The following is a 64048-nucleotide window of genomic DNA, read 5'->3' as shown; positions in this document are numbered from 1 at the left end:
TAAAAAATTTGCCAATATTTTGTGCTTTATTAGTGTCTAACCAATATTATAGCCAGATAAATGGAAAAATATTAGTAAAAAAATTTTGGCCAAATTTATGATTAATACGCGACTGAAAGCATTATTCTGAAAATTTATCAATGTTTAGTCAATGTAAATGGTCATTTGTGATTCCCAGGCTACAATTAATTCAATCCATTCGATATAGAAAGAAGAATAAAATCGCCCCCCCCAACCTCCCATTTTTTATGATCACTTAATATATCTTATTCTATGTTAAAAATAATTATTTTACTTAAATTTTTGCATATAACAAAATTTTGCAGAGAATTTCATTATAGATTTTTTATTATTATAATACTTTAGTATAAATAACACCCCTTTATTTAGCTATGTATTTATTTTAACGATAATATACAATAAAATAAATTTCAAAATGCATAAATTTTATATAGATTATATTAAAAATTTATTCTAAATAACTATATTTAAAAAAATAAAATTACAATAAAATATGAGTAATTTTGTACGATAATCAATAAAATCTAATTTAAAAATTATAATTAATAAAAATGAGTATATTAATAAAACATAAATAATTATTATTAGAGATCTACAAAAGTAGGAAAATCGGGTTCGGGCTAGGTCGGCCTAATATTTTTTAAAAATATTCGGGCCGGGTTGGGTCTGGCCTTGAATTTTTTTTAAATATATCTTAATCAAAGACCTTCATGGGCTGAAATATTATATTTTCTAGCGGGCCTGGGCAGGGATTAAGAATTTTTTTTTAATGGGCTTGGGCTAGGCTTGGGCCTAAAATTATTAAATTTAAATTATATAAAACAGTTGCTAATTTAAAGAAATATTGCCTTTTTTTCTTCTAATAATAATAAATTTCAGTATTGTAAACGAAATGATTGACTAAAATATTTAAATATTGTTTATTTTCATTGAATAGAAAAAAATTAAATTTTTGGATTATGGGCTTGGGAAATTTTTTTGAAACTAATCATGGGCTTGGGAATTTTTTTTAACATTAGATATGGGCCGGGCCGGACTTAGGCCTAAAAAAAAAATTTACTACCTGCCTGGGCCGGGTTTGGTCAAAAAATTAAGGCCCATGAAGGTCTCTGATATAAATATATCAATTTTATGTTATATTTTTTATGTAAAATAAAATATTTTATTTTATTTATAAAAACTAGATGCGATATAACATATATCCTTTATTTTGAGTAATTATAAAAATGAATTTCTATATTTAAATAAATTCGGGCACTTTATTAACTAATATAAATGGTAATTAAAATAAAACAGCAAAATTAAATAATATAAGAAAAATTAAAAATTATGTTCGCAAATTCATAATATTTAACAAGTATATCCTCGATTATATATACTTTTCATTTACATCGTCTTTACTCAAATAATATAATAATTCGTTTCGTTTTTCTGTTTAACAGTCGATTTGAATATTACTTCTTTTTCACGATTTTATTTCAAAGTAAATTTACATATTACAACACATCTGGAATCAAATTTTTATCTAGAATAATCTCCTTATAAATATTTTATATTGCGAATCCATTTAAATGGCTTTCACCAGTGCTATTTCTTAAATAGGTTTTTAACCTTTTCAATGATAATCGGTAAGGTAGCTAAAATAAAAAGCAATGTTTTAATATTAGGCAGGGAATCTAAAGTGCAATTACACATGGAAAAAGCCTGCAGAGCATATTTTGGTCTCAAAGAGTACTCTATTCTGTCAAAATTTTTATATCAAAATTCGATATCACAAAGTAACTTGTCATACGATTCTGATAATTCACCAGAATAAAACTCTGAGATTTTTTTAATATCCACTCGCGTTTCAAGTTTATTCAGACTCAACCGGCAAAAGAAAATAAAAGCTGTTTAAAATAAAATTGTGACGAGTAAATCTTTCATTTAATTTAAATAAAAATGTATTAATAAGGGGAGTAAAAATATTTATTTTAAAAAAATCCTCAATCGTAGAGGCAACGATATTTAAGCGATTGGAGTGTCTAGAAACTACTCTAGGTTTAACATTTTTAATCCCAAACATATTAGCGATCACCTTTACTTTCTCATTATATTTACCAAATTAAAAGATTTTTCTTTTATTTAAAAATTAATTAAAATTTTTAAAACTATAATTAGTTTAACAATATAAATTTAATTATTAAATTTATAAATATCTAATTTAACTATGCCAGAAAAAATTTACAATATATTTTTTATTATTATTTGATATTTTACATATAATTTTTAATATATATTTTTAAACCATGATATCATTTAAAATTGAAAATTCTTATTTGTTTTTTTAAATATTTTTCATTTTCTTATCGTATATAATTTTTTTTAAATATGAAACCATTTTTTAAATAAAATTATTCGTAATAAGAAAAAAATTTCGGAGGTTATGGGGGGGGGGGGATTTAACCCCAAATCCCTCTTGTCTACGCCACTGAAAATTGTAGTGTTCGGTAAATATAGAGTGAAAGTTGAAGTAATAAATATTTATAAATTTTTACCTATTTGGGTAGTTTAAAGAGAGAATTCCTTATTTTTGGAATGCCTTTTATTAAAGACTTTGATATAAAGCCTCCGGAGAAGTTCGAATAAATATTATATATAAATGTTCCCACTTTAATTACTATTGCAAAGAAATTAGGCGAAATAAAACTCTAACAAGCAGTTATCGGGATAAAACCGAAGGCATTGCAGATAGCTTTACCAGCAAGAAGGGTCCCATCTCTGATGCGTCGAACCGTTGAAACTAAGTTGAACCGACTTTATACGAAAGCGTTATCAAAACGGTAGATCCAACAACTACATTCACTTGGGCTACGCTGTGTTGCATGGATAAGCGGAGATTTTTGTTTAACAATCCAAATATTTAGTGATAGATAATGATTTTGTACCAACTTTCGTCGACCTGACAAATAACACAGCGAATGGTAAAATATTTTCACGGAGTTAGTCCAGAATGTAGGGACTTTTTGGTAATTTCAACTCATGTTGGTAATTATCACTCCGATAATATTTCAAAGCTGCAAAACCTATTAAAGGGAATTCCTATGGTGAGTGTATTTTTAGGCGATGTAATAATTGCTGGCGAGAATAATTTTGATCATGTAGTTAATTTAAAAGAAGTATTAAGAAGATTTGATAAGGCTGAACTAACAACGACGACCGATAAAATTAAATTTAGAGAAAATTCATTTATTTATTTGGGTCATGTTATTGATGAATACGGAAATTCATCTACAGAAGATAAGATTATTGCAATAAAAAATTGTAAAATACCGACAAATGTGAAGGAGCTACGTTTTTTTTCTTGAGATGGTGAATTACCATGAGTCGTATATAAAAAAAATTTTGCGTCGCCTTTACATCGACTAACAAGTAAAAATATTAGTAGATTATGGTCAGCTCAAGAAATTGAAATATTTAATAAAGTTAAATATATATATTCAAAAAAGGATACAATTCCTTATTCAGCCGATATTCCTGTCGTGATTTCCTGGTACGCTTCCGAGGATGGTCTAGGAACTGTTATTGTACCCGATTTCTTATTGGCCAGGAGAAATCGATTGCGTACGCATTAAGAAAACTTTCGGCTGCTGAAAAGAATTAGGCTATAGGCGTAGCCAGGTGGGTGGGGGCATGGGGAAATCCCACCTTTTTTTTTAGAAATTTATCACTTTTTGTGAATATCATTTTAAGCTAATAAAAAAATATCCCCATTAGTCCTCCCCTTTACTTATATCTTAAACAATGAAAGAAAGAATGTAAAAGTTGATATTTTTTTATAAAACTATTCATCATAATTTATGCATTTTCGGAAAAAGCATTTATATATATAAAAAGTGAACCAAAAATGTTTTTTCAGAAATGGAATATAAGCCAAAGATAAGTCTTAAGACAAAAGTTAAATGTATTATAATTATTAATAATAGATTCATAAAATTACTAAATAATATAATATATCAAATATAATTTTTTTATAAAGTGAGTAATTTTAATTTATTTATCTTAATAAAAGTAAAATATAATTATAAAATTATTCATAAAATTAAATAAAAAAATTAAAGCACAATACAAACAGTCAGTGGAATATTATTATGTCGTAGATTTACCGTATATCTAATTTTATCAATTATCATATGACAATTTACCAATACAGCGAATTATATATTTTACAGTAAACTATAAAATATTGATAAGGACATCAGAAAATATCTTTTAAAGATATTGTGGGAAATTTAATTTTTAATATCAATTTTTATTTATAATAAATAGATGGCGTTAAATAATTGAAGGCAAATTGTTGCTAAGAGCATTGACTAGTAAAATTTATTAAAATATTAACTGTAATATATTCCCTAACTAACAAATATATGTGTAAAAGTGGAATTTTACATAGTATTTTGTAACCAATTCTATATAATAGAGGAATTCAATTATGTCTAGTTACTTTTTATAAATAAATTTATTATATTTATTTGGAATAAATTATTATCATGATTTTATATTAATGTATATACAAGTAATTTATTATATTTTATATAAACTAATAAAAATTTATTTCATATTTGTTCCAGGCTTATTTTTTTATTAAAATTAACCTATATTGTAAAAATATTTTATGAAGACTAACTAAGGTAACCCTGCTGAAGTCCGGGCAAAAGCGTGCCGAAGGCCTACCCAAAATGAGATCTGGGAGCGAAGCCCTCAGTAATTTTTTAATCCCCCCCCCTTAGGAAAATCCTGGCTACGTCTATGAATTAGGCCATTATTGATCGGGAGGTGATCCTATTCACTAGATTCAATTAATATATATATGGAAACATCTTATTATGGTTACGTATCACAACTCAAAATATAAGATAGGTGATAATAGACTTAAATAAAATTACACAACCATTTAATATGGTGGGCGACAAAGCTATTAAATTATAACTAGATAATTCATAGACCTGGAAATTAAAACAAATATGCCAACGCTTTATCCTGGTTTGGAGTAGAGAAACAAAAACCAACGAGATTGCAAAAAAATTCGAAGATGTCCAAATATTAAAAATTAATCTGATAGAAGACTTACCTTTCACTCGAGGTAAAGTCATAAGTGAAGCGAACAATGTCAATGTGGGGTATTTGATGAAGACACGGAAACAATAATGGGAAAGAGATTACTAAATTAATTATGATTAGAATTCCTCTAGAATTAAGATAAAATTACTATATATTTTCAGATCTTAAAGTAAAAATTTGAGGTGGGTCAGTCTAGGCCTAATTTTTTTTGTTGACCAAGCCAGGCTTAAAATAAAAAATTTGGCAGAACCATGATCAGCCTAGAAAAAAAGAATTTGCAGTGCTCTAATTCAAAACATGCGCTAGTTATAGTAACTTACTCTGTATTTATTCTAAAATATTTTGTTACTATTCATGTCTGACTATCTAATACTTCTTAATAATTAATACTAATAAAACTCATATTTAAGCAATTTGACATAAATATATATAGAATATTATATATAAATGTTAAAAAAATGTAGTTTTAATTTTATAAATCTAGGACTTCAGTCATGATTCTATAAATTGTAATATTTATTTTCTGGTATGATCAAAAGTTTGATTGATTAATATTATATTTTTCAGGTGGTTTTGAAACTTTTTGAATAAAGGTTTGACTTTTTCCATATCTTGTAAAACACTTTCAAATATATATAAATTAAATATTATAATATACAATAGTTTTTATAATATGTGATAGTTTTAGATTTTCATTCATACTAGGCTAAATATAACCCACATTTTGTTTTCACATAAGATTTAAAAAGATTATTTGTAGGATATCAGTATCAGTTCTAAGCCAATATTAAACTTTTAAAAAAATTATCAGATAAGTTGATATTTTTTAAAAATTAAACCACTACTGATTGCATATATTTTTTCAAACATCTTTTAAAATTAATTTTTGAGCTAATTTCCTTTTTTAAAATAAATCATCATAACTCACATAAAATATGAAGGGAGATGTCCCTTATAAAATAAAAAAGGTTCAATGTTTTATTAACATTTTTTTATTGAAAGAAGAAGTAAATTATATTTAATAAACTAATGTAAAAAGAAAATTACCAATTTTTGTACATTTTTAATTTTCCAATTGTTATCTCATGGTTTTTATTAAAAAGGAACTTATAGAAAATAACTATTTTGGGAATTTAAATTTCATTAATTCACATGGATGATATCAATAATGAAACTATATGTATAATTATTATCTAGGGTTACAACTTAATAAGATAAGACATTATTATCTACATACACATCTTTCTGCAAATTTAAAGATAAGATATATTTTTAGAATTATAAAGCTTTGACATTTTTTTATTTCTAAGATATGGGATAAGTGAATATTCTGATTAAAATGTGTTTTTAAAATTTATACTGATTTTTATTATTTCATTATCTTATATTATATAAAATAATGACAAAAAAAAATCAATGTAAATAAAGATATCAGATCAGTGTTGTTTGAAATAATTATCGGATAGGATTGTTGAAAAAATTTTGAATCAATGCAGCCCTAATTTTTTGATATATAATGAACAATTGGATATTATATTTTTAAAAAAAATCATGCAAAAACATATCAACAATTAAATATGCTGGCAATGGCAGATAGAAATCATTTTATGAATTATACCTGATAGATGTATCAATATCATATATTTTTCCTAATAATTTGTCCTGATTGTTTTCAATTTGAATCTAATAATAAAATAGATAAATCAGGATAAAGGGTTGTGCTAACTTTTGAGTGTGTTAATTGAGGTAGTGATCTTCTAATATGCTCAGATATTCTAAATAAAGCTAAAGAAGGTTCATTAGCAACTATTTGTATATTTTCTGAAAATCTTTCGACACCTAAAAATTTATAATTTATTTAGTAATTATAATACTAATTTTGGATATTGGATTGTCGTGGGATATTTGAGATTTTGGCATATTATCACAGATGTTTTAGTGAAAGGATGAAGAAGTATTTAATATTTTTTTCCTAAAATAAAATACATATATATATACTTTTTTCGTTAAAATAAATGTTATTTGAATAAATTTTATCAAAAATCACTTATTTTATCTATAACAATTTAATTTATGATAATATATTAATAAATCATCTTAAACGATTATATAATATTATAGTCAATCATTTAATTTTCGTAAAAATCTATTTATACCTATAAAAATTATTTCTAATATTCTTCATAAATATGAATTTGTTATATAATGGGCATATTCCAACAAACTCTTTACAGAAGCTAATATTAACTTTAGGATCCTCTATAATTTCTATTTTAGACCCAACTCGAGATGGTTTATTTCATAAAATAGGTTTTAATTTTAATCATTTTGTAGATATGGTTGCCACTTTGGGTGAGACTATAGGAATAAATGCAGCAAGATACATGCAACGTAAAATGCATAAAAATGATGAAGGAAAACAAATACTCACGTATTTTTAATAATTAATCAACTTTTAATTTATTTAGTGAAAAGCCAATTATTAATAGCAGCACTATAAATTTTAATTATCTAGCCTCTTTACCTCAAAACACATTAGGAAAATCATATTTGGACTGGTATAATAATAATGTAATTATTCTATCTTTAACTTCTATTATTATCATTCTATACTAAAAAGTTGGTTGTGGCTACACTAGACCAGATATTCTTAAAATTATAAAATCTGTAGTTAAGAACAATGGTTCATTTTTTTTGGATTAGAATAGCAATGTATTGCATAAAAATTTGGCAGGGGCTACAGTTGTTTATTATTATCAAAATATATGATATAAATATAATTGAATTTTTATAATTACCAATATGAATAAATTATTTATTTTTATATATTTTAAAAATAATGTCACAGATTTATTACCACTGATATCTATATAAATTTAAACATTAAAAATAATTACATAAATCTTTCATTTCTTTGTTTTTAGGCTATATATTTTTGAAAATATTTTGTAACGATGATTCCTTTTTTCCATATTTTAATATATGGATCTGGAATATACTCTGATACTGAAGGTTTATTAATATTTATGAACATAGATTTTACAAATTATTTACTCTTAAACTTACTAGATTATATACCATGATCATATTCATAAGATGAAAGCCCATTTCACACTTGACAGTACTGCAGGAAAAAGTATTTACATGAAGAATTCTTTTATTATTCATTATCTTCATCTATATATCATTGAACCCCTGAAATTCCTTCATATTTATTTAATTTGAATAGGAAGATTCTATTTAATTGCTAATTACCAATTCATGCATCTAGGTTCGGCCAATTTTATCTTGAATTAAGAATATATATTCAACTTATTTACCCTCATTTTCAAAGCTATCATGGAATGCATGAGTTTTTTTAGTAAAAATGTTAGGCTTTCCAAAAAAAAACTAATTTGTCGAATTAATTTTTTTAATATATTATGTTTATTTAAAAAAACAATCCAGATCCCTATTTTTTTAATCATAAATAGAAACAAACAAGTTTGATTTTAATAACGATTAAATGAACTCATAAAATATGACTCCGAATTGTTATTTTTAAACAAGTTAGTATCCTTTGATTGGAAATATATAAAAAAATTGCTGGTAAAATTACCATAAAATCGCTTTGAAAAAACCTTTTGTTTGGGAATGGCCTTATAAGGTTGGTATTTTCAGGTTGTTAAAAGATACTTTCCACATCATCTAAAAAGTTATCTAGATATACAATTTTTTTATACTCTTATATAAGGTTTGCATAAACCTAAATTAGGACTCTATTGTGAAAATTCATGAAATGAGCTAAAAAATTTATTGACTCGATATTTTATCAAAATATAACAAAAAATAATGATTTTTAGATTTTAATATAATATATGATTAAATGATTATAAATAATTATTCGATTTCAGTAATAAAATATTTTCAAAATTTTTGTCATTGAGGCATCCTTGTTTATCTATAAATATATTTTTAGCTACAACAAAAAAGTCTTTCTACTGGGACGCTTGAGGATTGGTGCATTATATCTTATGAATAACAATTTTATACAGGATATTTTTTAAAATAGTAAAATCTTACATTCAATTTTAAAAAAATTATTTAAAATTTGTTGAGTATCAAAATTTAAATCATTATTAACAATCATATCTGCTGCTGTGGGGTACTGAAAAATCGGATATTAAATTATTTGTTTTTTTTCACAGGTTATTTATTTGCAATCAGTTTTTGATAATTCATCAACTAATCTTTGTATTAATTGTTTTTTTTTATTAAAATTTTTATCCATTTGTAACCATATCCAATCAAGTTTAAAAAAGGATGGAGCATAGTTGCTATAATATTTTCATCTACAAATATTGTCCCAATGAACTTAGAATTATTAAATATTGATTAATTTCCTTAAATTCAATCCCTTTATGTAAGCATCTAGGAGTGGTAAACAAAATCTCAAGTTCATTTGTTTAAAACTCCTCACATCGTATGTATTTTTGTTATAAATTTGGTATTAAACATAAAGTTTCTCCAGTGAAATTCAATCAAATCCTTCCCCTAACTTGTCAGTTTAATTTCATCTAGAAAACTAGATATTCTATACAAAAATTCATACCAACAAAAACTACATTGGTTAAATATGCAATCATTACTATTCAATCACATAGGCTATTAAAAAATGTTGTTTAAGCTTTATATATATAAATTAATCAAAATGATATGGTGTAACAGGGTTTAAAATATGCTCAAAATTCAAAATTTTTCAGATTTTGTTCTTATTGAGCATGCTTAAAAAAATTTTTGAGCAAAATAAAAAATTTTATTAAAAAATCTATTAAGATTTTGAGCAAATCTTTTGGGATTTTTATACTATAATAAAATCTTTCATTTTTCCATCATCTTTTTAAAACAATGACTTTCCTTTGTTATGGGAAAATTTTTTATTAAAAATCTAAATAAAAAAACATAAATGGGAAAATCATTTACAAAAATGTTTTTATTTTGCTCAAAATTTCTTTTTACAAAAAAATCTACAATTTTTTGATCTTCAAAAATTTTCTGCTTCATATTTGAGCGAAAAATGCTCATTTGAAGATTTTTGCTAAACCCTGTGGTGTAGTCACTTCCATAATTAACTTATTGTTAGAAATTTCTCTCATTTTTTAGGAAGTTTTGCAGAAAAATTATTTTAATATAAATTTGGATCAAATTAATTTATTATTTTTTTATATATTTATTTCTGATTGCAAAATATATTTCCAGAATTCTACAAATTTATATTAAATAATGAAAATCTATGATAATATAATTATATTAAAAAAAATTATAGATGATCTTAATGAGAAAAAAATTAAAATATTTATTATTTAAATACAATAAAATTTTGTTATAGTAGAATGTTAGCCCAGATACAAGAAAACCAGTTCATTTTATTGACGATCCTGAGTTAAGTTATATTATTAGAAGAAATAGAGATGTCCATGATCTGCTTCACACAGTATTAGGTATGCCTACAAATATTTTAGGGGAAGTTTGTGTCAAATGGGTTGAAGCTATTCAAACTGGTCTTCCCATGTGTGCCTTATCATCTTTATTTGGTCCATTGAGATTCAATAAAAGGTTATATAATATGATTAAATGAGCTAAAAAGAATAATTTAAGGCTGATCCTTTCAATTCTGGTATATTTATTACATGTTTTAGTCATATCATAAATAAAATTTTAGCATCTTCCATTTTATAAGTCTTTCACCACTTTCAGATATTAAAGAATTTTTTTATTTTAAAATGAGATATATTTAAATAATAAATTTTATATTCATATTTATATCAATAACTGATAATTATTTTGTTATTCTGATCATCTTTTAAGAAAATTGTAAAAATAATTTATGAAAATAATTAAACTTCAATTTTTAAATTTATTTTAAGCCATTTTTTGGTGAAATGCTAGCTAATTATGCCATAATGATATCTACAAACTTTTCACCTATCCAATACCTTCTTATTAGTAGGAAAAAATAATTTTACATTTAGGATTTATGTTTACCTTCATAAAATAAATATCCAAAAAATAACTAATTGTAAACTGTAGTTTTTTATAGCCACAACTTTGGTGCATTAACATGGATGATTAAATATATCTTGTCTTTTTATTGCTCTCATTAATCATCTCAAAATATGGACAATGTTTATAAGTGAATGTTACTTGTTAAATATTTTTAAATCCATTTCTTTTTGAAAAAATAATATCACCCTATTAAAATAATTCACATTTTTTTAAACATTATAAATAAATTAGATTTTAGTTTCTTTTATTCACTTTTTATTATCAGTAAATTATGTTAGAGACATATAAAATTGAAATTTTTTACTTGAAGACCATGGTAAAAGGGTAAAAATCAGGCTTAAATTTTTAATAAAGTGCATAAGGAAGATTCTTAAATTTAAAATATTTTTTTTATATGAATGTTGATTTTCCAACTTCAGATTTTTTAATATTCATTTTATAATTGTGATATTTAATCAGACAGAAAAGGGAATAGGAAATAAATATAACATTAATATTTTTCTGTGCCTAAGGCTTGTTATTTAATATTGGCACAGCTCTAAATGACACTATAATTATTCGTGCATAATAAACTCATATTTATATAAATATTTAATAGGCAGAAAAAATTATATGTAGACTATTATCTTAATTGGGCAGTCAATTGTGGCTACAACTCAAATTTTTTAATGGCCATCTATTTTGAAAAATATTGGGAAGAATCATTGAAATCATTTAGAAAAAGACATAATATTCAAGAGCCTCCTCTAATTATCAAATGATTTATTTTATTTTATTATGCTAAATAAATATTTATTGATATTTAGAATAATCTATAGATTTATTTATAGGCCTAGATTGTCTTAATTTTTTAGTCATCTTTATATTTATCATTAAATTTAAGAGTCATTAATCACATTTAGGTATATTTTTGGATCCTGATTGTCTTGATTTTTTGGGGTCATCTTTTATTTTATCTTTAAAACCTGATTCTCTTGATGTTTTAGATTTATTTATTGATCTTGATTGTCCTTTATGTCCAATTTCATTATTTATAACCTTTGATTTATCTTTATATCCTTTTTGAATACTTTCTTCCTTAGTCTTTTTATATTGTTCCCTAAGATGTTCTATATCTTTACTCTTAATGTTTGCAATTGAAATAGGATAATTTAGGGAAGTTGGAATATTTTTCAAAGTGTCATCATTTGGCTTAATCCTTAAAATATTTAAGCAAATTTTTTTTACATAGTCTACTTTATTTGTTCATTGTGTTTTATTTTGATGCATCGTAGCTCTTTTCTTAATACTTCATTTTCTTTCATAAGTTTATCTCTTATATCTAATAATTCATTAATTCTTTCTTCGGCAAGATGATGCAATGCAATAATATTTGTTTCAAGTTTAATAATTTGTTCATTTTCAGTCTATTAAGATAATATATATATATAAATTGTATAAATTTACAGATTCTGTCTGTACTTCTTTATCAACACTTTAAATTGAAGAATTAATTAGAAAAATATTAAATATTACTTTATATAGTTAACATCCCCTTTGATTTGTTTAATATCTTCATATAAATCATCTAAAATATCAAAATTATTCATAAATTTTATGAGTGAATGAATACATATGTTAAATATTCTAAATCTTTAATGAGACCCGTATTCTACGATCATCGCATAAACTCTTTGCTAAATATATTTGTGCGTATCGTCCTGGTAAAAATATTATGGAGCCTTTTCTTACCCTCAAAATCATCATTCAAAAATGCGATAGATATAAACTACCATTCCTTTTCACCTTTATCGATTTTAAACGTACCTTCGACAATGTCAATCATAATGCTCTTTGGCGAATCTTATTAGAAGTTGGAGTGGACGGAAACATCATTAGGATTCTGAGGAACCATTACAATAATCTGCAAACCACATGTGGACTTAATAATATAACCTCCCCACCGTTTAGAATAAAGAAAGGAGTTACACAGGGCTGTATTCTCTCTCCTATCCTGTTTAACATTGTAATGATCAAAATATTGAAGGATACCCTAGATGCTGCATATCTACTAGAACTAAACTCACCCCAGGATAACAGATATCATTTAAAACAGAATCATCCTATGCAGATGATGTAGTGATTATTACTAAAAACCTAGAAGAAACCCGAAACCTTATTCTACTACTAAAATCTACAAGTCAAAGAGTTGGGCTGGAGATAAATTTTAATAAGGCTATGATCCTCCCAGCAAAACACACTCCCCCTTTCGAAAATATTGAAATTGTATCCGATGTTATCAAGGTTGTCACGTAAGTGAAGTATCTAGGAATCACTCTAGATAATAGTGGAGGATGTAAAGATGAACTAAAGTTGAGAATACAAAAGGCCAGAACAACCTTTTATAAATACTTTAAACTATGGAAGACCAGAGAAATATCTGTCAATACTAGACTTAGGATATTCAATTCTATAGTAATACCAATTTTGCTCTATGGTTGCGAGACATGGGAGATTATTAAAGCTGACAATAGGAGATGCCAAACATTTATCAACAAATGTTTAAGGATCATAAATGGGGTTTTTTTACCCAAGATTAATTTCCAATGAAAACTTATGGAAAAAATCTAAACATACTCCCATTCACACTACTAAAGAAAAAACGCATCCAATTTCTGGCTCATATACTAAGACATCCAAATTCCAACCTGGCCCACGACGCCCTCACATGGCTTTTCACCTGCAAAAGGAAATCATATAGCAAATACAACAAGACACTCTGGTTTCATCGAGTTCTAAAAGACGTAGCAGACCTGAACCTAAATTGGAAACTATTTACCAAATTAAATAAAAATAAAAAATCCATAAATAAACTTCTTAGGATTAAGTCTAATTAACTGAAATAATATCCCCTCCTTTACAATTACTCTCTCCCCTCCTCAAAAACCCAGATACCCGCAACATGAGCACAGGTTTCACTTCTTATTTACTCATTATATTTTGTACATAAACCTCTTAAATGCTAATTTTATCTAGAAAGCCTCCTCATGTCCCTTTTACTCTAATTTCTATAGGGCTGTAGGTTTGGGTGTGGGCTGTTTACACTGGTCCTCCCTTTTAAACAATAGTCCTTGGACTATTGTGTATTGTGCGAACAAGTACGTACGGCTTGCCCACAAACGTGTAAAGGGCTTCTCATCTTTTTCCCAAATTTTATTTAATCCAATTAGATGGAAATGAGAAATACCTAGCGTAGCTCTGTTGTACCTACAACGTTTAGAGGGCGTGTGCGCTTTATGACGTATGACTTCTTGAACTCTTTTTATTTGTTAAAATATTCGATAACTGTAATTTTAGCTGGTGTTTGTGACCTAGTTCACTCAGTGCCTGTTAGTTCTGGGTAGAGGTTTGCAATGGGTGGGTTTTTAGCTAAAAAAGGTCACCTATTTGTTGAAAATTTTTTAACTCGCCCTCCCTCCCACTTATAATTTTTTTAGTAATATTTACCCGACCATCCCCCATTTTTATTTTTTTTTATAAAACTTGACCACGCCCGTTCGAAGTGTTAGCGGGCTAAAAGCATGCCTATATAATTTTTTCTAAAATTATAGGTCGACCCGTGTTATGGGGGGGGGGGTGTATAGTATATCGGAAGCCACCACTGACTTTGTTGTATATGTTAGCATCAATGTTATTTTATCGACCTTAAATCGTTTTTTGAGCGCGTTTTAAAAGTCTGATTTTACCGTAGATGTATGCCGCCATGTTTGTAATACATACTCTATGAATTTCAGAGAATTTTTCTATGAACTATTAAACTATAATAATTTTTATTAAATTTTTTATATAAATTTTAAATGACTCAAATGTTATCGGTTATATTATCTATAATTCATAAGCTAGTTATTCTAAACTTGCTGGAATACATATCCGTTAAAATCAAAATTGAAAAAACACATTGACGCTAACATATATATTAAAAAAATAAGTTGGTTTTGTATTTAATAATTAATCGTGTTTTATCAAATTGCTATATGACAACCAATGTATATATTATTTATTACCCAAAAATCTTGAACTAGATCTTGAAGGCAATCATTTCAAATATGAAATAAATACTATATATATTATAGTAATCAGTGAGCCGGCATTAACCTCCCAACAAAATCTTAATAAAACTTTCAACATTTTAATTTGGACTAGGAATAACAAATAAACATGAGTTGGTAATAATTAACAAATTTAATCTTAATCTAAAAATTAGTTGTGAGCTTGTATAAATAATATTTTCTATTATCTATGAATAAAAAATTTCTAGATAGATAGATTTCTTTTCTTTAATTTTCATTTGTTAGAATTAAATAAAAGAAATAAATTTGAGGAAATTTAAATGTTAGCTAAGACATGTTGGATAATAAAATTGACATGTCCCAAAAGGTAGCCATTTGGAAGAATACGACTCGTTTAAGAACCCCAAATAGTTTTGGGATTTCCATGATGAAAAGGTAGACTTACCTCAAAATTCACGAGTTAGCACTTTCCCATAAAAGGCCAAAATATTTGAACATTAGACAAATAATGGATTTTGACAGCACTACGATTCCAAATCTTTATTTATTTATTTTATCTTCGTAATATCTACATAAATATTATTTTCAATAGCAATAGAAGTTTAAAATATTTCAATAATTTTTAAGCATTCTTTTAGTACTTTTCAACAGTTTAATAAAAACAATTTCGATTTAATAACATTCAGATTTTATAAAAATAAAAGGCTTGATTGGTATATCTTGTTTCGGCTTTGTTTTGATACTCAATACTTTTTTTGCCTAAGCTTGAGAGATTTTGAATTAGGACGCCTTATTTTAAATATTTGATATAATTGTTATTTTTTCGTTTTCTTTTTAAGCTGTTAGTCAAAACTAAAGAGGCTTAACCATCGGTAGTTTATTAATATGTCGAACCACCTTATATCCCAAAGGATGAATTCAAGAAAGATTAAAAAAATTTATACGGATTAGGTGAACCTGGTAAATAGATTAGGCAAGGCTCTACATATCCATTATCTTGTAAAAAAAATAATTTGTGAATAAATAGGTAAAATAATTTTGTAGATATATGGTCATCAAATGTCTAAATATGATACTCATTTATATCTTAAACATAAATATGATCTTTAGCAAAATTAAAAATATTAGTTATATAATGTGGGCTATTGAAACAAATATTCATCTGCTTGAACTTTTAAGTAATTAAGATTTTAACGCGAATAAGTTTTTTTTCAGGTATGTCATGAGTCTTTATAGTCGAAGTGGGCTCAGCTAAAGAAAAATTTAAAGGGAACGAAGCCCCTCACTATAATCTCTATTTTAAGGAACTACGGCCTGTTTGAGCTTCGGTCCAGTTTTATTTTTACAGTATACTTTTTAAATTTGAAATAGCAAACACTGAACTAGTAATCAATATTTCATATTTTGTCATTTATTATACTGCATACTAATATAAATAATTAATGCTAATCAATACAAACATTTGGTAAGCTAATAAATTATTTATCCATTTATTACAGTTCCGAATATCATTATAATTTAAAATCTAAAGCATTAAAGAGTTGTGATTTCGAATATAAAATTACAAAAGTGAAAGAAAATATTTATTTTTTCATACAATGCCTTATTACAGTAGTAAATATTTGTGATTTCGAATGTAAAAAAAATTACAAGTGCTATATCTTTATTTATACATACACTGACTCAATTGATAATGGTTTTAAAAAAAGAACATAAGCAATAATATTCTTAGCAAATCCCTTTAATATAACGCTCTGAAACCATTTTTTTTTTATCTATCATTCAAAATTATTCTTCATTGCCCAAAAAATTTAAATAAGATTAATTTAAAAGTGTATTCCATTAAATGTACTTTGTAGAACTGCAATACAACTCCTTTATTTTATATACCTTTTTATCAATTTTTGATACTAATAATATCCTCATCCGATTCGATGCCTATATCTAATTTTAGTTATAATTATTTAAAAAACTATTACTATCATAGCTCATATCTCCAGATTCAACCATTAATAGCTTCTATTGTTTTACAAATAAAATATCTTATAAATAAATTAATCCTATTTTCTTTCTCTATACTTTTTTGCTTCTATTATTTCTCAGAACAGCAATTATTCTTATTTAATTATCTAAAGCATAATTTGAAATTGAAAGTATTTTAAATGTACTTTGTTTAACTCCAACTTTTCCATTGTTCCCTCTTCTGTTTAATCTCTTCTTTCTTTATTTTCTACTAAATATAAAATATGAGATTAAAAGATATTTTAATTAAATATACTGAGTTAAAAGTTTATATCTTATAAATTTTCTTAGGAAAAGGCAAAGTAAATTAAATCTAAAAATGAATAATTTGATTAATGATTTTGAACTCGGCTAACACAAATCAAAATAATAAAGTGGAATATTTTTATTTTCAATTAATAAATATTTACTTAATTGCGATTGTAAAATAATTTAAATAATATTAAATCAATTTAACTTAATGTTTTAATGCATGATCGATATTAAGAGTTAAGACATTATGAGTGATATTGATATTCCATTTTTTAACACAGAATTTTTGCAATTGTTTACATAAAAAAATATAATTTACTTGTAATAATCTATTAATTAAATGAGTACTCATTTAATAAAAAAATTATGTATATTAATTTTTTATAAATAATATCCACTCTAATATGTAATACATAATAGAATTCCAAATTAAAAAAATAGCGTATAGTTATAATCAATAGTATAAGTTTCGGTAATTGATCCTCAAATCGTTCCTACAGCTTAAATATTTCCGCCAACTTAACATTTTTAAAACGGTTATAACTCGGTATTGGTTAGTGATATCGATATCCGGTTTGGTGATTGTTAATGTACGTATTGAATATTATATAATTGCCAAGTTTCAAAACATGATCTTTTTTATTTTCAGTTTTGGCAAAGTGCCAATACTTTTTTGTTTTGCTTATGACTCACGAACGGTTCATTCCGTTGATATGCGGTTTAAAGATTCTGGAGGATCAATTAACGCACCACACTTTGGCATAATTTTTGGTAATTGATCCTCATTTTTTAAAAAAATTCCTACAACTTCACGCTTTAAAAACAGGTCATAACTCGGTTGCGGTTAGTGATATCGTTATCCGGTTTGGAAATTATTAACGCACAAATTAAAGCCTAAATAATTGCCAAGTTTCAGATCGTGATTTTTTATATTTTCGGTTTTGGCAAAGTGCCAACACTTTCTTATTTTGCTCATAACCCAGTAACGGTTCATTCCGCTGCTTTCCGGATAGAAGATCAATTAACGGGCTATACAATGGTATAAGTTTCGGTAATTGATCCTCAAAACATTCATACAGCTACAAATCTTCGCGCTTTCATTATTTCGCTTATAACTCGATAACCTTTGATTCCGCTGATGTCTGGTTTGAAGATCAATTAAGACTCTAAATAATGGCATAGGTTTTGGTAATTGATCCTTACATCGTTCCTACTACTTAACCGGACCTTCAAAATTTTTTTATAGGGACTTTTTAAATTTTTCAGAGAACTCGAGCCTCCTGCACACCCTCTCTTATAGATAATTTCCAAACCCTTTTGATTTTAAAATGTAAGTGGTATATTAAACCCTTTTACTACATGAACCTTTCTATTATAGCATAATAAATACAATAAAAGAATTGAATAAAACTCATCAAATATATTTTTATCGCGTTTTCAGAGATAATTCTGAAACGTGTGTATTAATGTAAATTATTCATTAAAATATATTTAAAAAACTAAAATATTTTCATGTATAGAATAAATGAAATTTCATTAATTGTTTAAATAATTATTTATAATAAAAATTGTAAAATAATTATTAGAACAATGAGCATCATCACAATTTTGCACCGTGCTTTCTTCTCATATATCTGTCAGTGTGTGGTTACCGTCTTATTTCCTTTGAGGAATGGGAGATGGGTTATTTCACGTTATAAGATCATTTGATTGTTTTTATATAAATTGAGTGTTGCGTTCTATATTAAATTATTTTAACGTTAATAGTTTTTTTTATTTTACTTTCTCTGTGTTATGATACATATAAATCTTATAATTAATAAATAGATATTAAGTTGTTCAAGAATTATTAAAATAACAGGATGGACTCCCCAGCATGCTTGTTTATCATTTTTACAAATAATCTATTTCCTAAACCTTATTATAATTTAAGCCACTTAAATTTTGAAGTCAATGATTTAGATTATCTTTTTCCAGCTGATGTATGGGAATCTAATCTAGAAAATTTTCCATTTTTTCTGAACTAGGTGGTTGTATTGTGGGGTCTGATATATAATAAATCGGAAAGGACCACATGATTCCAACATTTAATATTTAAAAAATGTATCTAATTGTATTTAAATCAAATTTGATTCTTGTTTAACAAATGGTTTGACGGAGTGAATCACTAGCCACAAAAGCGCCCTGATGCGCAATATGTAAAATAAGAGTAAAAATTGATTTCGTAATATGTATAAATTATTGTCAAAATATTTAAAACTATGGATTAAATAGAAACACTTCAAATCGTCAAACTCCAAGATGAGAAGACTAAATCATGTGATTAACGAATCATTTAGTTTTTTACATTTTTCAAAATTGATAAATTATTAATATGTAGAAAATTTAATAATGTGCATTTCCAATATTATGAATGTGTGCACAAAATATAATATTATTTAGTTATAATAAAACTAAATTATTTCCAAAATAATTATTAATATATAAAAAAAATAAGGAAACCGTTAGCAACACATTCAAAAAAGTTAAAATACAATATTACATAATAAACTCAAAAATTTTCACGATTCATTTTCATTCGCGCAAAATTCATCGCCAAATCTTTAACTGTGGCTACCTCTTTTATATGATCTAAGAAGCCTACCGCTTGTGCAGATATATCTTTGCCTCCGTATTTGACATTTTTCATAGATTTTATCAAGTAATTTATCCATTCGTTAGCTTTGAGGCCAACTGTATCTACAGTGCTCTATTTTTTTTTAATAAAACAAGAAAATTTATAATATTATATACAACGTAAAAATCAGAGTTGTTAAAGTAGCTCGCTGCGCTACTTTTTTTCCCAATTGTTTATTTTTCTTAAGCGCGCTCCTTTTTTGAAAGTAGCTAATTAGAGCACTACTTTGCAACTTTTTAAAAATATAATGAATGTAACTATAAACATGAAAATTTAAATAAAATATCATAATTAATTATGATTTTTATAATTTGTTACTTAATTTTAAAATTCATATTATAAATTTGTATTATAAAATTAAATCATCTGGTGTAAATTATTTAAAATGTCAACGCAAATGGATATCCAAATCGATTTAAGTGAGTCAGACAATTATGATATTAATGAAATGGAAGGTACCATATAAGAAAATGTTCTTGATAACAATAATACAAATATTTAATTTACAAAATTGGAAAAACATTTTCAAATTAATATAAAAACAAAAGGTGACTACAAATTTATTTGTTCAAACTTTAAAAAATATATCCTCAAATACATCTAGTAGCTATAACCTCAAAAACCACCTAAAGGTAATTTTCATTAATTTTGTAAGAATGTTTATGTCAACATTTTTAAAGAGATAGAAAAACATCTTAATAATTTTGGTATAGGGAGACTACATCCAAAAAGATCAACTCAATTCAAGCTAAATGATTTATAATATTGCATATATTAATATTTCCAGGAAACTGGTTGATAAAAGTTATTGTCGAGCCTCCTTCATTTACTATGATGATTGAAACTCATCCCCTGGTACAATAATTTTTCGTTGGACACTAATGATTGAGATAGCCGACAAAGATGCCCTAGTTAGAACCATAAAAACGACTTCCATTGACAATTTTTTTGAAATAATGGATACTAATATAACAAATCCCCCAGACGTCCTTTTTAAATCTGTAAATACAAATGAGTATTTTTGATAATTTTTCTTATATTAAAAATATGTATATAAAATTAAATACTGCCTTGCCATCAAGTGCTTGAGAGATTATTTAGTAAAACGAAACTTATACTTTCTGCTTCTCGCTCTAGACGACTTGGAATGTTAGTATAGGAATGATTTTATTATTAAAATGCAGCAAAATAAATAAAAAATGAATATTACCATAAATAGATATTTTTATTAAATAAATTATAGTTTTATTACATAATTATTTTTACAAAACAAATTATATTTAAATATTTATTTTTATATGTTATATACTATTCAATTACATTATAAGCAAAAAATAAAACAAATATATTTCTAAATTTTTTTTATAAAAAGTAGCCAAAAAAGAGCTTGGTTAGCGATAGCAGTAGCATGCTACTTTTAAAAGTAGGGTTTAACAACTCTGGTAATAATAATACATTTGTATTAAAATAAAATTATTTGAACTAAATGAAAAAATAATGAGCCTCGAATAATTTTATCATATTTTTAGCACTGTAAATAGTTTAAAAAAAACATTTGTTTTATAATACCCCAGGAACGCGACACATTAAAGTTATCTTTACATCTTCCTCATCTTTATTATTCTCAACTCCTATAAACATTATAGATGAGTCCGGACATATTGTTTGGTATTCTTTAATAGCAGCATCTAATGCCTAAATAATATATTTTTTTAAATGATATATTTTTCATATCAGTATTAATTCTCTTTAAAGTTACAGTATAGATTTATTATTTTTAAAAAAGAAATGATTATATCAAAAAAAACTAATTTATTATTAAGACAACTCAAATCCTAAAATTATGCTTCGCATGGAAATATTGGATATGAAAATTGAGGTTGACATGGCCCAAAAGAGTCATATGAAAGGATAGGACAAATTTTGACATTAAAACGATGAAGAAGAATAGCTTAAAAGACTACCCAGATCACTTAAAATTTAATTAAACAAAATTTATTCTCCCGAATTATAATAATTTAGTATAACTTTTTTGTTATTCCCAACATCAAACTTGTGAACTATATATGATGATTCTCCCGTTTCATTAGCTAATACCTTAGTTTCGTCGATTATCTGATTTTTTTTAAATAAAAAAAATAAAGGTCATTTGTTTGAATTTCTAAAGGTTATTAAAATTTAAATCCCTAAAAATAAAACATTATTATTCTTGGTCAAATATATTATAGATATATTATATTTAAGATATATATGATTTTAGAAAAAAAATTAATGTTTTCTTTAAAAAAATTTTTTATAAGGTAAATAATTATTTATTAGATAAATCAGATCGAATTGGATATTAAAAATAAGCATAGTGATTTTTTTAATTCTTATTGACTATTAGCATAATATATAATTTAAATATTAAAAAAATCGAAAGGGTTTTGTTGTATCTGCCACTTTATAAGTGACGGGCATCAACATTATTTTATTATGTTAGTGTTATATTATTTAGCCTTGTTTTTATGTTCCTCGTATTTTATTTATAAAATTTTATTTGACCCATTTTTTATTGATTTTTGCCTCAAATGAATATATTTTTTTCCTCAATTTAATCTGAGAATAAAAGGTCATTGTTTTAAAATTTATATTCAGATTTTATTCATTTAAGTCCTGGTCATATTTAGATATTCATTTTGGACATAATTTTATTTTGTAATTTGTGGATATGATATTATTGGATATTCGGTAAAATAAAAGATAAAAAGTATTATGTCAAATATTTAAGAATATCTCTGAAGAATTATCATTTTTAATATATAACAAATTTTTTTTTTAAAAAAAACAATTATTAAAATTTCAAACTTTTTGAAGGATTTTATTATTTTCGGCTTTTTCCAAGGTATCAATATGCTTTTTGATATCCTTTAAATCCGCTCTAAATTGATCCTTTTTCCAACAGGGAATAACTGCAGTATTTATTTCCTTGTATGATTGATTTTTTTTTAAATGTATTTAAAATAATGAAAGATATTATAAAAAATGCTATCCTTTACTGACAACTAAGTTTTGATCAATATATAGAAAATTTTGATAACTTTTTTAGCAGTGAGGGATAGGTATATAGTGTTTAAGATAAGGAGATGGTCATCATTATGAGTTAGTCACTTTTATAAGCTTAAATAATTATAGCAATCGTTTTTTTTGGCTCAACAAAAATTTTAAATTTTTATTATTTTAAAATAAATTTGTAAAAAAAAATTAAATTTTTATATACTTTGCTGATATCGAGAATTGTTTTATTAGTTTTGTAAATCATGTTGCAGGGTTGCGGCCCGGATGTATTGATAAAATCTTTAACTTCGTTGCACAGATTGTTTAAAATGTTTTCTAATTTTTGGCTCCTTTGAATGGCCTTATGTATAGGATATTGAATTTATAATAAAACAAAATTAGTAAAATGGTTTTTTAATTTTTTTAAGAAAAATCTGTGATTAATCAAAACAATGTTAAGATATTTAGGAACATTTAATTTCAATTTAGTTTTACTTATATATTTTTGACTTAGATGGAGGAGGAAAATAATTATGATATCTCCAAATCCATTATAGAATATACTTCTTATATCTTATGTAGGTTCAATTTGATAATAATTTCCCCATATAAAGTTGCATATATTTTCAATTTAAATTATTAATACAATAATAGAGTAGTTTTAAAAAGTTGGAGGTAAAATATTAATTTTTATTAAAGAGATTTAAACCAGATCAATTAATCAACTTTAAATTTAAAAAAAACTTTTGCTAATATAATATCAATTTCGTAAATAGTTACAATTATTTTAAATTTGATTTTTTAAAAAAATATTAGTATAATCTTAAAATCACATATATTACTAGATAACATTGTGATTTAACAAACTGGAATTAAAGACAGAAAAATGAATATTTATGAATGAGACTTTATAATACCGTATTTATTGCTTATAAAAATTAATTAAAATTTTATAATTCTCGGAACATGAATATTTATGAATGAGCCTTTAAATACCGTATTTATTGCTTATAAAAAAAGGTTAATTAAAATTTTATATTTCTCGGAACGTGCTGGAACTATTCAGGAAACTTTAAAATGATTACTGTTTCTTCATTTAGAGTTTTATAATTTTTCCCAAATTACGTTCCCAAAACCTTTCCATAAAATGAAATTTAAAAATTTTTTCATCAATTATCTTCACCTATATCCTTAAAATCCAAGGAGAAATTAAACAACTAAGCAATACAACCTACTATCCTCTATGAATCAGTAACTTGAATGATGAAAAACGAAATGAGGGTGGATAAAATGGAAATATTAGTGAGTCGCAGGTATCATGTAATTAATATTGGTCGCAATAGGAATAAATGTGTTGATACATATAATAAGTTGGCAGGTCATATGTTATGAGAAAACCAAATTCAAAATGTTAGTTGAGGAAAATGTCCATATTCATATAAGAGACAAGGTTATAATAAATAAAAAGATAACTTACTGTAATCATATGGATATAAAAATAAATTAATAGAATACATAATATATACATGACTGTATGTATTGGCAGGAATGAAAACAACGTATACCATCCAATAATGATTAAAAATATTAATTCGTAGATAGAAAGTTGCAATTAATTCAGAAAGTTTGGAAATGATAAAAATTTAAAAAAATATATAACATCATCTAAGAAAATTTTATAAAATAATAAATATGAAAACAACATGATGTACTTGGTGAGCTGCTTTGCCAGTCAAAGCAACAATTCTTCTTATTCCTTTGGCCAAAGATTCTTCCTGAGTTATGACCATATTTTCAATATGTCCACTACTAAATAAATGCCTTTCAAAATTTATTCATTTTATTAAATGTGAAAAATAAAATTTTCTATATTATTTCATAAGAATAATAATAAAGGGTTTCTTGATACAAATATATTTCTTGCAGTCAAATTTTTTTTAAAATCAATTGACAAAAAATAGTGTAATAAATTTCAATAAGCTTCCCCGTTATATTATAATTTTAAGAACGCATTTAACAGTTTTAACCTTTTAGGGAGGAATTCTAACAATTTAACACAAATATAATGTTTGGTACATTATATAATATCTAATTTAACAATGTTTTTAAATGACTTAATAAAAAATTTATTTTTACGTTCCGCCACAAAACTCGGCCGAATATTTATATGCCATATTTCCAGTGGGCTGTTCGACGAGGTCCTTGACCGGAATACCTATAGAAACTATTCTAACGGGGTCGGGATAGGCCTTTATAAAATATAAAAATAATTACTACAAATTTTATATACATCATAGAATCTTTATGTTATTATTTAATACGTTTAAAATTAATTTAACATGGTTTAAATAGAATTTTTTTATGTAATTTTTAATAACTAAAGTATTTGGGAATCGCATAACAATTGCAAATTGAAATAAAAGAAAAAATTTTTTAAACTTAATCTCTCATTTTATTTACAATGTTCATAGGCGATATAAATTAATAATTTCCATTAGAGATCTGCAGAGTTAGACCCGGCCCGAACGGGTCGGGCTCGGACCTAATTCTATTTAAAATAAACGGGTTCGGGCCGGGCCTAATATTTTTAAAAAAATTCGGGCCGGGTCGGGTCAGACCTTGGAATTGTTTTAAATATATCTAAATTTATCAATTTTATATTGAATTTTTTATGTAAAATAAAAATATTTGATTTTATTTATTGAAACTAAACGACATATAACATATGTCTTTTATTTTGAGTAATTATAAAAATTAATTTATATATTAAAATAAATACGGGCCGAGGCGAATCGGTTAATTTTTATAAAAAAATTCGGGTTCATGCCGGGCCTTTAAAACTTTTTTAAAAAAATTTCGGGCTGGGTCGGGCTTGAAAAATTAGGCCCGATGCAGATCACTAATTTCCATCATGATAATAATATATTTTTTTAACTTTTATATTTATTTTAATAACTATTAATGGTCGTTAAAATGCATAACAATAACTTCGTCGAATATGGCTCTAACTCCTTTAACAGATTTAGCTAATTGTAGTGGCGCTTCTTGAGCGTAAACAGATAAATCTTTATCTATCACATCTCGACAAATGTCTTCCAACATCTTTAGTTGTTGAGTTGTCAGGGGGGACTATTTACATGTAAAAAAATGGTAAGATAATTTAATTAAAAAGCTATATTTAATAACTTTTACTAACCCTCTATTTCGCACCTTATATTTGAATACACATATTACAAAAAAGGTGTAACTATTATAATTCTTTTTACAGCTTATACGTAGTATGTATTTAGATACACATATTTTTTATTTATTTTTAATATTAATTTTGTCAAAAGCCAGCTATCCATATTATAATTCTAAAATATTTGGTCAACATTTCGAATGTGTATTTTCTAAATAAAATTACTTTCCCTGTTAATTTTTTTTAGAAGACAGAAGTTCATTATCCCATTGAATAGAGATAAAAGAAATATTTTATATAAAAATGTATTGTTATACTCTTAAATAATGTTAAATTTTAGATATGCGACAGATTCACAATGCGCAATAAAGCAATATGAATCTATTTTTTTATATTATTATGATACGTTTTATTATTTGCTATCAACCTAAAATAGAACGTTTTTTAGTCAAAGTGTATTGCATTCCCGAGGATAGTAAGAGTCTAATCCACTGAAAATCTTTTGGGGTGTTTTAGGGAATTTATTTTAGAGGGTTAATTAAAAATAATGATTTAAAAAAATGTAATTTATCGATATGTCGCCCACCCTTGCTAAATGCATATGCATTAGTATATGTTAATGCCTATCCTTGCTAAGTTATCAACATCTATATATCTTAAAAAGCTGTATGAAAATAATAAGATAAGATAACCATAAGCAACGCCAAAAAAATCAAATGAACTAGGCGTTTAAATAAATTGTGAATTACTTTGACAGAAAAATCAAATCGTAATCTGTCGGGCGCGACTAAAGAGCCTTTTTGTTCGGTTTCTTTTAATACATCGCGTAAAGCGAAATTGAGAACGTGGGTTCCTGTGTGGTTGTTCATTATAAGCCTTCGTCTATCCTTCAATTTATATCCATAAATTAATATTACCAATAAATTAATTATTTTATAACCGACCAGGCAGAAAAAATATAAAACTCGTCAAAAAATTTACATGAGCAGGATATGTAAATGGTCTCTGAGAGTCTATTCTCTTAAGCTAAATCTTATAAAATTTATAATTTCCTTAAAAAAATTAGTTGCTAAAAATAGATTCATAAAACATCTTTTTTGTGTTCAGGACCAAATTTCTGCCCCAGCCCATTAAATATTGCAAATTTGCGTTTTTTGTATCACTATCACCTTTATCAGCGTCATTTTAGGCCTTCCTCGAGATTTTGATCCTCCTACTTAAATCAAGATACATCTTTTAACCAGTCATCTTTTATCTTGTGTTCCACATGGTCAAACCATCTTAGACTATTTCTTCTCATTACCATAAAAATCATTTCTATTCCTATCCTTGATTGCTTGCAATTCCTTGCTATTTTCTCTCTCTCAGAGGTACCCCACACCCTAACCATCTTCATCTTTGTTCTTTCCAATTTAGCTTCGTGAGTCAGTTTCATCGACATAAACTAAAGAAATCTTTACACAGATTACGCAAACTTTTCCCTTTAACTTCAGAGAAATTTTTAATTGTTAGATAGAATAGACGACATCTCTTTGAACTTCTTCCATAATTGCCTGACCCTTCAACCATTCTTCCACACCTGATTTCCTTAATGACTATCTTCACTCATGTAAAACCAAACTGCATTTCATAAATTTTCGTTTGTTCCCTCCGCTTCTCTAGTACCCTCTCAAATACTTTCATAGCATGTTCCAAGAGTTTAATAGCCCTATAAGACCCGTAATCAAAAGGATCCCCTTTCCCTTTGTATATTTTGTAATAATTATACTTCTTCACCAATCCTCAGGAATAGTTCCTTGTGTGACAATTAAATTTTCCCAAGTCATCAGGAGCCTCTAAACATTTCTCCACTTTAGCTAAACCCGTTACATTCCCTTGTTGCATCTTTTAAACGCTATCGTAATTTCATCCTTGATAAACCTACTTCTAGACGTTCTACTTTTGCACAACTAATTTCATTATCCGATCCATTCTCTTCGTTCAAAAATTTTTCCATGTAAGATATTCTTAATTCCTATACTATCATTCATATCCTTCCATAATTTTCAGGCATTTAACGCCTATTACATTTTGTCTCTTTTTTGCGATCCTAACCATATATCCTCTTACCCGCGCATTCTATGTCTTTAGCAAACCTCTGCCTTTGATCATCTTACGTTTTCGCTATTGATTTCTTGGGATTTCTTTTCGCCTTCTTTATATCTTCATCACTAATTTCACTGTTATACCATTTTTGTAACATTTCTGTTTCTCGTTCACAGCTTTCGCACCCTCCTAATTCCACCACCATGTCTTCTTATGTCTAGACAGCCCTCTTTTCCATCCACATATGTCCTCAATCAGGATTTCTTCATGGCTTCCCACTTGTTATTTACCCCAGGTGCTTGTGAAGCCTCTTACTGATCAAAATACGCTAAATTTTAGTACACCCTCCCCCTTCCAAGTTAAAATCCATAGTTACGGCGCTGTACAATATAATAAAAACTAAATAACATTAGCAAAATATATTAACTTACTAATTTTTTAAAACCTTATAGTTGAAAAAATTATACCTCATCTATGTAAAGTTTGACTAAATCTCCGACCTTCAAACATCCTTTTTCCAAATCGCCCACGTGTATGACATAACCACCTTTAGATTGAGTATTTTTCACAACAAATTCAGCCTCCTATAGCATAAAATTTTTAAAAAAATGACAAAATATTAAAATCAAGGGTATAGCTTAAAAGTTGGAAGATTTAATACCTCTCAAAATAAAAGTTTCAAATAAATCTAATTCTTGCAAGTTAATTTGTAAATTTTATACTGAAATAGTCACCTATAGGTGTTTGACTAATTCTACCGTCTGGCTAGGTAAAAAAAAACTCAGATCCGCGAAAAGCTAAATAGACTGTTTTCTTCAAAATATTTGAGATTTCCTTCATATCTAAAAGTGTGAACTCATAAAGTAAATATTTTCTGAAAAATAATGAGCCAAACCGAGCCATAAAGAACTGGCTCCAGGACATTTTGAAATCTTCTCAAAACTTAAAAAATCATAAGATGAAATGTTTGATGTCAATTGCCATAATGTAAATCACCTACTCTAAAAGTTTACTAATGTATTGGATTCTTTTAGAAAAAACGGTTATACATGTTGGCCACAATACCTCTCCCCCTAACCGTGGGTGACTTAATTGAGAGATTTTAATTAATTTACATCTTCCCCGCTTTCTTTATTGATAAATCCTGTATCGTATATTTGACCACCAGATTCTGCATAAAAATTAGTTGAGTCCAGTAACAAAGCCACGTTATTATTATAATCTTTATTTCTCATATTTTCGTTTGGCGCATGACCATTGGTGATTGTAGAACCTTTATGCGTGTTAGCTTCAGATTCGGTTCCTATAATATCGATGAAGCAATGGTGACCCGTTGATTCGGTATTGGACTGAAAACGCTTTATAGCCAAGATCTTAGCGGTTATAGGTTCGAATTCTTGAGGTTTATTATATTGATATAAATCATTTATTATTTATTTTTTAAATCTGATATTATTGAATTAAAATTTATAATATTTAAGAGAAATACATTTATAAAAGGATTGTGGGATTGATCTTTAAGAAGGTAACAAAATTTAGCAAAACTGACGTGAAACTAAGGTTAGTTAGATATGCCATAGGCCCTATGTAAGCCATGTTTAAACTACAAATGTTAAATTTAAGGCTTGTATTTTAAGTAAAAGGAAGAAAGCCCTATCCCAAGATTAAGATTTTATCCTTTCAAAAAATAGAAAAGTTTTTTTTATTACTATAAACAACTGTTGCATCTTGTAGTAGATTAGATGAATTGCTATGAATAACTGGTGATGTTTGATAATCATACTTGAACCGATCATTTGTGTACGGAATATTCATTTGCCTCAAATAACTCATATCGTGAACATTCAGATCGTTGATTTTCTCTTCGGAACCCCCTGCTTTATTTTGAGATATTTGCTTGTTGTTCATTATTGTTTTAAGATTTTATAAAGTTTAAGAATATTGGGAGTTAATATTCAAATAGTTCATGTTTAGGCAAGTGTAATCATTATGGTAATAAAAATAACATTTATAATTTGTGCAAAATAATCATTGGGACATCCATGTAAAATGATCAAGAAAATCTAAATTTTCGGCCGACTCGTTTCAATATAGATAAGAATTTATAAGCAGGTTATATATGTCCTAGTTATATTAAAATCAAAATTTTGAGCTCATTAGCAATTATGTTACCTGAAATAATAGAGATTAACAAAAATAGACTTTTTTCACTTTTAGCTGATGTTAGATAATTAATTTTAAAATAAAAGTTAAATTAGTTCGAATAATGAATCAAATATTAATACCTAAGTCAATAATTGATAAATATGAGGGAAACATAAATTTTTTGAACATCTGTTATCCATTTAAGTCACATTCCGCTTGTGTTGTTAAACGACTCGATTTAGTCAATTTTTAAAAACGATTAACTCAAGATTTTGGCCAATAGTGAATTACTCGAGCTTATACCAACAGAGTGCAGAAAGGTTAGAACTTGTATTTGGTGAAATTTCGAGACTTAGGTAATAATATTTTGGTTGAAATCTTAATTTAGTCCTTTTTAAATTGGCCAAATTTAACAACACTACAGATTCACCCATAAACCTTGCAAATATTTTAAATGAGATTATTAGCTTTTGGGGAATAAAAATAACAAAATACACTAATTATTTGTGAAAGTTAATTGTTTTAAAAATAGAAAATAAACATTGGTTCAAAGATAGATGGTAAATAAATATCAATATAAATTTAATAATATAGGTAAATATCGGATCGGTGAAAAATTTGTAGATCGGCACAGTCCTATATTAAATTTAAAGGAATAATAATTAAATTCCACAGGCGTGTTTTGAACAAAATAATTCGAAAAATGTCATGCCAATTGCCAGGATTCATTAGTATGAGTAGAAGTTGATTATAAAAAAAATATCTTTCAAACAACATGGAAAATCAGAATTCAAAAAAAAAAAGAATTTCCATTTTTATATGGAATATTTTTTTGTTATTAATGTCCTTTAAATAATTTTTAACCTAAGTTATTAAAAAAACCATTCATTATGAACCAGAAAAAGAAACAATTATGATGGGTTTTTTAATTCTCGAATGGGACCCGACAACAACGAAATACACTCGTCATCTTATCTAACGAATCCAGTTTAATAATCATGATAATAGTAATAATACTTTTATTACTATCAGGGGTAATAAAATATTGTATGGTTAAGGATGGTGGAATCGGAACCAAGAATGAAGCCACTCACCTAAATTGTTTATATTTTAAAAATTATGGGTTCAGAAGGAGTGTTGGAAGCCTTGCCTTGTTAAAAGATATTTGATCAGCAACTTAGCCCAATCAGCCGTATCTTATTTCCTGAAAAACATGTGCGTCTTTAAAAAGATGAAATATCTAGTCATATGACGAAATCGCCTAATAAATAGCTACTTGATAAAAGAATTAATGTTCTAGAGTGGTCAGTATCGAGTCATGATTTTAACCTAATTGAAACTTATGGAGTATCATAAAAATACTATTAGGATGGATCTTCAAAAAAATGCGGAAATCTTATTAATTCAATGTCCAGCAGAATAAATGTTGTTAAGGGTTATACATATAACTATTTATAGTCAAATATTTATTAATTTAAATTAAACAAAGATAAAATAAAATGATTTTTTTAAAAAAAACTTACCACAGCTAACTGTTTCATCTTTTCGTACCCAACTAAATCGACGCTTATACCCTGTTCCTCCGCCATGAGCTGAGTCAAATCCAAGGGAAACCCGTAAGTGTCGTATAACTTCCAGGCAACGTCGCCTTTGTTGATTGATATGTTTAATATTAAATTTAATAAATGCCCAGTCCTTCATGATTACTATATTGATTTTAAGTTCACTTTTCGTGAATTAAATTACGGTTATCCGATCAGGCCAAACTTGGATGGAGATTCTCTTAAATTCGGTAAGAGCATACCTCGGTCCCGATTTAAAATTTATTTTCTAAAGATGACTAAATATTACTTGCATTTTTCTAAATTTTGGAAAGATATTACATATTTCTCAGAGACCTGCAGGCCCTACATTAATACAATTATAAAAGTAGTCAAGTATCTACTTGTAAAAAAAAATGCATATTGTGATGTCCTATTATCAGTTTTCTATTTATAGTTTTTTTTTAAAATTATTAATCTCTAATCTGATTTTTATTATATTAAATTTTACTTGTCATGTTATTTGAAGAACGATTATTAAAGTGACATAACCAAATTTAAATCACTACTCTAGCTTGATTATTATATGAGATGTTTGATAATAAATGGCATGAATTTTATTAATTTTCATTTTTTTAAAGGGTCTATATATCCGAAAATAAACAAAGTTGTGAAATAAAATTTAATTATTTTTTCCAAAATTTAAGAAAAAAAAACTAAGGGGGTTAAATTGAACCCTCTATATTTTTAAAAAAATACTTTACAATCACGTTTTAAGAATAAACATTAATATTATTTATTATATATATTTTTTAATCTAACCAGGCAATATTCTTAAACCGAGCTCAGTTCCTATGGGCAAGTTTTTGATCGTACTCTGCAATAATTTCTTGCCCCTAGATAATGTTTTGATAAACTGCGTTTCTTCGTCATCAATTATCTCGATCGTCTATAAATATTAAGCATTTTTTTTTAAAAAAATAGTCAAATATCATTATTAGATTGTAGAATAAATTACTTAGTTTTAAAAAAAAATCTTGAGGGATCAAAATTTTGAAGAGCATTTCAAACTGATATTATATAAAATATTTTGCAATTTCTAAGTATTAATTTTTTTGGCAAGATATAAAATATTTAATCGTATAATAATTGCAAATATATACTATGTCTTTAACCGATAAACGTTATTTAAATTTTATACAGATTTATAGGTGACAACCCTATCTTAACCTTTTAAGATAAGCATCATTCAAACTTCTATATAAAAGGTGATCTTATCAAAATTGTTTTAAGGTTTTAAGTAGACCAACCACCTTGAGTGACCATCTTGTGGAGGCATCGTAATTTATAGTCTTATAAATAAATTGGCTCAAATTGCGAAAAAATAACTCTTCAACGTTAAGCTATATTTTATATTAAATATCTGCAAGGAAATTTAAATTTAATTTAATTTAAGATGTATCTAAAAAAAATATACGAACTGTGTCATATTCGTTGGCAATTTCAGGAAAAACTGATTGTAAATTTTGCACTACGGTAGGAACTAGGCTAGAAAGAAAACCAGTTGGCGCATTTAATTTTTCATTGGCATACCTTATCGCTCTTCTTAGAATCCTCCGCAGAACATATCTTTAAATCAATGAGGAAAATATTAAAAATTGATATATTCTTACTAAAACGAAATAGTGGAACAATTAAATTTTTATTTAAAAATCAGAAAATTTAAATACACAGATTAAATCAATAAGTATTTATATACTCAAAATAATTAACCCTCTTCCAACATTATCGGGTCTGCCTCCATCCGATAAAGCTATAGTTAGCGTTCTAACGTGATCTGCTATGACTCTGTAGGCCATATCTATTCCGTCTACGTCCTCACTTTTGACCTTGCCCGTATAAGGTCGTATGTTCAATTTCTGATAAGCAAATTTAATTATTATATAATAACTAGTATACCTTTTAGTTGTAAGAAGTTAAAGAGAAAAAAAAATCGACTAAGTGGTAATTAAACTCAGTGATTGGTTTTATCAAAACCTATTTTAAATACTTTTCTTCTTGTAAATGTATATATATAGTATTATATCGTTGGCTGAAAATTATTGTGTTCTTCCATTTCTAAAAAAATATTATATCGTTAGCTGAAAATTACTGTGTTCTTCCATTTCTAAAAAAATATTCTTTTTGTATTTTAATAGATCACACTATAATAATGCAAATAAAGGATTATTCTTAAATTAGATTTATTTTAATTCTTGATGTTATAAAAAAAATTAAATTTTACAAAAATACGGATATATTATACCATAATATTATCGCCGTGGTGGCCTAATGGGTTAGATGTATGCTTGTAAACAGAAGGAAGAAGAAGGACGAAGGTTCAATACTGGTAAGGAGCATAAAAACTTTCAAGTTTTTCTTCGATGACTGATGTGCTTAGACTAGACATATGGTAAGATGAATTACGCAGCTTAGAGATGACACCCTGGTCACCGACAGACCTGGACAGCCGGGTGCTAAGGATACCTGTCCAATAAACAAAATAAAGGAAACAAATGGAAATATGAATATGAAAGCTAGGGCGTTCCCTCCAAGTGACGCGCAGGGTGTAGACCTCCATCCTATGAAAAGTAAAGTAAAGGTCAAAGCAAAGAAGACAAGATTAGCAAGTTTGAATATTGGGACGCTTAAAGGTAAGACGAGAGAGTTGGCATCAATGTTGAACAAGAGAAAAGTTGTTATAGCGTGCATACAAGAGACGAAATGGAAAGGTCAGAAGACTTTAATGATTGGAGATGGGTATAAATTGTACTATAAAGGAATTGTTAGCAATAGGAACGGTGTCGGCATCATCCTCAGTCAAGATCTAACCTCCTCAGTAGTAGAAGTCAACAGGATCTCTGATAGACTAATGAAGATAAAACTATGCATTGGTCAATCAATACTACACATCCTTTCAGTATATGCTCCTCAAACGGGTTGCAAGGAAAAAGAGAAAGATGACTTTAGAGCTATCCTTGATGAAGCTGTAATGGAAATCCCTAAGGATGACTTAGTCATAATTGGTGGTGACTTAAATGCGCATGTAGGGAAAGCAAGAGATAGCTACAAAAGGCATCATGGTGGTTTTGGATATGGAGAAAGAAATGATGAAGGAGAGCACGTACTGAAATTTGTGCAAGCCTTCGACCTTGCCTTAACCAACACCTACTATAGGAAAAAAGACAGTCATTTAATAACATACGAAAGTGGTACAAGGAAAACACAGATAGATTACATGCTAATCTCTCGCAGAAGATTAAAAGATGTAATAGACTGCAAGTCATACCAGGAGAAGATATCGCCGCACAACACAAGCTACTAGTCATGGATTTACACATCTCAAATAAATCCACTCAAAACAAGATAAAACTGGAACCATGCATCAAATGGGGCAAATTAGAAACAATGACAGATGCCTTTGCAATCAATGCAAACATTGAAACAATAGATTCCTCACAAATCAGTGAAAAAATGTGGACAGATCTTTCATCCAGATTAATAGACACTGCCAAATCGACACTAGGCTTGATAAGGGGAGGCAACAAATCATACAAAAAACTATGGTGGTGGAATGAAGAGGTACAAACCACTATAAAAGAGAAAAAAGCCCTATATAAAATATGGTTCAAATCCAAAAACTCAGATGACAAGACAATTTACAAAAAATCCAAGAGAATATCTACAAAGGCGGTGGCTAGGGCCAAATCTATGGCATACGATGACATGTATGAAGAACTACATACCAAAGAAGGGCAAAATAAAATATACAGATTAGCCAAACAGCGAGAAAAGAACTCTAGGGATATAAACAAAGCTCCGAAAGTAATCAAAAATTGATAATAAAGGAAAAAGAAATAATGAATAGATGGAAAGGATATTTTCAGGAGCTTCTCAACTTTAATCCCCACCATACTACATCTAGACGAACACTCTCCATGTCAAAATCTTGTACAACCTATAACAGAACAAGTGAAGAGGTTCCCCAAAAATGGAGGCAGAGCTATCTAGTTCTATCTTCAAAAATAAAGGGGATCCACAGAATTGTCAAAATTACAGGGGCATAAAACTAATGTCACACTTTCTAAAACTATACGAAAATATAATAGAAAAAAAGATTAAGAGACATAATCGAAATAGGAGAGACTCAGTTTGGATCTATGCCTGGAAGATCAACAACTGATGCTATCCACGCAATTAGGCAAATGAGTGAAAAATACAGGGAAAAGAACAAAAAGCTACACATGGTCTTTCTCGATCAAGGCCTTAGATAGAATCCCAAGAAAACTAATCTGGTGGGCGTTACGCCACAAAAAGGTTCCCGAAAAATATATAAGAATAATACAGGATATGTATATGGGCCATACAACAATGGTCCGTAGCACAACAGGTACTTCAGCAGGCTTCACAATAGCCGAAGGAGTTCATCAAGGATAGGCTCTCAGCCCACTTCTCTTCATTACAGTAATAGATGTATTAGCACAGTCTATACCTCAAACAGTCCCGTGAAATATGATATTTGCAGATGATATTGTGATACTTGCCGAATCCAAGGATGAAATGAAAGAAAGATTAGTGACTTGGATAATATCCTAGAAAAGCACGGACTAAAAGTAAATAGAGAAAAGACGGAGTATATGGTGATAGGAGGAAATGAAACAGAGAGTATTGATATAAATGAATGGCAGATATCGCCAATTGAAAGCTGCAAATATTTGGGCTCCACTATACAAACAAACGGCACAATAGAAAAAGAGATAAAGAGCAAAATAAATCAAGGGTGGTTAAAGTGTAGATCTTTATCTGGAGTGCTATTTGACAAAAGGATCCCACACAAATTAAAGGGAAAAATTTACAGTTCCATAGTACAACCGACTATTCTATATAGTTCGGAAACATGGCCAACCAAGGAATCAGACGAGAGAAGTCTACAAACTATGGTGATGAGAATGCTGAGGATGATAGGGGTAACAAGAAAGGATAAAGTGCGCAGTACAAGAATAATAAGTAGTTTAAAGGTAGTGCCCATTAAGACTAAGTTAATGGTAAACAGACTTAGGTGGTATGGGCACACAATGAGAAGGTCTATGAACTACATAGGAAATAAGGTTGAGAGTTTGGAAGTGATGGGCAAACGTAAAAGAGGAAGGCCAAAACTTCAATGGAGCCATAAAGTTAGAGCCAATATAAAAAAGTATAAATTAGATAGAAGAGATTGTATGAATAGCATAAAGTGGAGAGAGATGTTGAAGGAGCTTACCACCAGAAAAGGTGAAAGCTAAAGAGAGAAAAAAAATTATACTATAATATTCAGCCGACGATAACGGTCAATATTTGATATTTCCGTCAATACGTGCAATTTTAGTATATAAATTTTAAAACAGGATACATGACGAAATTGTCTGAAATTTATAGGATAAGTATTCTACATTATATTGGAATAAATTCCTGCAAAAATCGAATCTTCAATATTTAAAAAGGGGCTCAGCAAATTATTTTGCCAATTTCCAAATCAAAATCATTTATTTAGTGCATTTTTTATTAAATTTAAAAATTCTGATTTTGCCGCTTGGTCCCAACAACCCCCAAAATATATAAATGATCTTCAAAAACGTGAATTTACCTTATAGGAGGTTTCATTGTATTTTATAAAAAAAAAATTTTTCTCTTTAGCTTTCACCTTTTCTGGTGGTAAGCTCCTTCAACATCTCTCTCCACTTTATGTTATTCGTACAATCTCTTTTATCTATTTTATACTTCTTTATATTGGCTCTAACTTTATGGCCCCATTGAAGTTTTGGCCTTCCTCTTTTACGTTTGCCCGTCACTTCCAATTTTTCAACTTTATTTCCTATGTAGTTCATAGGCCTTCTCATTGTGTGCCCATACCACCTAAGTCTACCATTAACTTAGTCTTAATGGGCACTACCTTTAAATTATTTAGTATTCTTGTACTGCGCACCTTATCCTTTCTTGTTACCCCAGCAATCATCCTCAGCATTCTCATCTCCATAGTTTGTAGACTTCTCTCGTCTGATTCTTTGGTTGGCCATGTTTCCGAACTATATAGAATAGTTGGTTGTACTATGGAACTGTAAATTTTTCCCTTTAATTTGTGTGGGATTCTTTTGTCAAATAGCACTCCAGATAAAGATCTCCACTTTAACCACCCTTGATTAATCTTATTCTTTATCTCTTTTTCTATTGTGCCGTTTGTTTGTATAGTGGAGCCCAAATATTTGCAGCTTTCAATTGCGGATATCTGCCAATCATTTATATCAATACTCTCCGTTTCATCTCCTCCTATCACCATATACTCCGTCTTTTCTCTATTTACTTTTAATCCGTGAGTTTCTAGGATATTTATCCAATTCACTAACCTTTCTTTCATTTCATCCTTGGATTCGGCAAGTATCACAATATCATCTGCAAATATCATATTCCACGGGACTGTTTGAGGTATAGACTGTGCTAATACATCTATTACTGTAATGAAGAGAAGTGGGCTGAGAGCCGACCCTTGATGAACTCCTTCGGCTATTGTGAAGCCTGCTGAAGTACCTGTTGTGCTACGGACCATTGTTGTATGTCCCATATACATATCCTCTATTATTCTTATATATTTTTCGGGAACTTTTTTGTGGCGTAGCGCCCACCAGATAAGTTTTCTTGGGATTCTATCGAAGGCCTTTTCTAGATCGAGAAAGACCATGTGTAGCTTTTTGTTCTTTTCCCTGTATTTTTCACTCATTTGCCTAATTGCGTGGATAGCATCAGTTGTTGATCTTCCAGGCATAAAGCCAAACTGTGTCTCTCCTATTTCGATTATATCTCTTAATCTTTTTTCTATTATTTTTTCGTATAGTTTTAGACAGTGTGACATTAGTTTTATGCCCCTGTAATTTTGACAAATGTGTGGATCCCCTTTATTTTTGAAGATAGGAACTAGATAGCTCTTCCTCCATTTTTGGGGAACCTCTTCATTTCCAAGTATTTTATTGTACAGATTTGTGAGGAGATGTATTCCATCATCTCCTAGTGCTTTAAGGCTTTCTATTGGAATATCGTCTGGACCCCTAGCTTTGTTGTTTTTCATATGCTTGAGGCATGTATTATCAATTAATTTTTTTTAAGCACTTTTATTCATATGAAAAGAGTCGCAGTGGGCCTAAATTTAATTTGAATATTTTTTTGAACACGTTTAAATCGAAAATATTGACTCTCTTCACACGCGTGAATAATAGATCTCGCGGCTTTAAAAAAAGTAAGGGTAATTAACATATGAACCAAGCAGCATTGTGAGTTAATTATCAAATCATCAAAAAAATAAAACTTGTTGGATTTGATCGAATATAGTTGTAAAAAGATCGGTATCGTAATTAGAGGGTTTGTTTTGTATAACGGAGACGAGACGTTCAAATCCCATGCCACAATCGATATGCTTTTTAGGAAGTACGACTAATTTACCGTCAGCTTCTCTGCGATATACAATATACAAATTAAATCACAATTATGCATCTCGATTTTTTTTACTTGAAGTGGAGGAGGGGATAGAAAATATTTAAAATGTGAAAGGCTTGCTCCTTAACATCTAAAAATAAACCAATCTTAGAATTCCCTGCCAATCATAATCATAAACTAGAGACCTATAATCAAACTTCTGGGGGTACGTCATTAAGTAAACTGCTTTTATTCTAGGCACCTGATTTTAACCGGTTTTTTGAGATAAAATTAATATCGATAAAAAATAAAAAAAAATGTGATAACAAAGGAAATTAATTTCTTTTCCTTTTTTGGAAAGGGTGGAGATGATAAATTCATTATGTTGTACGGGGATCTATTTGTAAAATCGGTGTTTGGTCCAATATCAAAAAAATATCTTTAGTCGATTTTCAAAAAATATCTAGAGTCAAAATAGTCGTCGGATTAAATCATATCAATTTAAAATATAAAATGAAACCCAAAAATTTCCCTAGACTAACCGTAACGTTATTTTTTATAAGACAAATAATTTTAATTCCGCTTTTCTTTGCTCTCTTAATCTCAATCTTTTATCTAATTTTGTTTTTCATTGATAAACCTGTTGTATTGTATGAAAACCAGGTTCCATATTTCCAAAACTTCGGGAACATCTTTGTTAACCAAGTGGGAAGCATCGACCATACCAAGCCTATCGTAATGTATTTCAGAACAAGGCCCACAAGGGCCAGTATCTCCCATCTCCCAAAAGTTATCCTTCATACTGCCGGGAAGGACTTTGTGATTCTCTATTCTGGGAACATTATTAGTGAATTTTGATTGATTAGGCAAATTTTGGTGGCATTAATTGCTAATTTTACTTTACAAACCATAGAACCTCAAAAAATGACCACTTTTTAGCATGGCCAATTTTGTTTGGTCTCTCTCAGGAATACTCATGATATAAAAATGAATATCATCAAAATTTGTTCTATTTGCCAAAACGGACTAACTTTGTGTGGTCGATTAAAAAATTAAGATAATAGACTGATGATTGATGCAATAAAAGCAGAGTTTGAATACAATAAACAAATTTTGTTTTCGTGTATAAAGAAATTTTCCAAAATTAAATCATAAATTTTATTTTAAATAAATGCAAAGATAATTTTTTTTCAAACTCTGATTAAAAGCGTATCTGCTGTATGGTATGGAGAAAATCAGTGTGATCCGATAATGTAGTAGTTATTCATTTATTCATATGTTAGAATACAATCCATCAAAATTAGGTCTCATTATCACGATATAAAGATATAAATGCTATAATCATTGAAGATGTATTCACACTGAAGCATCTAGGTTTAAAATCAGCTGTTGAAGCCATTATGTAACACATACCACTTAAATGTCAATGATCTATTTTTCTTAATTTAATGTATATTATAGATTTTTTTTAGATTAAATATATTAAGTTAAATTGAATATAAAAGTGTTTTTATCAAACGTGAGAAATATTATATTTTCTTGTAATTTAATTTTAATTAACAGCCTATAAGTTGATAAAGGAAAACAGAGAGAAAATTACTTACGCTATTTGTTGCCAATTTTTATCTCATATACAATATATATTTATGCTTAGTATGGACCTAAATTTTATTGTCAGGCTTGGCCTATAAATTTTAAATAAGATTTGCATTCAAAAATAGAACTTCTCTATACTACTAAAATCGATATTTTTTTTAATAGCCATCCTGGGTCAATAAGTAGATTGCTGAAAAGTTGTATATTATATATTCTTATTAAAATATTTAATTATTTTTTATCTGAATAAGTTTTATTTTAGACTTTATGAGTTTGTGTGTGTAATTAATATAGTAAAAAAAACCGACAATTTTTATATTGATCTAATTTTATTATGTGTATAGTTCCATTCACTCTATGAATTTTAGACAACTTTACTGTGAACTTTTATGATTGTTTGATATTCATAATAATAATATATTTTTAGCATACTCATATTTTTCAAATTTTAAAATCGTCCTTATAAATGATTCAAAAATGAAAGATTCCAAATCTATAGTTAGAATAAGCTATAAACTTAAATCTATTAATCATTATATAAATGAATCTTTAGCTAGTATTAATGCATTAAACTATGAATTTTAATTGACATTATGATTATTTGGCAATGCAAAAAAATGGACCTATAAATCCCTAATTATGATGTAATTAGTATTATAATATAAGTTTATATAATCCAAACATATAAGAAAAATTTAATAAGTAAAAGAACCATAAATGATTGTACATTTAAAAATTTATCTTAATTATTTTTAACCAATAGACTTCTGATAATTATTATTTAAAATAGTAAAGTTTGCTAATTGATTTTAAATAGCTCATTAAAGGGTGGATATAAATTAATTCGAGTTTCATATTTAGCAGATTCACTACAGCACACATTTTTAGATTAGGCCAACTTATGTTTAGCCCCTATTCAAGGTTAATAGTAGATGACAATCAAAACTAATAAATATCCTATTTTAAATATATAATAATAATTACCCCAAATTTAACCATATATCTCTGCATTCTAAATCTGGCTTCAATCCTGATTCTTGATCACCCCCAAAGTATGTTACATATAATCTTTCTTTAGGTAACTTATATACTTCAGTTAATAATTCCCAAGCCCATGTGCAAATTTCTTTCTTTATTATAGCAATTTTTTTTAATAAAAAAATTTGTTAACAATTTCAATTATTTTTATATTTATACTTTCATAGGTTTTATTTCACTTTTATCTGATTAATATAAAATAATTAGCAAGGTATATACTATTGTTGTAAACAACTCAATTTTTAAACGGCAAACCCAATATTTTAACCAAAAAATAATACACATATTATGCCCATAGATGACAGAATAGTTTGGACATCTATTAACTAAATCTCATGGCAGTTAGCAATTTTTAAAAATTCTAACTATTTAATAACACTTGTAAAAATAGAGTTGGGTTTTTTTTATCTTGTGCTTTGTATTTTTTGGCATTTTTCATGATACTTATATCTAAATCTAAGTATTTTATTTTTAAAATTGTATATTTTTTTCCTTTACTTACCAAAAGATATATCAATGTTTTTCCATATTATCTTTTTTAAAATCAATATTCAATTTTCTTTTTTTTTTCATGGGTTCTTGAATTAATCATTTTTCTTTCTTCATAAATTTTAAAAATTATTATAGATTTGGCATACCAACTTTATTGTTATATGAAAATTAAATAATATAATCTTATGATTTCCTGTTCATATTTATATCAATTATTTTATAAGTTGTTGACAAAATTAGATTATATCTTTTATTGTGTAATGATATTTTTACTCCAAAAAAATACCAAGCCTAAAATTTTTAGATATTTTTTAAAAAAAGAATTTGATATTATTAATTTGTATGGAATTTTTCTTTTACTCATTAAAAATAATATGATCATATTTCTTTATATCATATATCTGGTGATTGATTTATATATTTATTTCTTGTCTTTTTTTAGTCATACAACATTCCTTTATTATAGGTAAAGCATGGTGATTTTAAATTTATTTTGCATGTTGAAGCATTTTTATTGAGCTCATCATTGTCTTTATAGCTTATTATACAGAAAAAATTTGATTTCCAATATAATTATTCAATATATTAATCATTGTAATTATATTTTAACTCGATGCTAAGGATATCACTTAATCGTAAATGAAATATATATTAATAATTGTAAATTTAAAGAGTAATTTTCTATCTAATTATATATTTATATTCTATAAAAATTGATTATTAAAATCCAATTTTATCTTTATTAATTATAATTTAAATATTAAAAAATTAATTTTTGATAAAAAGACATCCATCATACTATTATTTATTAAAAGATACAAGCATCTTATATATCCTTCATATATTTTAAATAATATATGTATGTCTATATAAAATAATTTATAAAGAATATGTATCTCTATTTTTTTAAATGGCCTGCCCAACTCCAGCTATATATAATATATTCAAAAAACAACAAGAATTAACAAATATAACATTAATTAAACAACATATATCTGCAAACTTTAAAGTAATCTCCAAAAGACCAATTGCCAAGCATTTCAAAAAATGTGTGATGGTATACATCTTTGCCAACATCATCCAAATCATTATGTTTACCACCTGCTCGTATGCACTTTTGTGTATTGCATACTCTTATATACTTTCCTAACTCACTTTTTGGATCAGCATTACCCAAAAATATAGGTTTGAACTGTAAAGATTATTTTTAGAAGCAAATAAATTTTAAATAACTTGATTCATTCCAGCATTTGTAAATAAAAGGGTGGGATCATCTAGCGGAACAACAGATGAGGAATAAACATATTGATGGCCTTTGGATTTAAAAAAATTCATGAATACATCTCTAATTTCATTAGATGATAGTTCAGATATTAATTTTGATTTAGGTATCAAATTCATATTAATTATTGATTTCGCTTTTTTAAATATTGTTGATAGTATTACCCTAAATACTAATATATAATTTTTTATAAATTTATTGATACTTGCATTAATTAACTACACATGCTACACATAGTTACAAATATCAGCTGCTTAAAAATATATTTTAGCTAAAGTTTAAAATATCAAAAAGTACGACTCGCAAATTTTTGAAATTTTATTTATGAATTTTAAAGAAAAAATAAGCTTTTTTTAATTGTAATGTCCAAATTATAAATCTAGAAAATTTTAAAATACAGTAACATATGATTTTATTAGAACTTTAAAACTTCTGAAAGCTTAGAAACAATTTCAATTTTTTAACAAAATGATGTCTTAAAAACCAAAATGGAGGACTCATATTCAAATTAAGCAGAAAAGGAGTATATTATACGCTCCCATCTTGAGAAAATCTAGAAACATGCTTAGATTCAACAAATTCAAAAATAAATTTGATGTCCAATGAACTTAATTTCCTATCCAATCTTTATATTATAAATATTATTTATTTTTAGAAAAATTAATAATGCTCAGTCAAATGCAATTTATTACTCATCACTATTTGTGATTCATGACTATCTCTGATTCCGTGCCATTTGTGATTTTCATGCTACACTCTCCCAAGCCGAAGGCTGGGCTAGGGCAATGCCATAGTTCTTACTTAAATATATTTCCTCCCAAATTGGGGCTAGATCAAAATAACTGAATATTTTACCGGAAATACATCGATATATAAGAATTTAAAAATATTTTTAAGAGAATTTTAGGGGTTAATAATATATAGATTTTGACTAAATATTTATCGAATAATTTGAAATTAGTAAAACAGAGATAACACGTGTATTCGAATTTGAGAGTCCATAACTAAGAATCCATCTAGACTAAAGCTATTAAACTTTTATAATTATTTATGACCCATTATTCAATATATATTTACAAATACTTTATCATATCTATTTAAAATTGATTTATTATTTACAATTAAATAAAATATTTGGCGATCGAAATATAAATAGGTCCCAAAAATGTCTATTTTTCTATATAATTACTTATAAAAACAATCTATTGTTCGAATACATCGAAAAGACGTGTTATTAGACAAATTTAATAACAGGAATACTATATAAAATCAAAGCAGCGGAGGAATATTCATTCGTCTAATCTCCTTCCCTGACCCCAAGCATATCTTCGCCTAGTGGAAGTAATATCCCCACTAGTATCATTTTCGCTATCCCTCGTAGTAGTCGCAGAGCGGTATACAGGTGGAGCTCCAAATCCACTGACGCCACCTACCCGATTTGGCAGATATTTGTATCTGAAAAAAAATATTGTAAAATTAATAATTTTTTATAATTACAAATTCTGAAGAGTGTTGTAGTATAATATATCAAATGAAATGTTTGCCTTTAAATATTGATATATTAGTTGATAAGATGAACAAGTTGCTTGATATAGTGTAGTGTAAAACGAGAATAATTTTATTATTAAATATATATTTTTAAGGTAGTAGCTATACCATATTCCTGTATGATGTAGTTTAGTCGTAACATAATGAACTTATATTTATATATAAAAAACATTTTTAATAGACTAGGTGGTTCTGCAATATTGATGTCTAGCTGATAATACAAAGATCGTCGGTTCGTATCCCAATTGTCGTGACTTTTTAAAAAGGAGGGGGGGGGGTAGAGGTTTAAAGGAAAAGTATATATCACAACTTTTACGCCCTTTTTTATAAAATGGTTACTTCATTTCAAAACATTATTAGATTTTTATCTGGTATTTATCATTTTTAGGTCAATAATATTTTTAAAAAATGATGTTTTCCTAGACTCAAATAACTGTAGGAGCCTAAATTAAATTACAAATAGTATATTTATAATTAATAGCATATTTTGGATCAAAAGAGCCAGTGTCGTAACATATATTTTTTTCTCTCCTCCCCACATAAATTTTTGGAAGCGTTTACATTTATTTATTTTTTTTATATGTGCCTATATTCATAGCAGAGTTGATCATAATTAATCTTTAAGCGGTATTGATTACTAATTACAAATGTTCTAATAACTTTTCAATTGATTAGTCAATTATTCCGATCCGAAACTCAAAGACCGGTTTAAACACCTTAAGTAAAAAAAAGGCTTGATTATTTCATTTTTATTTTAAAAATTTATTCTTATTATGTATATGTATGCTTGACGCCTAATTTAACCTAGGTTTTATTTTATTGAATAATTATTATTGATAATTTATTTTTAGAGGTGCTTGGAATAGAATCGGAGAGACTTTAGAGGTGGGCTAGGCCATCCCGTATTTCAGTCAGAGTCATACATATATAGCATGTGTTATTTTGTTAACAATGTTTCCTTTTTTTTATTACAAGGGGAAATACTTACTTACAGGAGATAGATGCTTGTATTATTGATAAAAAATTTCTGAGCAAGTGAGAGAAATGGAAACCTATATAATTAATAGTATTCATTATAATGGTTTTACACCATTTTAAAATGTCATTCTTCAAAAATGAAACAAGTGGTTCACTCAAAATAAGTAAAAGTTCAGTAATGTTATTATCTTTATCTATCGTTTATTTAGGTAAAATATTCACTTATAACTTTCTTCTGGAATATTTTATTAATAGTAAAGATTTTGTGTTTTCTCAGATTCATTTTTTACCTAAGTCTAAATCTGTTTTTTAACTTAGCGTTTTCTCTGTTCGACTTTAATGTAAATGTCTTCATTTATCTATTAATACTTGATTTGGTTGGTAAAAAAATTAGCGAGTTATTTTAATTAAAACTTATCTTCTATCAGATTTTCATATTTGAATCTAGTTAAGTTTATGGTTGGTTGAAGTATGATTATATCTATATATATTTTTAATTCTCACTAATGAAGAACTTCGTATTGTTATTTCGCTTCATCTTGGTTGAGATATATCGCTTTCTTCTAACTGTATTAATTGTCCTTTGTCGATTCCATAGGACAACATCCTTTACATTAGAGATACAAGGCCCCTCCTACGGCATACAAACATAAATAGTTATCTCAAGCTCTACCAAGCCCAATCATGCAACAACAGAAGATCCTATGATATCAGCTGAACATCTTGATCTTCCAGTAATTTGGAATTATAAAATCGATTTATAGACACAATTCAACAGAAATGCCTCAGCAATTAATTCGGCCGAAATCTTGAAGATAAACAAAAATTCAAACGTCGCCTAACATAATTTTAATCCCACTTATTACCAATACACTTGGTGTTTTTGGTGAGGAATTCCTTAAATTTATCACATTATTAGGGAGAAAAAATTAAGGAAAATAAGTGGCGATTGTAAGGAAGCCTTCTATTTCAAACAAGCCATTACGATAGCTATTTAAATCACTTTTTTTATTTTAAATTTTATTTAGTTGTTTTTTTTTAAATTTTTATATATATTCGCTATATTTTTATAATCGTTAATGTTTTTATATGTCCTTGGTGTTTTTTAATAATAAACCAATGAATAAAATAAAATATAGATACAATAAAATGGAACAATTTATTGACCAATGCCTATAAAAAATAAATGTTTACTAAATTAAACAGAAAATTCCAAAATTTATGTAGAATTTTTTTTTAAAAAAATCATCAGAGGTAATGTAGCCACCTCTCCAGGAATATTATGAAAAGTTTCTACCCGTATTAGATGATAACAAAATGAAATTTGGATAATATATAGGTTTTTAATTTTTATAAGAAAATTTTATCTTCTAATTTTATTAAGGTTAAAACTTAAAAGCTTTCATAAGAAGTAATGGGAACTCATCCCCATTGTTAGAGGTCTTAAATAATGAGACAGATTTTGATAACTTGTCAATCATTGATGAGAACACTAGGTAAAATATAGACTTAAAATTGATTGAGGATTTGATAAATGACTTTGGAGGGTTCAATCTGCAAGAAAAAAGACTAACCCTCTTTGCAAAAGGGAAAAACAGATTAAAACTGATAATGATATTACCCAAATTTTATTTTTTATATTGGGATACATTATCCAGTTTAGGAATAAGCCTTTCATAATATTCCCAGAGAGGTGGCTACATTACTCCTATAAGTGTAAAATCGCTTAAGCTATTGATATCAAATACTTTTATATATTTGTAATATCTTAATTTTTCTAAAATAATGTTATATTTCTAAGTCAATTATGTCCTGTTTGATTCATTAATAAACTATCTTATAAAAAAATAATAAAAGTTAAGGGTCCCAAGGAAAATTTTCATAGCTGGGCCCCAAAAGAGTTATCATGTCTCATGGTGTTTATCATCAACATAATAGACAATATATATTAAATATTGACCAGCACTGCTAGCCCTCATATCTGATATATTAAAATTGTTTGGCAAGACAAAAAAATTTTCAATTTATAATATATATTAGATTTCATTATAATAATGAATAAAAAATATTGTTTATTAATGTGAGCTTTAGATAGATAGACATTTGATAAACTGATATGCAAAAAAAAATAATTTTTCAAAAATGTCAGACATTATGGCTGGCTCATTAAAAAAATTGAAAATTTATAAACATTTTCTAAATAGATAAGCTAAACATGATTCTATATTAATATTATTAAACTAAAGCCTCTTAAATAGGGGAAATCTAGGGATACATATCATAAAAAAATAATTTTTATAAATTTTATAAATAATTTAAGCCAAGTTTTTAAGTCAGATCGACAACCAAATTCCTTCATTTTTATTTTAAATTTTCATTGTTAAATTTTAAGTCAAGATTGTTAATCTAATTGAATCGATCAAGGTAATTTGTATTCTTAATCTCAATTGTACATATTTCTTCAGATAAATATTAGCCTGTCCTAGCCCCAAAATAAAACATTTTTTACACCAATAAAAAAAATGAAGGGTATAAAGTATACACTTTGTAAAATTGTAACCCAACTCAAATATTTACTAAATTGTAGAAGCAGTCTCCAAACTGTACTGCCATTTTTAAGGGAAAATTGGGAAGATATCTGATTAAATCGGTTATAACAAGATGGAACTGATTTGTATTATTGTTATTTTTTGTAAAATGTTTATTTTCATTATTATATTATCATATGAATTTGAATAACAAAAAAAAAGAACGTGATTATTTTGATATGAAATAATAAAAAAAGAAATTGCAAGAATTATTATACATGAATAGCGCAGTTGATAATAAGTCTAACGGATTCAAACCTGTGTTACAAAGATTGGTAGGACTTATTTAAAGAATTTAAAAACACACAACCAAGGTTAACATCACCACAAGAAAAATCCATGTTATTAACATCAATAGGATGTGATACTTATAAAATATTGGTAAATACGTGCACCAGATAGTCCAAGAAATAAAAGTAATACATAATATTTTAATCAAATTTTTTCATCCTACTCTTAATATAATTGTAGAAAGATATAATTTTTATCAATATAATGTAAAATGAGGAAAAATTAATAGACTATATACAAAATATTCGAAAATTAGCAATAGATGCGTCAGCCTAGGAATTGGGGCATTAATATCACATATAGAAGGGGGTAAGGAGAGATCAATTGCATTCGCCTCAAGAACGCTAAATGCAGCCAAGAAAAATTATAGCTAAATAGAAAGAGAAGCTCTTGCCATCATATTTAGAGTTAAAATATTCAAAGAATTTATATATGGAAAAAAGTTCACATTACAAACGGATCACAAGCCATTAATGATTTATTTAATCCAAGAAAAGATATACCAACAACAGCCAAATACAAAGATATTTATTATTAGCAGGTTACCAATATAAAATAGAATTCAAAAGTAGTCGACAACTAGCCAAAGCTGATATGCTATCTCGATTACAGGGAACCACAATACCAAAAGAAGAAACATTAAATCAAATACAGGTGAGGGAACAAACCCCTTTAAATGAAAGTGAGATTGAAAGAAAAACAATGCATGATGTACTCTCTAAAGTAAACAGGTATACAATAAGGAGAATGCCAGACGTCAAATCCATATGACATTGGCGATAATGGAGACGGAGGTGGCACAAGCATCTGGGGTAAATGGCAAGTGGGAAGCCATGAAGAAAGCCTGGGTGATGACAACTGAGGAGGTATGTGGATGGACAAAAGGTCCGCCTAGACATAAGGAGACTTAGTGGTGAAACCCGGAGGTAGCGAAAGCTGTGGATGAGAAACGGAGGGCTTCAAAGAATGGTATAATAGTAAAGAAAATAGTGATAACGATATTTACAAGATGGCGAAAAGAAATGCTAAGAAATTAATAGCGAAGGCTCAAGAAGAAAAAAGGCAGGAGTTTGCTAAAGAAATGGAATGCGCTGAAGGAATTGGGAAATGTAGTTCGAATGACAAAGCAGACGTCAAAAAAGAGGCAGGATGTGGTAGGTGTTAAATGTTTGAAAAACATGGAAGGAAAAATGGTGATTGATAGTAGTGGTATTAAGAACAGATCTACATAGAAGGACTTTTGAACGACGAAAATGAATGGGATAATATTAGTTGTGCAAAGGTAGAAGGTCCAGGGTGTAAATTTGGCAATGACGAAATAAGAGCAGTGAAAAAGATGAAAAAAGGGAAGGCATCGGGTTTAACGATAGTGATATCAGAGATGTTTAAAGGTTCTGATGATTTAGGGATTGAATGGTTAATGAATTTAACCAATAAAATTGTCACAGAAGGAACTATTCCCGAGAACTGGCGAAGAAGTATAATTATCTCAGTATACAAGGAGAAAGGTGATTCTTAAGATTGTGGGTCTTACGGAGCTATTAAACTCTTGAAACATGCAATGAAAGTATTTGAGAGGGTGTTAGAGAAGCGGATAAGAGAGCAAACTTAAATTGATGAAATGCAGTTTATTTTTACATCGGGGAAAGGCACGACAAATGCAATTTTTGTGGTGAGACAAATACAGGAGAAGTAACTTGCGAGGGAAAAGAAACTGTATTAGTTTGTTGATTTGGAGAAAGCATTTGACGGGGTGCCACGTGAGGTTACTAGATGGGCCTTGAGAAAATCAGGTGTGGAGGAATGGGTGGTCATCGCAGTGATGGCAATGCATGTGGGAGCACAAACAGCAGTACGGACGGATTATGGAAATGAGATTTTTCCTAATTAATTTTTTTGGCTCCACTCTGAAATTTTTTATGAACAGTTCTTGGTACTCTTTACAAAATATCTGAAATATTGAAAAATAAATCTAGTCTAACATTTTAAAAAATTAATTACAAATTTTTAACCGCAATTTTAAAAAAATATATAAACTAAAAATTAATTTTATTTAAGATACGTTCAAGAATTTACTTATGGCTATAAAATGAGCCATAATAGATATACATAGAGCATCTAATATAAAAGCTATCCCAATTTTAAAAAATCATTTTTTCCGAAAAATGACCAAACTGAGCCACTTCAACACCCTATATCTCTGGTTCTGATAGTTAAGAATCTAATATTTTGGATTCGTCAATTACAATACTTTATCAACTTAAATACCAAATTTTAACAACATCTGAGATGGTCGGGTTGTAAAGTGATTGATTTGACATAGAATGACCCTGCTATTAAATCCTGTCTTATTTCTTTCTGCATAAATAAGACTTGTCGGTCCCTTGCTAGATTTTTCTTTATATTTGGTGTCAATTAATATTCGTTTTTTATGCTAGCACTCATGTTTTCTTACATTTACAGAGTATCTGCTAATAAAATTTTAAATGTTAATAATTGCATCTGTTCTTTTACCAGTACCTTTAAAGCTACAAAATCTAGCCCATACATAAACCAAGATTTATGTGCATCATATCAAGTATTTGGAATACTATACGGTGATATCATTTATGTGATCTTATGTCAATCCATGCTCCATCTTTTAAAATTCCTTTTCAGTTGGAAACTGGCAATTATAAATTCTATTAGCTCTTGCTATAGCAATACTCCCTTTTGGGCGTGTAATACTTGAAGCTCTACACCAGAGAACCAATTATCAAAACACAATTTAAAATTGAAATGTAGTGGTACCAATAGTTGAAATACCACATTTCTGTTAGAATCAACATCTTCTGATTTTGAATCAAGAATTTCCTCATCTGATGAACCACTAAGGTTAGAATCAGAACTATCTTCTGGAATACAAGAATTTTGACTATAGATAGCAAATAAAGAAAAATCAAAAAAGCTCAAATTCATATTACATTTGTGCATATTATGTATCTGGGCACATATACCTTAAAATTTAAATTTTAAACTATATTAATAAATATAACAATCTATTTATATATAAAACATTTCTTTTACCTTTATTTAATATGATTTTTAACTTCCTGTTCCTTAAAAATTTGTACAAGAGAAATGACATAATTTATAAAAGGGGAAAAATGCAACTTTTCGAAAGTTGTAAACTATGTATTTTAGAATTTTTATGATAGCTGTTCATTTTTAACAAAATTAACTTTATAAATAAAAAAAATATATGTGTATCTATTATACATCATGTGTATTAAACTATAAAAAAATTTATATTAAAATTTATATCTTTTTTCATGGTATGTGTATTCAAATATGATGTGTAAGCAATAGAGGGTTAAATTGAATATTTTTTTATTATTACTATAGTAATTTCCTAAAAATTTCTTGTAGAGGTGTAATGCTGAAATTTTTTTTTATTAGATGCTTAAAAAATTGAAAGAATGGCTATAATTAAATTTTATAATAGCCCGCTTGGGTTAAAAAATTTTATAAATAATGGGAGGGGTGGGTAAAATTTATTAGACTAATGGGTGGGTGGGTGGTAAAGAAATTCTAAACTAATGGGCAGGCATATTTTTTTTTGAAAACTATGGGCGTGCTAGGCAGACGGGTTAAAATTAAAACATAGGATGGGCGAGCTTATGATCCAAAAACTCTCCCAATGCAAACCTCTAAACCTAACTCCATGAAATTAATAGTCTTATTTAGGAGAATGGCCAATTTGACGAATCTTGTGTGTGATAAATCCGAATTACAGATATATTGTATGATTAGTGTATGTATGTATATACATGAATTTATATGGTATAGAACCTGTCACTAAGGCTCTTTCAATTTTAAAACATTTGGGACATCTCACTCCCACAATAACTAATATAATATTGAAACTTTAACAAATTACTTTAAATAATTTCAAATTTTGTAAGTCACTTATTGATGCATCTGGCAAGAATAAAAGGTATACAGCTGTAATATTGTTTACTATTTATATTTTGATTATATTTATTTCCAATAGATTTGAACACATCTATAAAGATGAATATCAGCAATAATTCACCCGCTATTAAAATTAGATTGGCCCTGTATAATATTATTGATCAATGAAGGTAGAAAGTTTGAACTTATTTCCAGTTTGAGCAAATATCTGACAAAAAAAAGGCATACTGATTCCTTTAAAAAACAACACAGATACCCGATTATTTTCTGATAAAGATCAAAATATATTTGATGAGGATCTGAATAAAGATTTTTTTTGAAGATGAACGCTTTTTTAAAAATAAGGATTATTTTTTAATTTTTAATAAATTCGCCCAACTAAAATTTTTGTTAATATATAATATAAGCCTACTATCCTTTACATTTGAACATGTGTTTAGCAGAGTTGTTAAACGCTATTTTTAAAAGTAGCGCGCTACCGCTATAGCTATTTTTCAAAAAAGTAGCGCGCTACCGCTTTTGCTATTTGTCAAAAAAAGTAGCGCGCTATTAGCTACTTTTTTTCAAAAGTAGCTTTAGCTACTTTTAAGCTACTTTTTATAAAAAAAATTTTAGAAACAAATGAAACAAATTTTTTTTATTTTTTTTTGCTTATAATGTAAATGTATAATAAATAATATATAAAAATCAACATTTATAAATATAAAAATTAGTTAGTTTAGATTATAAAAAATTAAGCAATATAAATAAATATTTATTTTAATTTGTTGCATTTTAATAATAATATCATTTCAATATTATCATCCCCAAGTCTAGAGCGACGATCAGAAAGTATAAGCTTTACTTTGCTAAATAATCTCTCGACACTAGCACTTGAGGGCAAGGAAGCTCTAAAAATATTTAATCAGATCAATTTATAAATATAAATAAGTTTTTACCTTCTGTTATGTGTCCAACTATCTGCCGGTGTACATACATAAGATATATCTGATAACTCTACTATTAGAACATCTTTCATCACTTTGAAGTTGTCGGCTATTTTATTCATAAGTGTCTGGCGACATAAAACTGTTGTGCCAGGGGATAAAGTTTTAATCATCATAGTAAATGATGGATTATCAACCAACAATGGCTGAACTGTGTCAATAATAAAATCAACAATTACTTTATCAGCCAATTTTTGTGAAATATTGGCATGTTTATTATCAGTTAATTTGGTTTGGATAGTATTTGTCTTTTTGAATGAAGATTCTCTTATACCAAAATTTTTTATATGTTTTTCTATTTCCTTTTAGCAATTGGCGTGAACAGTCTAATAAAATAAATAATATTATAATGTAAAAATAACAATTTACCTTTAGGTATTTCTTCAGGTTATAGCTAGGGATGTAAGACAGGGGAAATTTCCCATATTTCCCCTATAGTTTCCCCAATTTTTATAATAGGTTTTTTTGCCTAAATCAACATGATTTTTATAATATTAACAGTTTCCCAATTTTGAAAATGATCTTATGATAATATAAATACGATTTTTATTAGATTTTATAAAATCATTTTTTCCTCGTGGTTCATATCATAAATTATAATTGTGTTTTGTTTTTGAATTATGTCAATTTCCCTATTTACATTTGCAAAATTTTATAAGATACTTGTTAAAATTAAATAGCTAGTCTGAAAAGTATAATTATATTATAAATAAATACCAATGAAATTTATAAATAATATATGAAATTTTAAGTTATGTTAATAGAGAATATTTATAGTAATTTATTTCACAGTTTTAAATTTAGTTGAAAATTTTTAGTATTAATTAATGTATTTACAGTCATCTTGACAGTGAGTTTAAGAGGATTGAACATATAATCAATGAAAAATTAAGCAAAAGTAAAAATTTGACTCTAATTAGTGATGGATGGACAAATATAAGAGGGGAATCCATTATCAACTTTATTCTAGCAACCCCCTGTCCAATTTTTTATAAATCGATTCACACAGGATCTAACATGCACACAGGTGAATATATATCAAACAAATTTATTAAAGTAATTGAAGAAGTAGGAATTTTAAAAATCAACACCATAATAACTGACAATGCAAGTAATATGAAAAAAGCATGGGCCCTTGTAAAACTGAAATACCCAACTATTGAATGCATTGGATGTGCCGCTCATGGATTAAATCTACTTGTAAAGGACATAGCAAGATATTATCCATTCAAATTTTAGTCACAAAAGCTAAAAATATTTAAAATCTAACAATATTCTTTTATCAACGTTAAAAGAAAAACAACTCCTAAGAAATAATAATAAAATTGTTTCCCTAAAGTCAACTCGTTGGGCAGGTATAGTTTTAATGATAAATAGCTTGTTAAAAAATAAAGATATTTTACAGGAAATGGCTATTCTTGATATATTTACTGATCGAGATAAGAGACTTACTCTTCTTGATAACGATGGGTTTTTAAATGATCTAATGCAACTATATAATTTTATTAAAGTCATATTTACGCAAATAGAGATAGTGGAAGGAGATAAAGCCAATTTATCTGATGTCCCTCAAGCGTTTATTCATATTAGGGAGACATTTAACGCTTATAAAACAATATCAAATATATTGTCGCAGAGCGAGATTTTAGAAATAGAGCAGTTTATCAAAAGCCGAAAAATTTTTTGTTGTCGGGACATTCATTATGCTGCTCATATATTTGACCCAAGGTTTTGTGGATTTAATTTAAGAGACAATGAAATTGCAAAGGGGTTGGATATTATTAACCGATTTTCTGGATATCTAGATTTAGATATTGCAAGAGTAATAGTAACCTATACAAATATCGTGCAAGGGAAGATTTTTTTAATATAGCAAGTCTTTGGCAAGGCGCATCATTTACAGATCCAGTGAGTTGGTGGAAAGGTTAAATACTTTTATATTTCTGTAAACAATAACTTAACTCTTTTTCTAATCTTAAAATTGTGTTATTCAATATTTTATTAGGTCTATGTTGCAATCAATACATATCGACCCTAGCCATACAAATTTTATCAATACCATCAACAAGTGCAGCATCCGAAAGAATATGGTCCTCCTTTGGAAATATTCATTCTAAATCTAGAAATAGATTAAAAAATGACAAAGTTCGCAAATTAGTTTATATAAGAGCCAATCTACATTTTATGGAAAAGGAAATTTCAGAAAATGACAAATTGCTGGATTCCAGAATTTCAAGCTCTGATCTGGAATCATTTTCATAAACGAAGATAATTAACTATTCAAAATTAATTGTTTAAATATTATTTAGTCTATATATAATATTTCAAATAAAACATGTAAAGTAATTGCAAATTAGTTGAAAATAATTTATATTTGTTTAATTATAATGTTTATAATCTATATATTTTCAATAAAACATAAAAAAAAATCAATATTGACCTGTAAAGTATTATAAAAAAGATAGTTTCCCATTTTTTCCCGTTATTTCCCTATTTTCTCATTATTTCCCGTTTTTTCCCCAAATTTCCCGGGAAATTTCCCCGAAATATAGTTTCCCGGGAAATTTACATCCCTAGTTATAGCTACTCGATTGATTTGATGATATATTTTTTTTAAATTTTAAGCACAGGAATTTGAATCCAGATTTTGTTTTAATATTTATTTAAAAAATTTTTCAAATCTAGGGAATGGGAAATCGTTATTAGAGCTATTAAGTACATTTTCTTCCATTGAATCTTCCATGTCTGAATCACTTTCAAGGATTTGGATATCCATGGGCTATGCCATTTTAGATTATTAACACAGATTGAAAATATAAATTAAAAATTGAAAATATATTTAAATTTCAAAATTAAATAATAAATTATAAAAATTATAATTAATTATGATATTATATTTAAATTTTCATGTTTATACTTACATTCATTTTATTTTTTAAAAGTAGCGAAGTAGCGCGCTACTTAGCTACTTTTAAAAAAAGTAGCGCGCTAAAAAATTAAATAATTTAAAAAAAAGTAGCGGCTATTAGCTATAGCTACCAAAAAGATAGCGCGCTAAGTAGCGCTACTTTAACAACTCTGGTGTTTAGCATGGCAAAAGATGGCTGAGCCCTGTCTTATTTATCTGATCAAAAAATATTTTTTAAAAAATCCAGCCAGACCTGAAAATATAAAACCTGGGCCAGGCCAAAAAAAATTTTCTAATAGAGCATACAAATTGAACGTTTCAACGCAGCGTTTTAAAACGCATATCAATAATTTAAAATACAAAACGCAAACGTACTCAAATTAAACGAATGCAATTAAAATGCATTATTTGCATTTTGAAACGCAGCTTTGAAATGTTCAATTTGTGCGCACTATAAAAAAATCAAGGCCAGCAGGTCTCTGATATAAATATTTTTTTAATTAAAATTTGGCAAATATCACTTACAAAATATTTGGTGTTTCAAGAAATGATCTTCCACCCATCTCTTGCGGATATTTAAACTTAAGAAAAAAATATAGATGACCCACCAATATACCCAATATTTCACTCATGGCACTATAATAATTTTTTAATTATTAAATTGAAATTAAAATAATACCTTCCTTGCAAAATCATATTAAAAGCAGCTAAAACCCATGGTAGATATATTGCCTAAAATCATTTCTTAATATATTATAAAATATATAACTATAGTAGACTTTGAATTGTGTTCCAAACCAGAATGAAACTATAACGTCCTTATTTAATTGACACCAAATATATAACATACTCAAAACCATAGGATCAAGAAGGAGCTAAAAACCATTATATACAAATGTTTAGATATCATAGGAATACCATAACTCTAGAAAGAAGGCCAATTATAACAAGTGAAAGCCAATTAAACATAAGCATATATAAATAATCTGCAGGTCTTCTATCATATGTTCCTGGAAGCATTCATGTTAAGATGTATTATAATAAAACAAAATACCTGTCTCTAATTGTACTGAATAATTATATAGAAAATATAACAGAAGTAGATAATGAAAGCCCGTTGCGGGAGATATGGGATAATAAAGCAAAGCTGTTATAGGTCTCCATAACTAATATAAAATAATAATAAATTATAACATTTGAATATACTTGAAAATGTTTGATTGTAGGCTCATATAATAAAATCATATAATAAGGATTTAGCAAACCAATTCTTCCAGCTAATGGAATAATAATTGATAAAGAAAACCATATTCTTGTGATCAATGGTATTCCTTTAAACCAATCCATAATATCATTTTGAGCCATTTACGAAACACGCAGATAAATTTAATTTTTTGGATTGATAATTATAATATACATATATAACTTGGGCAGATCAAAAAAAATAATTGGTATTAATTTAATCCGAATTCGGTTCTATTTTTAAAATATGTTCCATTGTATACCCTTATATTATATCAACAACTTTATCCTTATCTTTGGGTGAATACCTTAATATTACAGTTTATCTAACTCTTACCACTCACAATTTTATGATCGATATATTTCATATGCTTCTTTTTTCACAAAATCTATAAAAAAATTCTATTTTTTTATTATTACTTTAGAATATATTATAATAAAAAATATTTTACATATTTTAAGACAAAGATACTATATTGTTAAAATTAAATATTCTATTCTACATGCAATGCATAAATAAAAAAGGATTGTAATTATATTCTTAGCAAAAATTCAAAATGATACAAGACACTGCATAACTCAGTTGCATTGTTAGGTAGCAGCTTTGGGTGATAAAGGACCCTTTTTTTTAAATTAAGCACAATTATTGATTTATGCAGGATTAGCGCCGATTTTAAAATTAGCATTCAATTTTCAAATAATAAGCTAACATAAAATTTTAATCTTACAAAATTTTAATGCATATTTAAAATAATTCCTATTTTTGAAATGACATATATAATTTTGATAGACTCATATGAATAGAATTTTATTTTAAATAACTTATATTTTCAATTTATTTTGAAGAATTATGGAAAATTAAAAAAGACAAGGTAAAAGATAATAGAAACTGTCAATTTTGGAGTTATTAGAGGATTAAGAATCGTACCAACAGAGTAGTAGACTATCTTATAAGATTAGATGCGCCGCTTAACTCGGAAATAAAATAAAAAGAGCTTAGAGTGGGGAGTATTCGATTGCAAAATAGAGAGTCATGATCGTGGAATGGCTTTGGGAACCATTAGAATGTATGAGGAGTGAGTTTGAGTACCTAAATGAAAATCACATAGATGTAGACAGACACACGTAAGTATTGTAGGTGAATGATATCTTTCATCTTAAGTGATTATCATAAGTATAGTTTGAGAATCTAAATAAAAATAGCGCACATGGATATCTTCTTTCCAATAATACATTGCTTCTTTCTTAAAGTAATAATCCATATCAAATAGAGCCAAATATAATCTTTAGTAAAATATTATTACAAAAAAAGATTAAATCTATTATAAAGTCAAATAATAATAAAATAATTATAATTTAAAAGTTGCAAGTGAAAAAGCTCTACCCTTTTTCCAAACAATATAGTCTTTTTATATCTTTTATGGACACGATAATGATGCCGAAAAGGCTTCATTATATTTGTTGATTTAAATTAAATTTTTAAATAAAAAAAATCTAAACTTAAATTCGTTAAAACCTTTGAGCTAAAAGTATTTTTACCCTTTTGTTATATCATTTTATTTTGTATATAATTTTATATTAATGTATTTAAATTAACTAATCATTTTTGTTATATATATATGCATACTTTAAAATTTGTTATATTTTTTTAGTTGAAAACTTATTATCTATATTATAATTTTCCGATGTCCTCATACGTCATTGTGACATCATGTCATCACTTCTTCATGTCATCGCTACGTTATGTCATTGCTACGTCATGTCATCGGTACGTATTTATTCATTATTTGTTGATTTTATTAATTTTATTTTTTTTCAATATCTATACAAACAGATAATCCTATAACTTCTGTTATCTATGCAACTGTAGGATGCCAAAGTAAAACTTTACAAAATAAAGGGGTGAACTAATCAAAATTTAGAGCGTAAAAAATACTTAAAAGGGAACAATACTCAACCTATAACTTAACTTAATCAAATCTCTAAATTTATCAGCCAAATTTTGAATTTATAAAACACAAGAGATATCTTTTATTTAAAATTTATTTGCAAAAAATTCGTTAAAAAAATTCATCATCGTAAAAAAGATTAATCATGTAAAAATTAATATCGCAGAAAAAAAATTAATGATCCAATTTTCATTTTTACAAAAAAAATGATAATATCGAAATGTCAATCATTAATTATAAATAAAATAAATAATTTCCAAACTAGGATAAAAATGTCAACCATTAATAATAAAAAATAATAAATAAGTTACAAACTAGGACAAAAACCTTAAATATTCTTTTAATTTATCTTTACAAAATTTTACAACCTATGCAAGTACATATACCTAGATCAACAGACGTTATGATAATCATTGCAAACAACCGTTTAGACAACCATGGTAGACACGCACATGACCACATTATGACAATCAAAAATTTAACAACCAAAATAATTATCATTTTTCACGACTATAACTATGCCAGATTTCATGATCAAAATAGATGGGAGCTCCTTACAAAATATATTAACAATTAGAGAATTAATAATAACAATTATAGATATAATAATAATAAGCCTTTATGATTTTAAATACCACAACAGATTTTACAACAACAGACAACGGTTTTAAAATTTTATGGGTTATAATAGTTCTAACGTGTATCAACAATTTTACCATCGTGACAACAGAAATAACGTGGCTCATAATCCTAAACATAAAATGCCTTGCTTTGTTATAGAATAGGAATTAATAAATTAAAATATCAAAGCAATCATAGACATCCCCGAATCAAAGAATTCAGAAGAACTTTTCACTTTTTTAGGGCATGGCTAACTAACTGAAAATTTTTAAACAATTTTTAAGATCTGGCAAATCCACTATATAAAGTAATCAACAAAGATAAATGGATTTGGGATACAGAGCATCAAGAATGGTACAAAAATTAAAAACTTTAATCAGTCAACCTCCTAAATTGAACTTTTTCAATCTAGACTTACCATAGATAGAGCCCCTAATTCGTGTACTCTGCCCTTGTAATAAAATATATATGTCACTTTCTTTATATAATATATGACTCTCATTATATATCACTTTTTGTCAACAATTTAAATGTTTTAACAATAAGTTAATGTTCAATCATTTTAAGCGCAAAACGAAAATAAAATGTAATTTAAACGATTATATAAACTGAATTTAAGCAAAAACTAAGTATAAATATATATATAAATTGTGTCAATGATTATATTATTATAACCGTAAGACATTAAAACTTTGAAACTGAATTAAATATTATTAAAATAAAACTAAAACTTAAAATAAATATATACATTCCCTCATTTGTTTTATTCAAGTGGGAGGTTTTCTAATTATTATATTTCGATTGTTATCCTGTTTGCATATCTAGTCTTTAAGCCATCAACTTGTCATCATCATCTCGTTTGATTGTTTTTGTTATTATTTGATCATAATAATGATTATCATTATATTTTTAATTTATATCGAATAGAATAATTGTAATAAAAATAAATTTATTGATATAAATAATAGTATTCGGAATTAATCGGAATAAAATGAAGAATATAGAATAATATCAAACGTTGGAAGTATTATATATTATATTCATTCTTATGGATCAAACTTACTTCAAACTTTTTTCAAAATTTTTTTTAAAGATTTTTGCACTTTTAATGAAATATATTATTTATTACATATTCCCTCAGAAAAAGTCTTCGGCCCCCAAAAATGGCCACCATAAATTTTTCCGCCCCCCCCCTCAAATTTAAAAAAAAATTTTATAATTGATTATTTTTATATTTTTAAAATAAATTTTAAATATTTATTCGAAAAACATGTCTTATTTAAATTTCTTCCTATCCTGTTTTATTTTTATCCAATAATAAATCATCATTCATTCATATTTTATCATTTTCTTTTGTGTTTGTGTATAACATTATATAGGCGCTTAATTATAATGTTTAAATTGTATTTATTTCAATGATAATTATTTTATTTATTATGGTTCAATCACAATATTATTATCTTTTGATGGTCTCTGATATAGATCTGGGTGCAAATCATAAAAAATCGGGATTTTCTGAAGCTATTCAAGTGGTTACTCAAGACTTGATATATATATATCAAATACGTAATTAAAATAAAAAAGGTCTTATTTAATTTTTATAAAATTTCGTAATTATTGTGCAGTGTTGCTAAACAGCTCGATTTGGGCCGATTTTTAAAAATGGTCCGATTAAGATCTTAGACAAAATAATATTATCTAAGCCCGATATAACCAGTTATTTAAAACAGCAGTGAATATTTTAGCATTGTAAATAAAATAGTGAGATAACAACAATTTTGGTAAGCCAAAAAATTAATCGTAATCTTTACGATCTTAAATCAAGATTTCATAATATTTCTTAACATACAGGAGCTACCTTTCCGTGGGACTGGTTCAACGAAAATTACGGATGCTGCAAATGTAGAAAACATAATTTATTATTTCCGGACTATTTATAGCAATGTTTTCATACATTATCCAAAAAGATCCTGAATTAAATAAAATTACGAAATTTATATACAAATATGCGATATACATCACCCGATTTAAAACGAAGTAATATCTATTATGGTAGATATGATGCTTGATTATATTTCAGATAAATATAATAAAAGTGAGATGCCTTTTATTTTTCTTAAGGCTGATGTGACAAAAGATGCATCAGGTTTTGAAAACCTGAGCATAATTATATATTTTTTTTCTGGAGAAGTCCAAGAAAATTTAATAGGGATTATTAATTTACAGTGTTTTTCTCCTGAAAGCATTACTAATTGCATTTTAAAGCAACTTAATGAGTTAAATATTAATTCGACGAATATGATAAACCAGGCATATGATGGTGCAAATGTTATCTCTGGCCAAAATGGAGGAGTGCAAACCCTACTTTAAAAAAAAATTAATAAAAAAGTTCCTTTTATACATTGCTACAACCACATGTTGCATCTTGTGGTTCAAAATTGGTATAATAATATTGTTATCATTTCTAATTTTTTTATATTCAATGCATTGCATAATTTTTTAGGAGCGTATCCTGTAAATATGCAGGCCATACTCTTAAGAGACCTTTAGACCAGAGGTGGACTGGTCATTTAGAAACATCTCGCATCTATGTTAATTTTGAGGTTATTGGTGAAGTATTAGTTTAATTTTCTAATAGAACTTTTTATTCAAGGTTAGCACTCATGATCAGGGTTGCCATGCCTCCTCCCATAAGCGGGAGACTCCTGAAATTTTTTAGTTTATACGCAGATATCTCTCTTCCGCAAAACTACCGTAATTGGAAATCTCCCGCAAAAATCTACCGCAATTTTTTAATTTCTCCCACAATTTAAAAAAAAGAAAGTATTTTAACGTTTTTAATATGTAAATAATAATTTTGAGACATTAATTGATTATTTTTATATTTTTAAAATAAATTTTAAATATTTATTCGAAAAACATGTCTAGTTTGTAAATTTCTT

General features: G+C 27.1%; 5 protein-coding genes across 8 annotated transcripts; 1 reads left to right on the top strand and 4 right to left on the bottom strand.

Moving 5' to 3' along the window:
• Window positions 1-4620: 4620 nt before the first annotated feature.
• LOC135924838 (BLOC-1-related complex subunit 8 homolog) lies at window positions 4621-7324 on the bottom strand. Its single transcript, XM_065459963.1, has 4 exons — window positions 6996-7324; window positions 6848-6960; window positions 6740-6804; window positions 4621-5743 (listed from the first exon to the last, which is right to left on the bottom strand). The coding sequence occupies exons 1-4, from the start codon at window positions 7039-7041 to the stop codon at window positions 5638-5640; spliced, it is 330 nt and encodes a 109-aa protein (XP_065316035.1). The 5' UTR covers window positions 7042-7324; the 3' UTR covers window positions 4621-5637.
• LOC135924836 (ubiquinone biosynthesis protein COQ4 homolog, mitochondrial-like) lies at window positions 7161-11941 on the top strand. The gene is made up of 5 exons (XM_065459961.1): window positions 7161-7413; window positions 7456-7552; window positions 7590-7692; window positions 10493-10716; window positions 11765-11941. Exons 1-5 carry the CDS (start codon window positions 7311-7313, stop codon window positions 11925-11927), a joined length of 690 nt encoding a protein of 229 aa, XP_065316033.1. The 5' UTR covers window positions 7161-7310; the 3' UTR covers window positions 11928-11941.
• On the bottom strand, window positions 11774-12766 carry LOC135924837 (uncharacterized). The gene is made up of 4 exons (XM_065459962.1): window positions 12682-12766; window positions 12613-12640; window positions 12403-12572; window positions 11774-12364 (listed from the first exon to the last, which is right to left on the bottom strand). Exons 1-4 carry the CDS (start codon window positions 12753-12755, stop codon window positions 12055-12057), a joined length of 582 nt encoding a protein of 193 aa, XP_065316034.1. The 5' UTR covers window positions 12756-12766; the 3' UTR covers window positions 11774-12054.
• A 7225-nt stretch (window positions 12767-19991) lies between these two features.
• LOC135924835 (alanine--tRNA ligase, cytoplasmic-like) lies at window positions 19992-44312 on the bottom strand. 3 transcript variants are annotated; one of them, XM_065459957.1, is made up of 22 exons: window positions 44247-44312; window positions 43993-44206; window positions 43763-43951; window positions 42214-42359; window positions 40274-40465; window positions 39527-39671; window positions 33928-34073; window positions 33636-33783; window positions 32977-33103; window positions 32137-32261; window positions 30178-30364; window positions 29584-29864; window positions 28936-29052; window positions 27133-27270; window positions 26191-26331; window positions 25339-25451; window positions 24915-25023; window positions 23426-23563; window positions 23014-23133; window positions 22195-22281; window positions 21736-21861; window positions 19992-20238 (listed from the first exon to the last, which is right to left on the bottom strand). In XM_065459957.1, the coding sequence occupies exons 2-22, from the start codon at window positions 44158-44160 to the stop codon at window positions 20041-20043; spliced, it is 3141 nt and encodes a 1046-aa protein (XP_065316029.1). In that variant the 5' UTR covers window positions 44161-44206; window positions 44247-44312; the 3' UTR covers window positions 19992-20040. The 3 variants fall into 3 exon arrangements, with proteins under 3 accessions (XP_065316029.1, XP_065316030.1, XP_065316031.1); XM_065459958.1 differs by lacking the exon at window positions 40274-40465; XM_065459959.1 differs by lacking the exons at window positions 43993-44206; window positions 44247-44312 and having other exon boundaries at window positions 42214-42355; window positions 43763-43872.
• An 837-nt stretch (window positions 44313-45149) lies between these two features.
• Window positions 45150-58693, bottom strand: LOC135923628 (derlin-1-like). 2 transcript variants are annotated; one of them, XM_065458474.1, is made up of 7 exons: window positions 58501-58693; window positions 58349-58460; window positions 58213-58304; window positions 58074-58169; window positions 57974-58026; window positions 57820-57930; window positions 45151-45496 (listed from the first exon to the last, which is right to left on the bottom strand). In XM_065458474.1, exons 1-7 carry the CDS (start codon window positions 58657-58659, stop codon window positions 45331-45333), a joined length of 789 nt encoding a protein of 262 aa, XP_065314546.1. In that variant the 5' UTR covers window positions 58660-58693; the 3' UTR covers window positions 45151-45330. The 2 variants fall into 2 exon arrangements, with proteins under 2 accessions (XP_065314547.1, XP_065314546.1); XM_065458475.1 differs by lacking the exon at window positions 57820-57930 and having other exon boundaries at window positions 45150-45496.
• Window positions 58694-64048: the final 5355 nt, after the last annotated feature.

This window comes from Gordionus sp. m RMFG-2023, chromosome 2 (assembly GCF_954871325.1).
Source record: "Gordionus sp. m RMFG-2023 chromosome 2, tfGorSpeb1-WG-v2, whole genome shotgun sequence".
In the NCBI taxonomy this organism is placed as follows: domain Eukaryota; kingdom Metazoa; phylum Nematomorpha; class Gordioida; order Chordodea; family Parachordodidae; genus Gordionus; species Gordionus sp. m RMFG-2023.
Note: the sequence above shows the minus strand (reverse complement) of the source record. Positions and strands in the feature narration are given on the sequence as shown.

Coding starts and splice junctions, on each gene's coding strand:
- LOC135924838 (XM_065459963.1), bottom strand. CDS start 7,041: ATGCCAAAATCTCAAATATCCCACGACAATCCAATATCCAAAATTA. Junction 6,961..6,995: donor CAATCCAATATCCAAAATTA/GTATTATAATTA, acceptor ATAAATTTTTAG/GTGTCGAAAGATTTTCAGAA. Junction 6,805..6,847: donor CTCAATTAACACACTCAAAA/GTTAGCACAACC, acceptor TTTTATTATTAG/ATTCAAATTGAAAACAATCA.
- LOC135924836 (XM_065459961.1), top strand. CDS start 7,311: ATGAATTTGTTATATAATGGGCATATTCCAACAAACTCTTTACAGAAG. Junction 7,414..7,455: donor TTTAGACCCAACTCGAGATG/GTTTATTTCATA, acceptor ATCATTTTGTAG/ATATGGTTGCCACTTTGGGT. Junction 7,693..10,492: donor TGGACTGGTATAATAATAAT/GTAATTATTCTA, acceptor TTGTTATAGTAG/AATGTTAGCCCAGATACAAG.
- LOC135924837 (XM_065459962.1), bottom strand. CDS start 12,755: ATGAATAATTTTGATATTTTAGATGATTTATATGAAGATATTAAACAA. Junction 12,573..12,612: donor AAGAAGTACAGACAGAATCT/GTAAATTTATAC, acceptor TTATCTTAATAG/ACTGAAAATGAACAAATTAT. Junction 12,365..12,402: donor AAACACAATGAACAAATAAA/GTAGACTATGTA, acceptor AAATATTTTAAG/GATTAAGCCAAATGATGACA.
- LOC135924835 (XM_065459957.1), bottom strand. CDS start 44,160: ATGAATTTGATACCTAAATCAAAATTAATATCTGAACTATCATCTAAT. Junction 42,360..43,762: donor CTTTTGGAGATTACTTTAAA/GTTTGCAGATAT, acceptor GCTATAATAAAG/AAAGAAATTTGCACATGGGC. Junction 23,564..24,914: donor CTGGCAAAGCAGCTCACCAA/GTACATCATGTT, acceptor CCTATACATAAG/GCCATTCAAAGGAGCCAAAA.
- LOC135923628 (XM_065458474.1), bottom strand. CDS start 58,659: ATGGCTCAAAATGATATTATGGATTGGTTTAAAGGAATACCATTGATC. Junction 58,170..58,212: donor GCCTTCTTTCTAGAGTTATG/GTATTCCTATGA, acceptor AATGGTTTTTAG/CTCCTTCTTGATCCTATGGT. Junction 45,497..57,819: donor CTTGAAACACCAAATATTTT/GTAAGTGATATT, acceptor ATTTTTTTTCAG/ATACAAATATCTGCCAAATC.